This window comes from Biomphalaria glabrata, chromosome 1 (assembly GCF_947242115.1).
Source record: "Biomphalaria glabrata chromosome 1, xgBioGlab47.1, whole genome shotgun sequence".
NCBI classification, from domain to species: domain Eukaryota; kingdom Metazoa; phylum Mollusca; class Gastropoda; family Planorbidae; genus Biomphalaria; species Biomphalaria glabrata.
This window is the reverse complement of record NC_074711.1, coordinates 62,845,399-62,900,351: the sequence shown is the minus strand read 5'-3', so window position 1 is coordinate 62,900,351 and position 54,953 is coordinate 62,845,399. Positions and strand designations below refer to the sequence as shown.

General features: G+C 36.7%; 1 protein-coding gene across 2 annotated transcripts; it reads left to right on the top strand.

Moving 5' to 3' along the window:
* The first annotated feature begins 13,292 nt into the window (after nucleotides 1-13,292).
* LOC106060384 (ferric-chelate reductase 1-like) lies at nucleotides 13,293-52,417 on the top strand. 2 transcript variants are annotated; one of them, XM_056006734.1, is made up of 20 exons: nucleotides 13,294-13,565; nucleotides 28,781-29,019; nucleotides 30,802-30,926; nucleotides 32,736-32,833; nucleotides 33,211-33,292; nucleotides 33,642-33,824; nucleotides 34,033-34,128; nucleotides 34,244-34,394; nucleotides 35,273-35,505; nucleotides 36,607-36,798; nucleotides 39,265-39,366; nucleotides 42,713-42,866; nucleotides 43,447-43,560; nucleotides 43,677-43,792; nucleotides 43,955-44,041; nucleotides 44,314-44,385; nucleotides 44,885-44,984; nucleotides 49,976-50,146; nucleotides 50,458-50,537; nucleotides 52,102-52,417. In XM_056006734.1, exons 2-20 carry the CDS (start codon nucleotides 28,821-28,823, stop codon nucleotides 52,198-52,200), a joined length of 2,454 nt encoding a protein of 817 aa, XP_055862709.1. In that variant the 5' UTR covers nucleotides 13,294-13,565; nucleotides 28,781-28,820; the 3' UTR covers nucleotides 52,201-52,417. The 2 variants fall into 2 exon arrangements, with proteins under 2 accessions (XP_055862715.1, XP_055862709.1); XM_056006740.1 differs by lacking the exon at nucleotides 43,447-43,560 and having other exon boundaries at nucleotides 13,293-13,565.
* The last annotated feature ends 2,536 nt before the right edge of the window (nucleotides 52,418-54,953 follow it).

The following is a 54,953-nucleotide window of genomic DNA, read 5'->3' as shown; positions in this document are numbered from 1 at the left end:
CAAAATGCAATCATTAGCAGAAATTATAAAAAGGAGCGAGGATTAATCGATTTCATTTTACCGCCCTTCCCTTTCCAGACAGAGTTTGTGTAATTTCACATGAATTTATCATAACTATTTTAAGAAAGACTTTGCTTTGGAAAAGTTATAATTCAAACGAAATTTTTCAATATAACAGTCACGGTTGAGATGAGTTCAAAAGCCAAATAATCTTTTCCTAGTCGCCTTTTTCCAACCTTTACTCTATCTCAAATTTTTCTAGTTAAATAAATTTAGGACCATATCTCACAATTTATGCTTCAATTTTATTGAATATTATTTATCGAATATTTTTTTTTTCGGCGGCGATCCTCAAAGCCTTAATCTAAATATGTGGGGTATCTTATCTTTTCAAAGAACAAATCGGTTTTATTTGCAATGTATTAAGGGACTATAAATTCATATTAGAATATTTTTCCACATTTTTCAAAAGGTCCTTTATAATAGAATTCGTTACTGCAGGGAAGAATGCCAGAAAACGCTTTTAGCGTCGAGGCTTTGCCCCGAACCTCACTGATGAATAATAAGCTGTAGATGTCAGGAGAATGCGTTTCTGCAGTGAAGAATGCTAGAAAACGCTTTTGGAGTCGGGGCTTCGCCCAGAACCCCACTAATAAAAAATGAGCTGTAGATGTTAGGAGAATGCGTTTCAGCCGTGAAAAATGCAAGAAAACGCTTTTGGCGTCGGGGCTTCGCTCCGAACCCCACTGAGGAAACTTATAGCGCTCTCCCAGACCCCCAAGCTTGCAAGAGAAAGGCCTCAACATGAAAGTTTTTTTTTCTCCGAAGATTTGAGAAACAGTCTTATTTTATTCTCATATATCGAATATATATATATGCTGTACGCACGTTTATGCATAGGGTTAGGGTTTACTGGGCGTTAGGGTTAGGGTTTGGAAAAAAATCGCCCCCCCCCCACTCCAAGTTTTGGATCCGCCAGTGATCCTGTATGGCCGCGATTAGTCCTGTATTGCGATCAATTGGGTAAGAAAAAAAGTCTTAAAAACATTGGAGAAAATGATTTCTTCCTGGCAATGAGCGTGATTTTTCAATTGGATGTGAACTTTTAGAAACGCCTTGAACGCATTATGTACAGAAAAAAAAATGAAGAAGAAAAAAAATCGATACAGAATTTAAGATCAATGTAATAGCAATGTCTTCGATTGCTACGTAAAGGAAGATTGCAGTGCTTCACATGGCCACGCATAGCCAGTTACATATTTAGAAAGCTGATATCAACTTTTGTCTGTAAGGTAAAAACTTTGAAGACGTTATTTCTCCCACAACCATTCTCGGATCATGTGGAAACTTTGCACAATTATTCATTGGCGTAGACAATACACGAAACAATTGAAAATTAACCTTTTAGTTAATAATTATTTCTAATTTAATTATTTTGTTTAATACCAACAATAGAAATTAATCCTTCAGTATTCACAGATGCGGCTAAATATTGTTATAAACCTGGTGGTGGCACAGATCGGGGTAGTGGTGTGAGTGTAGTCAGCCGACGCAAATCGCCCCAGGCCAGCGCTAGACGAGCGGTCAACCGTGACGAGTTACGATGGTCAGCCGAGTCGAGTGTCAACAGGACGGTTCGGGAAGGATCGCCGTCGTGAACAGAGCTCAGGGGCGTCACGAGGGATGTAGTCATGTGACGAAGCTAGAAACGTCGAGCGGCGTTCTGTCCGGTTCGAGAAGGCCAGTAGGGACCCTATATAAGAGCGGAGGTGACGCAGTCAAGACGGTTCAGAAAGCGGGTTCACGACAGGAGTTCAGAACATGGTCGACTACAGCACAGTTCAACGGTGTGGTTCTGTACGGAGCATTACGACGGTTCAGTGCGGAGTACTGTCAAGTACAGTTGAGACGAACGGCGTCTTGATCTTGGTCTGTGATGAGTCCGACACAACGAGCCCAAGTGTGTGAAGTCAGTCCCGAACTGTTGAACCCAGTGCAAGCCCGGAACGAGACGGAGAGGCCAGTGCAAGACTTGATACGGCGGAACGGGATACATCGGAGAGATATTTGTTATCGCAGAGCTATTTGTACTGTTCTACGTGCTGCCAATTGTACAGTATTGGCTGTTATTTATGGACATTAAACCTTTACGTTATTTTGGAGCCCTGAGTTGTCAAGTTCTTTAAGTTGGTGGTGTATGGTGCAGTTTGCAGAGAGCCTGGATAGTGAGATTCGTAACAATATGTAGGGTATCTAGCCCAAAGATAATTGTACACGTTATTTCTCACACACTCATTCTCGGCTCCATTAGAAACTTAAAAAATTATTTATTGTAACTAACAAACATGAATCAATTAGAAGATTAACAAATTAGTCAATTAACTATTCTTAATTTATTCTTTTGTTTGATATTCAATAAGGGAAACATTTTTTACATTATAGAGAGATATAGTTGTAAGTGCGAAGCTCTTCCCCTTAGATAACCTTTAATTTAAAAATGATTTTGTTTGTGTTCCACGTCTGATTATAAGAGACTGGTTTACTGAAAGATAATATATTTCTATTACAATGATGTTTCCAGCAGTTGTTTCCACAGAAAGCATTTGTTCCTAGCACGAATAACGAAGACGAAACAAATCAAAATACGATTTTTTGTGTTCCACGTCGAGATATGGACAGGACGAGGTAGATAAGAATAGTCAGTCGTTACAGTTTGAAATAGGCTCTTACGTCATCACTCTTAAGTCACAATGTCAAGATAAGGTAGCCTGTGTGTACAGAGGAGGCGAATCTGTGTGTGTGTGTGTACAGGGGAGGCCAATCTGTGTGTGTGTGTGTACAGGGGAGGCCAATCTGTGTGTGTATACAGGGGAGGCCAATCTCTGTGTGTGTGTGTGTACAGGGGAGGCCAATCTCTGTGTGTGTGTGTATAGGGGAGGCCAATCTGTGTGTGTGTGTGTACAGGGGAGGCCAATCTCTGTGTGTGTGTGTAAAGGGGAGGCCAATCTGTGTGTGTGTGTATAAGGGAGACCAATCTGTGTGTGTGTGTGTGTACAGGGGAGGCCAATCTGTGTGTGTGTGTGTACAGGGGAGGCCAATTTCTGTGTGTGTGTGTGTACAGGGGAGGCCAATCTCTGTGTGTGTGTGTACAGGGGAGGCCAATCTGTGTGTGTGTGTACAGGGGAGGCCTATCTGTGTGTGTGTGTACAGAGGAGGCCAATCTGTGTGTGTGTGTATACAAGGGAGGCCAATCTGTGTGTGTGTCTACAGGGGAGGCCAATTTGTGTGTGTGTACAGGGGAGGCCAGTCTGTGTGTGTGTGTACAATGGGAGGCCAATCTGTGTGTGTGTACAGGGGAGGCCAATCTGTGTGTGTGTGTGTGTAAAGGGGAGGCCAATCTGTGTGTGTCTACACGTGAGGCCAATCTGTGTGTGTGTGTACAGGGGATGCCAATCTGTGTGTGTGTGTACAGGGGGAGGCCAATCTGTGTGTGTGTGTGTGTGTACAATGGGAGGCCAATCTGTGTGTGTACAGGGGAGGTCAATCTGTGTGTGTGTGTACAGGGGAGGCCAATCTGTGTGTGTGTGTACAGGGGAGGCCAATCTGTGTGTGTGTGTGTACAGGGGAGGCCAATCTGTGTGTGCGTGTGTGTGTGTGTTTTCAATAGTTTTTACATTATAGAGAGATATAGTTGTAAGTGCGAAGCTCTTCCCCTTATATAACCTTTAATTTAAAAATGATTTTGTTTGTGTTCCACGTCTGATTATAAGAGACTGGTTTACTGAAAGATAATATATTTCTATTACAATGATGTTTCCAGCAGTTGTTTCCACAGAAAGCATTTGTTCCTAGCACGAATAACGAAGACGAAACAAATCAAAATACGATTTTTTGTGTTCCACGTCGAGATATGGACAGGACGAGGTAGATAAGAATAGTCAGTCGTTACAGTTTGAAATAGGCTCTTACGTCATCACTCTAAAGTCACAATGTCAAGATAAGGTAGCCTGTGTGTACAGAGGAGGCGAATCTGTGTGTGTGTGTGTACAGGGGAGGCCAATCTGTGTGTGTGTGTGTACAGGGGAGGCCAATCTGTGTGTGTATACAGGGGAGGCCAATCTCTGTGTGTGTGTGTGTGTACAGGGGAGGCCAATCTCTGTGTGTGTGTGTATAGGGGAGGCCAATCTGTGTGTGTGTGTGTACAGGGGAGGCCAATCTCTGTGTGTGTGTGTAAAGGGGAGGCCAATCTGTGTGTGTGTGTATAAGGGAGACCAATCTGTGTGTGTGTGTGTGTACAGGGGAGGCCAATCTGTGTGTGTGTGTGTACAGGGGAGGCCAATTTCTGTGTGTGTGTGTGTACAGGGGAGGCCAATCTCTGTGTGTGTGTACAGGGGAGGCCAATCTGTGTGTGTGTGTGTACAGGGGAGGCCTATCTGTGTGTGTGTGTACAGAGGAGGCCAATCTGTGTGTGTGTGTATACAAGGGAGGCCAATCTGTGTGTGTGTCTACAGGGGAGGCCAATTTGTGTGTGTGTACAGGGGAGGCCAGTCTGTGTGTGTGTGTACAATGGGAGGCCAATCTGTGTGTGTACAGGGGAGGCCAATCTGTGTGTGTGTGTGTGTAAAGGGGAGGCCAATCTGTGTGTGTCTACACGTGAGGCCAATCTGTGTGTGTGTGTACAGGGGATGCCAATCTGTGTGTGTGTGTACAGGGGGAGGCCAATCTGTGTGTGTGTGTGTGTACAATGGGAGGCCAATCTGTGTGTGTACAGGGGAGGCCAATCTGTGTGTGTGTGTACAGGGGAGGCCAATCTGTGTGTGTGTGTACAGGGGAGGCCAATCTGTGTGTGTGTGTGTACAGGGGAGGCCAATCTGTGTGTGCGTGTGTGTGTGTGTTTTCAATAGTTTTCTAAATGGTTTTGTGATAATACAAAGCAAGCGATAGGGAACTCACCAAAGAGTCTCATCTGATACAAAATACAAGATTGCCGGAAGTGTGTTTTTTTTGTTTCTCTTCCAAACGTGACTTCCGCTGCTGTCATTGCATGTTTTGTTTTTTCTAACTTGAAGCAAATCAGGCTGACTTCTATTTATAAGTAAAACTGTTTCAAATCGATGTGTGTCTGATGTAACTGATTACGCAGTCAAGTCCCGCGGTAAAAATACATATTGACATTCAACTAAAGAGCCTTTGTGTATGTCATCTGTTTACCTGGTTAACCCTAGTGTCAGACATACTCCACCAGAGGTCTACATGACATTCAGCTACACGATTTAAATTAAGGAAATCTAAAAAACTATAGCTGTACCTCTGAACTGTGTACATAGACACAAGCTGTAACATTCTAGGCCTACGGATGCGGAAGTTTTAACTGTTGAATTCTCAGTATATTAGATTTTTTTTCTACCACATATTTATCTTATAGAGATAAGGGAGCTAATCGCTACCTGTCAATGACACTCTTACATAGTTTTTGCTTTTATCTCCCGCTGCTGGTCGTTGCTCTTTTTTTTTTAATAGAATTCCCCAGTCCACACACAGTCCACACACAGTCCACACCAGGGGCGTAACTAGGGATTTGGGGGCCCGGGGGGATTGACCTCTTTGGGGGCCCCTTGCATTTTGACATTCGACATATGACATGGAATAATGTACGCAAAAATATATAAGCCCCAAATCAAATTGGTTCAGTATATCAGTAAACTTAACAAAAAGTAATCAAGACTCTTTTAATGAATAAAAGCTTTGTTTATTAGTTAAATAATGCACAAGTGACAAATCTCAATTGATATCGCTTCACGTCGTGCATTCTGTGCAGCAAAGACATCTATAACATCAACTACACCGATACTTTCTAGTATTTGTGACTTCACTGACATTAAAGCCATGATAAGCCTTTCTTGTGTCATTGTGCTCCTGAGATAGCTTTTGATGAACTTGAGCTTTGAGAATGATCTCTCACATGACGTAATGGAAGTGGCCTGAGTTAGCAGTATTCGGAGGAGGTTGCAAAGTTTGAGCACACGTAATTACCATATGAAGCCTGTTTCCTCAATATGTCTATTGGTGATTGTATTACTGGTTTGTTGATGAAAAGTGCTCGTGCATCAATGACATCATACATACAGGAAAAGTAGCACAGTTTGTCATAAGCGGGTCTTCATCTAACAGGTGTCTTGGTTCAAGAAGAAACCCAAAGGTATCCATTTTCTTTCCAGCCTTTGAAATCTGCCCTTCATCTCCATATGAAATCTGTCCAGCACGTTTGAATTGCAGTTCTATTGACAGTCCTACATTAGAACTCAACTTCCCATCAAGTCTTTTCTTTCTTCTATAGCTTTTATATAGCGTTACTTTCATGCTTATAGCATGCTCAGAGCGCTTTGGTCCAATCTAGGAGTTGGTTTTCCGTTCTGCCTTTAGGCGCTCAGTAAACGCAACTCTGCCCGAGTCGGGTGTCGAACCTCGAGTCCCCTTCTAGGTAGCCAAGACAAGCAAAGTTCAAGGGCACTTAGCCTCTCGACCATGCTTCCCACAGGGATTACAGGGAATCCATAGTATTCACTACCTTCTTTTGCTATTTTGATGGATTGGGTTTTTGTCAGTTTCTCATCATTTTGCAGAAAGCATGAAAGGGTACTAATTTCTTTAGCAGCTTTCATAGGACACGCGCTAATTCTAAGTGTACATTATTAAATTAAACCATTATAACGTATATAAAATAACAGGGTTTTCGTGACCTCCTGATTTTCCAGGGCCTCCAGGAAATCTCATGAAAAGGCAAAATATACGATAAAGTCCTGAACTTTTTTTGAATTTATTCAAATCTCCTGAAGAATAGACGAAATTGACATTTTGGGGTGCCAATAAATAAAAAAGTGGCATTGCGAGCTTTCATTTGATAAAAATGAATTGCAAGGACGAAAGTAGGCCTATTTTCTAATTAAAAAAAAATAATATTGACATTATGCTCATCCCTACCCAGACTAGGCCCCGCGTGATCCGTTTTGCATAGGGTCCCCAAATGGTAGATATCACTCTTAAGAACTTTAAAAGGAAGGGTGTGATAATAACTTCAAAAGGAAGGATGTGCTAATATTATATGATATTACGTTATTGTTTGTTGTTTATGTTTTGTGCGAAAGCAAAAGGATTAGATGGAAATAAAAATAGAGTTTCCATTGGATTGAGGAAAGATGAATAGAGGGGTAATAACTCGAGTGTGAAGTTTAATTCTGAAATTGTAGACGCCAAACCCGAATAATGGACTATTCTTGCATTATTAAGAATAACTTTTGGATCTGTTATACTCGATTCTGTAAATTTTGCTTCAAGGTTAATTAGTGTAGCCATAAAATACTCGCCATTTAGATCTATTATTAGTAAAGGTAACAAGATACCTGGAATTCGCTGTATATCATGCAGTTTTATTCGTGGCAACAAAGTTTAAAATGTAAAACTAACTTTAAAAAAAACTTTGATCTCTGTGGGAAAAAATATTTTTAAAATGTCAACAAAGTCAACGTAGGCCTACTGATAGACCTAGATCTAGGTGTAGTCTTTGTGATAAATTTTTAATCCATAAATGTTGAAAAAAAAGACACCCGTTGACACTATTTGTCAATCAAATATATTAATTTATGTATTTACAAATAAATTTCGGACACCCATTTGGGGGCCCCCCCTAGGTGGGGGCCCGGGGGGATTTTAAATTTCTCCCCCCCCCTCCCCCCCCTTAGTTACGCCACTGGTCCACACACAGTTCACACACAGTCCACACCCAGTCCACACACATATTGTATGCATAGTTCCCTCATTGAATTAGCATACCCAACTATAGGCACTAGTGATTGGAAAAGCCTTTGAATTAAAGGAAATTAGAGCATTATATTTTGATATTACAATATAAGACTACATGGCCAGTAATTTCATTGAATAGACCGCTGTGTAAACAGATGTCTGTCTGTCTGTTTTCTGCTTAAAAGTTGAACAGTTTCAATTCAAAGTGTGTCTGATTGGTGTATTTGTTACACTTATTTGATGCTCAATTTCAAACTTCGTCCTTATCTGAATACGTTATAATATACTGTTGACACTAGGAACTAGGCTTGCTTCAATTAATATCTAAATACCAAATAAGCTTCTTCCGATAAATATTGCTGTCGTGTCTTTTAAAAATAAAGGTCTCACTTTTCTGTGTCATGATCTCTAACTGTAATCTCTAAACAATGTATACATAGGTCTGTGGAGAGGGGAAACAGTTGTGTGGGTGACATCGCCCCGATCATAGCTTATGCCCAGGCTATCATCTCATTTCTATGAGATAAACAAAAGTTTTATGACGCGGACCTGCGAGATCTAAGAGAATAAAACTAGAGAGCGATTCTTTTTTCTAAAAGTGGGAGATATAACAGCAAGTTAGTAATACTAAATTGTCACTTTAGTAATACAAACATTATCGTAATTAATGAAGTGAACAATATAATATTGTAAACAACAAGTTTGAATATTTGCTTTTTATTATTTAATTGTGAGCAATCAGAGGTAAAATCACCAATGAAGAACATAAAAAAAAAATATTTAAAAAAATGACACTCTTTAGAATAAATCATTAAATAGACATAAAAATCTAAAAATATAGTTTGAGGATATGTGAAAGGTCTGCCTTGCCTTGTTTAGGCATTTATCTATTAATATTAAAAATTTAATCTCATTATTCTTTAATAGATACTTAATGTACCTAAACAGTCATTAATGTTTTAAGAGTACACACTTTTCACATTATGGTCAGATATCTACTAATTGTACTTATGGAAACATTACGCAGTACGTTCAGAGAGGGACAGGACTTTATGATTCTCTCAAGATTCTTACACCATTTGGATCGTAAGTACATGTACGCGGCTAAAGCATTTGCAAACAATTTTTAGGGTTATTTTTTTTTTATTAAAACGTTCCACAACGTACATAGACGAAATGACTTAACAAAAACATGTTTCAATAGTTGGCTAAAGTACAGCAGTATCAATCAATTCCCTATCACTTTGTTCAGTAGTGCGAGTGACTTGGTTTATCAGAAGAGTGAGATCTGGATAACACTGCAATGAAAGATAACAACATATCATTAACAGGAGCCATTTATGATCACGTGAATAGAACACAAAGATTGGAACTTAGACTTGAACCAAACAAATACTAGGCAACAAACACTTTATCAAACAAGCACAATCAGTCAACGCTATAAACTAATACGTTCAACTTCAGTTTTAAACACTTTCAATAATTTTCTCTCCATAATATATTTAGATGCTAAAAGAAAATTAAATTATCATCATCATCATCAAACTTGAGCTTGCGAGGCTCAAATCCTCTCTTGCAAAAGCCTCTGGGAACGTCCCCAAACAAGTCAAGAACTCCCCATACCTGTCGAGAAAAATTCAGCACTATGAGACACGGTTTTCTCTTCCTCCCCGCATCGGGGGGCACCGTGAGTCGAAGTTTGGCCTGATAAATGCGAATATGAACCAACAGGAAAGGAGAGTGTTGTGCTACAATAGCTAGTGCAAGACTGGGCAGCCTACATCGCCGGGAGAACGCCAAAACACTCCCCTTTTTAAAAACTTACCAACAAAACAAATTCGATATTTTAAAAAAGCTTTTTATTAATAACACAATTCCTTTATATAGCTGATCAACTTTTGCAAGAGCGATTATTTTACTATTACTAACTAATGATTGGTAGATTTTAAAAAAGGAACATTTTTACCCCCCCCCCCACCCCACATATATGTATATGTATGTTTGTGTGTGTGTTTGTTTGTGTGCGTGTGTGTACATAATTAATCTTTATTACATTCTGACTCTTCATTTTTTCGGAAGACGTTTATTGTACCCTAGAATAGGTTCTTCCTGGAGTTAGTGCCAGCAAGGGGGTCTGGGCATCCATAGCGCGAAGGAGTTCAATTAGGGGCCCACACTAGCAACAATGACGCAAAGGGGTTCATTGCACTTGGGCCCATGACTCCTGACTAGTTGGGGCCAAACTCGGAAGTCTTCATCACATTATTTTTGTTGTCTTTGTATTGTGTAAAAAAATGTTAAGTTATCCTTAGAAAATAATAAAAAAAAAGAAGATGAAATCCAAAAAAGAAAATATATATAAAAAATAACATTAAATATTTAGCAATCAAACTAAACACCATTGTGTGCTTATGTTTCATATGTCTTGTTAAAGTTGAATATGTTTGTTCTGTTACAATGAATGGCGAAACCAAATTGGGGTGCAGCTTTATAACAAAGATCTAGAATATTCTAGAAGATAGAGAGATGTCCAAATTAATCAGGAATAGTGTCTTTCTCTGACCAATGCTTAGTATATGGTTCATAGTTCTTAAAGAAAGTTAACACCATTATATTTATACAAAAACCTAGACCAAGCTTTATTTGAAATTGTTATGAATATTGAAATTTGACAGGAAAACAAAACGCACAAATTCAAAACGAGATAATAAACCTGTTGGGCAATGCAGTTCTGGACAAAATACCGAGGTCCAATCAACACCATTGTTCTCTTTCATTTTCACTATGCTAACCACGGCTTAAACTTGGTCCTAAATGATTTCGTCAGCTGTGTTAAAGAAGTTACAGATTTCTATGACTTGTTATGTGTTTTTTGCTCAAAGCATCTCAAGATGGGCACGTTTTAAATCCAATAGGTAGGGAATAGTTTACATTACACTCAAATACTTTTGCCTACAAGGTGGTCATCAAGGAATGCCCTAAGAAAATAAGATTCATATATTTTGATTTTCTAAAGTTGATTACTCAAATTACTTTGTGTTCTTCAAAAGAAAAACAGCGCCTGGAAGCTGCAGCACTTTGAGGAAAATTAGAAACATTCGATAAAATTGTTCTGCTTATTATTGTCGTCCATAAAATTGTAATCGCAGTCAGCGTTACGTTACATACAGCAGAAAGTATTGGAATGTCTTTTGGTGAATGTACCCATACATTCAGATTACTAAGTTGTTCTGTCACACACTACATTCGTTTTATTTGGAGGAGGGGGCCCAACAAGATATTCTTAAACCCGGGCCAACGGATACCCTGCTACGCCACTGGGTCTGGGGGAGCGCTGTGAGATGACCCAGCGGGGTTCCAGGCGGAGTTCAGTGGCCAAGCACTATTTAGGTATTGAAAGCAAACAAAATGCATATTCTGAGGTATCTAAAGTGCATTATCCTGCTAATAAAAAGGTGTATTTCAAAAACCTAATCTGCTATTTTTACTTACTTAGATCCTCCTTCGCCGTTCGGCGCATTGGGCGGCAAGCTGCTTCCGCAAAAATCTGTCACTGGCAATGTCTGAATCCTCTTCCCACTTGCTCTGAGGACCTCCATGAAAGTGTGGCGCCAAGTTGTAAACTCAAAACCATCTGGAGAGGTTTTAAACTTTAAAAAAATCCCTCTGGAGGAGAGGGGTATAAACTCAAAGCCCCCTTTGGCTTGGCTACGCTCATAGAAATTTTAGTGTTTAATTTGCTTTTTTTTTTTATTGAAGACGTTTTTTGGCTTCAAAAAGAACTGAAAAAAAAGGGGGGGGGGTAAATTCATAGCGCCCTTTGGCTAGGCTCATAGAAATTTAAGTGTTTAAGTTTCTTTTTTTACAAGAGGTGGTTTTTAGCTGCAAACTCCGCTGTAGGGGGGTTTAAACACAAAACCTCTCTTGGCTACGCACATAGACTCTGGTGACTGATGAATGGATAGTCTTATATTGAAGATGGAGTTTATCGTTAATCGTTAATCGTTTATCGGAGGGGGATTAAAAATCAAAATCTTTCTTAGCTATGCTAAACTATTTGTCTTTTGCATTTTTTTTTTAGAAGAGGGGGATTTATCTGCAACCCCTCCCCCCCCCTGTAGGAAGTTTAAAACTCAAAACCCGCTTGGCTGCGCTAGGGCAAGTGATGGTTTAGTATTAAGATCCCACCTATAATAAACAAAATCAAAGGAAAAGATCAGTCACTAATTTCCACCACCCCCTGAATCCCACCCCCCCTGGCTACGCCCATGATGTATATATTCTACATATAATCGTTAATAATATCCAATGTACTTTAGAATAGATAATCAATAGTTAATAAATTTACAAAAAGTAAATGTAAGTAACAGTATGAATATACAAGATCTGTGACCAGAGGTTATTACTTGATGTGATGTTGGTTATTACTTGATGTGATGTTGACCTATATTCTAAGCTCTACATAGGTGAACTCGGTACACAAAAGCTAAAAACTGTTATCTGTGCTTTCGACAAAGACTAAAAAAAATTAAATCATAAATAAAATGTAAAAAAAAAAAAATTAGACATTAGATAAAAACTTGAATAAAATAATGTTTTTAAGCACAAATAACAAAACTCGTAAATAATCATATTCAAAAAAAGTTTGAGGACGTGTTGAATCCAACGTAGTTCTTACCCCCCCCCCCCCCACTAACATAGTGTTAGAGAAAGTTCAAAGAGAAAAAGAAGAAACAGGCCCAAACTAAAGTTAAGCTATTTGTGCAGTGGCAACTAGTGCTGACTGACTAAAGGACGCACCTTTTCTCAAATCTGGAGTTTTCACCACGAAAGAGACGCGATAGACTCTAGTCGAGTGATAACCTCTAACCTCTAACCTCCGCAAAAAAAAAAAGGCACTTCCCTGTTTGTGGACATTGAAATAAACAAAACGAATTGTGTGTCCAACATTGAGGGATCTGCTAAGTCATGTGTAGGAATACAGACATCAAAAGCTACAGAGAGCTGTTCACCTGTTCTAAGATCAACAAAGAACTTGAGAGCGTTATAGGACCCTTTAGTGCATAGCTCATGGGCACATTCATTGCAAAGCTCAGATCAGCATTTAATGTCCTAATGGGAGTTAAAAACTCAAGTCAAATAAATCCTACACGAAAAAGATAGTGGAGAGGAAAGAGTACCTAAAAAATTATATTAAATTATATATTTCATACTATTATATTATATTATATTAAATTATATTATATTATATATCCGCCATTTTATTGTAAAACATTTTTATTTCTGTATTTCTAAAGTCAAAAACAGAAATTAACAGATAAAAAAAAAACAAAAAAAAACTGTGAAATCTGTCTTTATCCTAGGATTTCATGCAGGTATCTTTCACATATGTAAATAAAAAAAATGCACCGACCTTAGCAACAGAGCCAAAAAAAAGCAACAAAAAAACTGGTTAAAGTGACGTTGATCTCGAACCAGGCTCTACTTTCTCCCGCCGTCTGCTCCTTCATTAAGTTGGATCAAACTCTTAGGAATCTGACATTGTTTAAATTTCGTTGAATAAATACAATGCAGGAGTTTGAAGAAAGTGTTATTTTATGTGAGAAATGAATTTCTTTGGATGAAAACAATTGATTCTATTGATTTAATTGCGGGATAGTGAGGTCAAAGGTTCGTCACTTGCTCAGGTTGATAGAGGTTTCGACTGAGAGATAATCTCTGTTGGAGAATTTATCTGTGCCGAGCCTGTCCTACACCTGAACAAGGTACTTATGTTTTAAATGTGTTCAATCTGGAACTTATAATACGAGTTAGGAATATGCATATACGTTTTAAAATTTCCAATGCTATCATATTCTTTGGTTTTAAAATTAATTTCCTTTTTCTAGTCTGTTATAGAGTTGTTATATATTTAAACTTCCTTATTATTATTATAACTACATATTTTGCACACAACACACAAAACCGCAACAACCACCAAATAGCCATTAACTATTCTGTAGTCTTGGCAATCAAAAGTTGGGATTTGAAAATCATGGTGAGCAAATGTTCGATTCCGTTAGAAAAAAAACTTTGGACATGTTTTTGAGGGGTGTTAAGACGAACGAATTACATAAGTTATTTTTATAACTAATGAAATAAAACTACAACTTGATGCTAATTTAAGTCCAATGTCATCATGTTATTTCACTTTTCAAGTAGAATAGAAAAACATGTTTTGCCATAATGCTTTTTTTTGTACTAATAGAATAGACTAGTCGAGCCACGTCGCTATTTTGCAGGGTCGGCCTTAAGCCACTGCAACCTATGCGACTGCAGTGGGCCCCGCACTTTCATAGGACCCGAGCTTATTCTACGTGTAAATTATTAAATTAAACCATTTTATAACTTTTAACAGATTTCCATCGGCCTCCTAATTTACCAGGAGCTCCTAGAATCTCCTGAAATTGCAAAATATAAAAAAAAGTCCTGGAAATCTCCGGAAATTATTGAAATCTTTTGAAAACTCATAAAATGTCCTTAAATATATAGACAATTTAATAGGTCATTTTGGGATGTCATTCAATATGGAAAACGCCAATCATACGCGCGATAAAAAAGGCATTATTTCATTATGCAATACCTGTAATTGTGGAATCTGGTGAAAGAAGCTTCACGCGCCTCAAACTAATGAAAAATTACTTATGGTCAACTATTCTCAAAGATAGATTGAAACATTTGGTAATTCTTGCTAATTGTGAATTTTTATGATATACTGTATGACTTCGTTACACGCAAGGCTCGTAAAGTAATTCTGTACGTAGTAAAGAATGAATAAAATGCAAAGACGAATATATTTTCTAATACAAACTCTTAATTTTCACTTATTATCCGTATCCCTACCCAAACTGGACCCCGCGAAGTCCGTTTTGCATAGGGCCCCATAATGGTTAAGTCCGGCCATGCTATTTAGTGACGGGTTGATTCTACTTGTTCTCCCTCTTTTTTTTCGCCGCTTAAGCTACGTGGGGTAACTCTAGTCCGACTTGCAGAAATAAAAGAGTGATTTTTCCATGACTTTTTGGTGGTGTCGGGAACGGTTGAGTCATGAAGAGAATTATATATATAGATTAAACCAGGAATTGAACAGACAGATATTTTTTTGTCTTTAGTATTTAACAAAACTCGACAGACAGCTTTACTATTGAAAAAAAAACATATAGCGACAAATACACACACATACACACATGGGCGTAGCCAGGGGGGGGGGGTTCCTTGGGGTTCAACCCCCCCCCCCCCACCGAAATGAAATCCCCCCCCCCATGCGGGGGGGGGGGGCAACGGAATTAAGTGACTGATTTTTGCTTTCATTTTGTTTATTTTAGGTGAGATTTTAATACTAAATCATCACTTACCACAGCACAGCCGAGGGGGTTTTGAGTTTAAAACCCCCTACCAGGGGGTTTTGAAATTTAAAAAAAAAAACCCTATCAGGGGGTTTTGAGATACAAATCCCTCTACCAGGGGGTTTTGAGTTTAAAACCCCCTACCAGGGGCTTTGAGTTTAAAACCCCCTACAGCGGGTTTTGAGTTTTAAACCCCCTACCAGAGGTTTTTGCAGTTAAATCCCCCTCTTCTATAAAACAAAACAAAAAAATGCAAATAACAATCCCCAAATTCCAACAGCACAGGTAAGGAAGATTTTGATTTTAAAACCCCCTCCTAAATTTACGATATATCCCCTCTTCAATATAAAAAAAGCAAATTACACATTCAAAATTCTATCAGCGTAGCCAAAGGTTTTTTTTCTAGTTTAACCCCCCCCCCCCCTCCAGTTGAGGTTTGAAGCTAAAAAGTACCTCTTCAATATAAAAAAAAAGCAAATCACACACTATAAAATCTATGAGCGTAGCCAAAGGGGTTTTGAGTTGGCATTTTCTTTAAAGTTTAAAACCCCTCCAGATGGTTTTGAGTTTAAAATTCCCCACAGAGCGTTTAGAGTTGAAAACCTCTCTCTTCAATATTATTTTAAAGCAAACTACAGTCACCAAATTTTATGATCGTAGCTAAATGGGGTTTTGAATAAAAAAAACAACAAAAAAAAACTCCAGAGATTTTTTAGTTTAAAACCCCTCAACAGATGATTTGACGAAAAAACTTTCCTTTTCGATATAAAATCTAAAGCGAAATACAGGCATGTAATTCCAAGAGCGTAGTCAAGAAAGGTTACAAATTTCTACCAGTGGCTTGGGCTCCATTAATAGGCCGAAAGTGTGAATAGTCTTCTGCCGAAATTGAAAAACATTAAATGTGGCTCAACAAAGATGGCTAAGACAGATTTTAGGAGTCAGTTATACAGATCGGGTCTAAATCAAAGTCGAATCCTTAGTAAGGTTGTGACAGAGCGTCAAATGAGGTTTGGCGGGACATGTTCTCCGACAAAATGAATTACGCAAAATAAGAGTTGCGGAAACAGCTTGCCGGAAAATGCGCCGAACGGCGCGAGAGGGTCTAAGTCAGTAAGAATAGCACATTAGGTTTTTGAAATAAAACTTTTTAATAGCAAGATAATGCACTGTAGATACCTCAGAATATGCATTTTGTTGGCTTTCAATACCAAAAATAGTGCTTCGCCCCGCGCTGGGGGAGCGCTGCTAGCTCCCCCAGACCCCTTCACTGGCAAGGGCGGGGAGTCTACAATAAACAATAAACGTCTTCCGAAAGGGTCAGAATGTAATAAAGATTAATTATGTACACACACACACATATATTTTTTTCCCGCCGGGGGGGGGCGTTGGGGGGATTCCCCCCGCTCCCCCCCCCCCCCCCGAAAACAAATCCTGGCTACGCCCATTCATACACACATAGAAAAAGAGAGGGAGAGGGGGGTTAGTACGTATTTAAAGTTTTAAAAAAGTTTGACATTAAAAAAAAAGATTTGAAATTTTTACCGCTTGGCAAGGGTTTCGTCACTTTAGTCGTTCAACATTGGGCGTACATTCAACATTGGGTGTACATTCAACATTGGGCGTACATTCAACATTGGGTGTATATCTTATTTCATTCAAACCTTTCTGTGAACTCCAAGCTATCATACCCTGTTTCCACATTAATTCATTTAGACCAGTGGTGGCCAACCTAAGGCGCATGCGCCACCTTTGGCGCATATCACCCTGAGAAAAAAAAGGATAATAACCGATTTCTAAAAAAAAAAAAAAAAAGGATCCACGGGAATTTAATTTACTAACTATTACCATGGCCTAATTGACCGCAATATTATTATAAGTAATCAGACCATGGAACATAGGGCCTCAGTAAAAACATGTCACTTTCCAAGGTCTCTTGCTAGTTGTTTAATGGCTTCCCAGCTCTTTCCTGTCCTCTCAGCTTCAACTAGTACACTGCGTTGCCACGTTCTTTTTGGTCTTCCTCTATGTCTTGTGCACTGGGGTTTCCACTCTAGGGTCGTATAGCTCTGTTGTTGGTATCTTTTCTATGGGTAATTGTTAGCATTGCAATTTCATTGTGAATATGTATGCTCTTTCTTAGTTAGCTTTGGACGTTTTTTATGTTACCTATCTAAGCTTTTTGTTATTAGAAAAAAAAGATAATTTCAACATTTTTGAAGAACTTATTGGCCTTAAGTAACTTTAGGAAAATGCCAGATGGTCAGACATATTTGAGGACGTAAAGTCATGTCTAGGAAATTGTCAATCAAATAAATTAAACTAAAGTAAACTAAATTGCAAGTGACTGGTAGAGTTACTGGAACTATAATCTTGCTTAAAAGAATATGAGATTCCCTAGCGAGATTTTGTGTTTTATACACTAAGAGGTAGTGTTTTGAATAAAATTAGGAAAAAAGTGTTCATCAATTATAATTAGTCTATAGGTCATACAAAAATAATAAATGAAAATTATAAATGCAAACTAAAATGTTTTAACTATGACAGACTTAATAAGTAAAGATAATTTCATTTTTCTTAAATGCTCTCCACTACTATTTACAAATGTGTATAACAAACCAAATATGTATATATTATCATACTTTAAAAAACTGAAACTTTAAAAAAAATTGAAGTGGCCCATTTGAATAAAAAAAACCAAATAAATTGGCGCACGGAAGCAAAAAGTTGACCACCCCTGATTTAAACCTTTCGGTTTTTCTGTTCATCAACGTGTGGACTAAGACTAAGACTAAGACTGCTTTATTGATCCTTACGGAACTTTGTTGTGATTACAAGGACTCGTTTCTCATATAAAGACAACACAACAGAAAAATACACATAAATACAACAGACAACATAAAGAGTTCATTCAGCGACTACACACAGGCATCTTGGTGCATTTCATGTTCCCTGATCAATGAGTGGCGGTGATAGAGTCTGACAGAGTGAGGTACGAACGAGTTTTTGTACCGCTCCGTTCTTGTTTTGATTGACAGCAGTCGCCCACTTCGCGACGACCTGGCGTAGTTCTGATGGAGCGGGTGGCCGTTGTATTCCAAGATTTTTTCGATTTTTCTTAGGCACGTTTGTTCAAAACTTGTTGACTCCAAGCTGTCCTGCCTTGTTTCCACAATGTTTTATTTAGACCGTGGTCTGCTTTTGAGTTTTTGTCATTTTTTTTCCCCGAAGTACATCGATCGATTGTCTAGTTCAGTGATTCCCAAAGTGGTCTATATAGACCCCCAGGGGTCTACGAAGACTTCCAAGGGGTCTACGAAAGTGAAAAAACAAATTGGGGGTCTATGAGATGTCCACGGGGGTCTACGATAATAGATTTCATTTAAGTATTTTAACCACGTTGTGACTTTAATATTTACATATTAATTTAATTCTTCACACTAACATATAATGTGTGCATAAGTTAATCCTTTAAATATTTATCCTGCTATTCAAACGAAAAATTGTTGTGTATTTAATTTCAATAATTATTTAAATAACTTAATTTTGTCTACATGTAAGTAATGTTTAGCAAAAAGAAATGTAAACTGTATAGCGTTGATTATTTAAAATTGTTCATTCCTTCCTTATCAAACATGCCATTGCCTTTTTATGACGATATGAAACTAATTACGCTTGAGAATCAACTGAGACAATGTCACCCTGATAAAAAAAAATTAGAAAAACTTTCGAACATTCAAATTCAAAGATAAAGTTCAGAATAGACCCACAAAATCTCTTCGACATCATATAGAGAAGATGATGGTTTGTGGGTGTCTTACACTATCTGTTTACTTATAGCAAAATAGGCGCTTGACTACCGAACCTGGGCTCCTGGATTCGAATCTCTGTGAATTTTTAATTTCATGATTTTTAAGGCTCCCCTGGGTCCACCCAACTCTAATGGGTACCTGACTTATGTTAGGAAAAGTAAAGGCGGTTGGTCGTTGTGCTGCCCACATGACACCATGCTCGTTAACCGTTGGCCACAGAAACATATAATCTTAACACCATCACAAGGTCTGAAAGGGAAACTTCACTTTGTTATGACAAAACACGTAAAACATTAAAGGTAAAACATTGATTTTACCAGCCGTTGTAGTAGTAAACACTGTTTTACACAAACCTACATCTGATATTATTAAAAGAATTGCTTTAAGCAACACTACAGTTCAAGGACACGTCGGTGGCATGAGTTATAAAATATTAAAAGCTTATTATTATTTGCAAACGACATATATACAGTTTGGGATCTGCGGTGTCATAGGCCATGACAGGGTGTAGTGATGTGTGTTGCAAACTGCATTAGGGTCGCCGTCTCCTTATTTTTATTCAGGATTGACCCACAAAACCTTTCCCATGTTTGAATATAGTTGCAAGGCAGGAGAGTTTTGAATTCAGTTTTACTTCGGCTAGGTGGGTAGCCAGCCAAGGCTAATGCGCCCTTCATGCTTGACGCTTACTGGCTTTGCCCCTTCTCCTGTTAGTGATAACATGTTTGCGGACTCAATATATATCTTGAAAGATCAAGAAATACGCCAGAAACTGCTCTTTGCGAAAACTTTATTAATTAATTAATTTAATGTTTGAAGCACTACTTCATAGAACAACAAATTCCTATTTGAAACATAACATCTGTAGCAACGGATGATAAGCCTGCAAAAAGACATTTCCAGTTTGTTTGGTGATTCCAGCAGTACATATTAATTTTTATTTTAATTGGTTTCAATTTGAATTTTATCAATACAAAAAAAAGATAGATCTCTATAATTGAATATGTAGCTTTAAATTACTTTTTCACTTTTCAACTTACTACAGATAGAAATTAGTTGTAAAACAATGTTGATGAATTTGAAAAAAAATTTGCAAGTTAAACAGGGGGTCTACCGAAAACCAGAAAACAAGGCAAGGGGTCTACGAGAGAAAAAAGTTTGGGAACCACTGGTCTAGTTCGTTGAACTTGCATTGAAAGTTTTTATCAAATCACTCTGTCTGACTGTCTGTTTGCCTGTCTGGTACAATTATTTTTCACGTTATTTCTTTCACACCCATTCTCGGATAAACTTGAAACTTTATTCAATTATTTGTTGTACCTAAAAAAAAAATTAATCAATGACAAAATTAACTACTTACGTAATTAATTATTGGTAATTAATTATATTTCTTATGTATCGAAATAGGGAAATAAATGCTACTTAATGAGAAATGTAACTGCAAATAGGGAGTTATTCCCCTTTTAACATTTTATACCCATTTTTCTCTCACTTTCCATTCTCGGATCAAGTTGAAATAGTGCATAATTACTTATAGACGATGACAATAAAAGATTCAATAAAAAAAAACCCAGTTAGTTAATCATTTAATAGGAATACATTTTGTTTAATAAGGAGCTTATTCCTGTAGTATTGAGATATATGGCAGTGATTTCTGCGGTTTTTTCCCTTAGATAAGATTTGTTTTAGAAATAAAAGATTAATAAAATATTTTGCTTGTTTTTAACTTTAGCTTTACTTCTTGTTCTCTGGTATTGTGTATCTTTCTTTTGTTTTCTCTGTTCTTTTGTTTTCTCTGTTCTTTTGTTTTCTCTGTTCTTTTGTTTTCTCTGTTCTTTTGTTTTCTTTGTTCTTTTGTTTTCTCTGTTCTTTTGTTTTCTCTGTTCTTTTGTTTTCTTTGTTCTTTTGTTTTCTCTGTTCTTTTGTTTTCTCTGTTCTTTTGTTTTCTCTGTTCTTTTGTTTTCTCTGTTCTTTTGTTTTCTCTGTTCTTTTGTTTTCTCTGTTCTTTTGTTTTCTTTGTTCTTTTGTTTTCTCTGTTCTTTTGTTTTCTCTGTTCTTTTGTTTTCTCTGTTCTTTTGTTTTCTCTGTTCTTTTGTTTTCTTTGTTCTTTTGTTTTCTCTGTTCTTTTGTTTTCTCTGTTCTTTTGTTTTCTCTGTTCTTTTGTTTTCTTTGTTCTTTTGTTTTCTCTGTTCTTTTGTTTTCTTTGTTCTTTTGTTTTCTCTGTTCTTTTGTTTTCTTTGTTCTTTTGTTTTCTCTGTTCTTTTGTTTTCTCTGTTCTTTTGTTTTCTCTGTTCTTTTGTTTTCTCTGTTCTTTTGTTTTCTCTGTTTTTTTTTCTCTGTTCTTTTGTTTTCTTTGTTCTTTTGTTTTCTCTGTTCTTTTGTTTTCTCTGTTCTTTTGTTTTCTCTGTTCTTTTGTTTTCTTTGTTCTTTTGTTTTCTCTGTTCTTTTGTTTTCTCTGTTCTTTTGTTTTCTCTGTTCTTTTGTTTTCTTTGTTCTTTTGTTTTCTCTGTTCTTTTGTTTTCTCTGTTCTTTTGTTTTCTCTGTTCTTTTGTTTTCTCTGTTCTTTTGTTTTCTTTGTTCTTTTGTTTTCTCTGTTCTTTTGTTTTCTCTGTTCTTTTGTTTTCTTTGTTCTTTTGTTTTCTTTGTTCTTTTGTTTTCTCTGTTTTTTTTTCTCTGTTCTTTTGTTTTCTTTGTTCTTTTGTTTTCTCTGTTCTTTTGTTTTCTCTGTTCTTTTGTTTTCTCTGTTCTTTTGTTTTCTTTGTTCTTTTGTTTTCTCTGTTCTTTTGTTTTCTCTGTTCTTTTGTTTTCTCTGTTCTTTAGTTTTCTCTGTTCTTTTGTTTTCTCTGTTCTTTTGTTTTCTCTGTTCTTTTGTTTTCTCTGTTCTTTTGTTTTCTCTGTTCTTTTGTTTTCTCTGTTCTTTTGTTTTCTCTGTTCTTTTGTTTTCTTTGTTCTTTTGTTTTCTCTGTTCTTTTGTTTTCTTTTCTTTTGTTTTCTTTGTTCTTTTGTTTTCTCTGTTCTTTTGTTTTCTCTGTTCTTTTGTTTTCTCTGTTCTTTTGTTTTCTTTGTTCTTTTGTTTTCTCTCTTCTTTTGTTTTCTCTGTTCTTTTGTTTTCTCTGTTCTTTTGTTTTCTCTGTTCTTTTGTTTTCTCTGTTCTTTTGTTTTCTCTGTTCTTTTGTTTTCTCTGTTCTTTTGTTTTCTCTGTTCTTTTGTTTTCTCTGTTCTTTTGTTTTCTCTGTTCTTTTGTTTTCTCTGTTCTTTTGTTTTCTCTGTTCTTTTGTTTTCTCTGTTCTTTTGTTTTCTCTGTTCTTTTGTTTTCTCTGTTCTTTTAGTTTTCTCTGTTCTTTTGTTTTTTTAAAGTTAAATGTAATATTTGCCTACAAGACATCTCACACTATCACTTCTCTCCCGCTCTCCCAACTCTCAGCCTTAATAAATAATCTTATTGACACTATTCTTATACTTTTCAGTTCTTTTTCGAAGTATTTGTTAAGTTCTATATTTTTGGTACTAGGCCCTTTTTTTATCTTGCAAATCGTAATGCTTGCATAATATTTTGACCCTACCCTATTTTATTTCGTTATTTCTTTATTTTTTTATTTTGCACTTTTAATAAAATTGAACTCATTTAAATAATCCTCCTTTTGGACAGTGTAATTTTTTCTACTATATGTTAGTCCTACATTTCATAAAAACGGCCCGCTTTAAAACGCCCTCCAAAAATCTCTCACTTCTGCCCTGTGAATCTATATCCCTTTTCTATACCCCCCACCCTTTAGAAACGTGCATTTGTAGCATCTGTTACAGTTAACTTGTACGACCCGCTTTATAACGTTACTTCTGCCATTTACTTCTTGCCTGTGAGCTCGATTACTAGCTAACTCACCCTCCCCCACTTTATGCCTTAGAAAATAGTCTGACACACAATGTCTGGGTTTTCTTTAGGGTTTGTTTTTTTTAGCTCTCTACCAAAATATTTCAATAGCTCTCTAATGCGTGCCTACTTCTTATTAGAAACAAGAAAAACATTTTTCTAAAATACATTTTAAAAAAAAGACAATATACCTCTATTATACATCTTAAATTTAATAAAAGGTTTAAAAAATAATAATATTTTAAAAAATATTAGCTGAAAACGGGTATCGAACTCGTGACTTTGACACCGACAGCTTCTTAAACGAACGGTTCTATCAATTAGACTAGAGGGCATTGCATCAGAAAGTAATTATGAAGTTCTGACTTGAATAGAGGTATTATAAAAAAGGTTTATTTTATTTGATGTCTGCTACACCTTTCCCGCCAAGGAGATATTTAGCATGGAAGGAAGTTTAATCTTGTACTTTTTGATACGTTAGCTGAAAAAAATCATATTGGATCGAAATCGCGAATAACAAGATTAAGGTGTGTAGCCTTGTGTGTTGCCACACAAACTCAGAGGCGGCCTCCGTGGGAGACGTATCCCTGGTCGACTGAGGATGGCATCGAGCAGGGTATGAAACCGAGACAGTAGAGATAATCAGTCCTGCGTGCTAACCGCACGACTAGGCATTGCTCTTAATCTAATGACAAACTGGTTACAAACTAATAGCCTACTATTGATAATATACCTACACATTACGGAATGACAACTACCGGATACGTACAATATGTCAGAAGAGCGATTTTAGATAATCTTTTGGTATTGAGCATTTTCATTTAGGCCTAAATGGAACTAGAATGAGGATGTAAGTCTATCTAAATTAAACTACTAATTTAGCACTCTCAATATCTATATCTACTAGATATAGATCTAAAATATATATTTGGGATAATGTAAATGTAATTTAGATAAGATTTATATAAAAAACACTAGATAATCAATTAATAGACTAATTGCAATATGAAATATTAAAATAGTAGATTAGTTTTAGTATTTTATAACATTGCAATATTGACATATTGACAATCTAGACTTTAGAAATAAAAATCTACACTTTAAGCCTAGAAATTAAAATTATAGATCTTGATCTAGTCTAAATCATGGCTGTCTGGTAGTGCGGTTTGCGCGCTGGACTGTCGTTTGGATTCATCTATGGTCCCAGGTTCAAACCCTGCCCGCTCCCATCCCCCGTCGTTCTACGGGAGGTTTGGACTACAACTCTGAAGGAACATCCGAAACATGTAAAACAACAAACATTCCAAACTAGACCAAGAAATTTTAAATCTAGATTCTATAATGATTTTAATTAGAACTTAAAATCTAAATCTAGTTTTAAAAATCTAGCTCTAGTATAAGAAAAAAAATCTAGATCTAGTGTAAAAAATCTAGCTCTAATATAAAACAAAATCTAGATCTAGTGTAAAAAATCTAGATTAGATCTAAATCTAGCTATTATGTCTTTTTAAAATGCGAGTAACATTACGAGGTTTAATAAACATTACTATACCGAGTTGTTTTAGCATTTAAAGAATTTATTCCATATGACGTCAAAGGAAAAAAATCCACTACGTCACACGTCCTAGTTAAACTAAAAAATGTCATCTATACGAGCAGCTTGTCGAGTGTTCATAGACATTGGTGTGCCGAGTGAGATCTTTTAGCATCTCATTTGAAGAATTAACTCCATATGACGTCAAAGGTAAAAAATTCCATTACGTCACACGTCCTAGTTAGACTAAAAAAATTTCATCTTTACGAGCAGCTTCTCGAGGGATCATAGACATTGGTGCACCGAGTTTGTTCTTTTAGCATTTCATTTGATGGGCTAGTTAGACTTTATATATATATATATATATATATATATATATATATATATATATATATATATATATATATATATATCATGGGCGTAGCCAGGGGGGGGTTCTTGGGGTTCAAACCCCCCCCGAAATGAAATCCCCCCCCCCCCGCAGAGGGGGGACGGAATTAAGTGACTGATTTTTGCTTTCATTTTGTTTATTTTAGGTGATATTTTAATACTAAATCATCACTTACCACAGCACAGCCGAGGCAGTTTTGAGTTAAAAACCCTCTACCAGGGGGTTTTGAGTTTAAATCCCCCTACCAGGGGGTTTTGAGATTTTAAAAACCCCTATCAGGGGGTTTTGAGATACAAATCCCTCTACCAGGGGGCTTTGAGTTTAAAACCCCCTACAGGGGATTTTGAATTTTAAACCCCCTACCAGAGGTTTTTGCAGTTAAATCCCTTCTTCTATAAAACAAAACAAAAAAAATGCAAACAACAATCCCCAAATTCCAACAGCACAGTTGAGGATGATTTTTATTTTAAAACCCCATCCAAAATTTACAATAACCCCATCTTCAATATAAAAAAAGCAAATTACACACTCAAAATTCTATGAGCGTAGCCAAAGGGGTTTTGAGTTTAACCCATCTCCCCCTTCCAGTTGGGGTTTGAAGCTAAAAAGTACCTCTTCAATGTAAAAATAAAAAAAAAGCAAATTACACACTATAAAATCTATGAGCGTAGCCAAAGGGGTTTTGAGTTTAAATCCCCCTCCTCCATATTGCTTTTTCTTTAAAGTTTTAAACCCCTCCAGATGGTTTTGAGTTTAAAATTCCCCTACAGAGCGTTTAGAGTTGAAAACCTCTCTCTTCAATATTATTTTAAAGCAAACTACAGTCACCAAATTCTATGATCGTAGCTAAATGGGGTTTTGAATTAAAAACAAAACAAAACAAATACTCAGAGATTTTTTAGTTTAAAACCCCTCAACAGATGATTTGACGAAAAAACTTTCCTTTTCGATATAAAATCTAAAGCGAAATACATGCATGTAATTCCAAGAGCGTAGTCAAGAAAGGTTACAAATTTCAACCAGTGGCTTGGGCTCCATTAATTAAGTGTGAATAGTCTTCTGCCGAAATTGAAAATCATTAAATGTGTCTCAAAAAAGATGGCTAAGACAGATTTTAGGAGTCAGTCATAGAGATCGGGTCTAAATCAAAGAAATCATATGCCGAACTGGGAGTCGAATCCTTAGTAAGGTTGTGACAGAGCGTCGCATGAGGTTTTGCGGGACATGTTTTCCGACAAAATGAATTACGCAAAATAAGAGTTGCGGAAACAGCTTGCCGGAAAATGCGCCGAACGGCGCGAGAGGGTTTAAGTCAGTAAGAATAGCACATTAGGTTTTTGAAATAAAACTTTTTAATAGCAAGATAATGCACTGTAGATACCTCAGAATATGCATTTTGTTGGCTTTCAATACCAGAAATAGTGCTCGGCGGCGGGGCTTCGCCCCGCGCTGGGGGAGCGCTGCGAACTCCCCCTGACCCCTCTTGCTAGCAAGGGCGGGGAGTCTACAATAAACAATAAACGTCTTCCGAAATGGTCAGAATGTAATAAAGATTAATTATGTACACACACACACACACACATATATATTTATATACCCCCCCCCCAAAACCCTCCCCGAAAAAAAATCCTGGCTACGCCCATGATATATATATATATATATATATATATATATATATATATATATATATATATATATATATATATATATATATATATATATATATATATATATATATATATATATATATATATATATATTTAAAAGGATTAAAGACGCTTTTTTTTTGGGTTTGTCTGTCAGTCTTCTGTCTGTCCGTTATGTTAATAGCGAGAAAAAAAAAGACTAAAAGCTATTGGAGATCTGATTAAAATTTAATTTCCCTTCCGAAACATCGCATTAGTTTTAAGTTTCTATAATAGATTGTTCCGGATGTTTATATATTTATAGTGAGAGAAAATAAGAATTCCAAATTAATCAAATGCCGTTAATTAAATTTGTGGGATTGTCTGTTATGAAAATTAGATGTACCATAGCCTTATGGAGATTTTTTTCAAACCATACTTTGGTGTTAGGAAGTTGTTTTCCTTAAAAATCGGAGCATAATATTAACAATAATTAGATTTTCTAACGTTTTTGCAAGAAAGTTAAATGTAGCGTATGAGAGAAGTGCAATTTTACATAAATAGAGTTAAACTATTTTTCATAAAAAATCCGGAACAACCAATTTTCGTAAATGAGAAAATTTTTTGTTTTATTTATTAGAAGAGGGATTTCAAACATTTATTAGCGTTATTAGATTTTTCATAAAAATTCGGATCACTTTTGGCGACGATTTGTAAGACAGTTAAGGTAATGTAGGTCGATTCTTTTTCAAAACAAAATCCGGACATTATTTACCGATTAAACAGCTTTTATTATGTTTCGGCAAGAAAGGTACTGTAAAATAAGTCTAAAAATTGATTTTCAATAATCGTTTCTAGTAAATTACTTTCTTATTTTAAAATCCTGAATGACCTATTGTCGATATTTTTGAAAAAAATATAATTATTTGACATAAAATTGTTTTAAATTAAAAATTCGGAACAATTGATATTGATAAATAAACTATAGTGACGTAGTGTCAAAGAATATAAGTGTAATATTAGTCAATTATGCGATTTCAAACAATCATTTGACAATTTATTTTTTATAAAACAATATCCGGAACTACTTTATAGTTAATGAAATATAAATCAGTATAGATATTTTTATTTAGCATTTATATACTATTTACATTAAAAAACCGGAACAATATATTAAAGATCATGTGTTTCTTGCAACGTTTAAGCATGGAAATAAAATCTAATATAAGTTAGAAGAGCAAACAAATATTCCTTGGCATTGATTTGTTTTTCACAAAACATCCGGAACAATCTATTATAGATACTTAAAACTATTGCAATATTTCTGAATGAAAAATTAAAGGTTAAATCAGATTTACAATAGCCTCTAGTGTTGTTTGTTAATCTAATCGTGACGGACAGACCGGCCAACAGACAAAACGCACAAAAATAATCTTCTTTTATTCGGATGGGGGCACTAAACAAAAAATAAATAAAATCTGATTTTTTAAAAAAGTTTAAGAAATTGGTTTAGCAACTGCACATGTTGCGACGTTACGCTACTGCACGAAAGTCGCTGCATAATAATACCATTTTAAAAAATGTGCGTGATATTTACATACAAAATGCATTATTAGCCTTTATAAACAAACAAAAATGTTTTCTTTTAATTTTAGCAGCTAGTTGACCAGAAAAAATACCTTTAACTATTATTTATATTTGTTGTGAACATTTCTTGTACATTTTATAAATACATTTGTCTCAGTGATACTGAAAATACACAAAAAAAAAATAGTCCATCTTTGTTAGCATATTGTAACATTGCCTCCCTTACATTTACCTAATTGTTTTAGAATTGGTGTATTTTTATGAAAAAATCGCTTGCATAATTAATTTTATAAATTAAACGGTTTGCTTTTAGAAAACCAAAAGTAGCCGTTGCACCTAAACTTTTCAAGCTGCATTTAATGATGAAATAATATTTTTCATATCTCTTTTAGTTTTCGAGATCTGAGTGTGACAGACGAACAGACGGACAGACGGACATTTTGCACAAACCTAATAGCGGCTTTTTCCCCTTACGGGGGCCGCTAAAAATCATTTTGGTAAATTTAACCGACGCGATTTGGATCCTGAAAATGGCCTAGTTGTTCTAAACCTAAGGCAAGTAATAAGATGTTAAATTTTCGATCTTTTCGTTCACGGCAAGTGGGAGATTAAGTGATAGGTGAGTCAGTGAAGGCGGCCCCCACCCCCCTGCTTATATATATAAGATTTGATATTGAGATAAATATTAACACATTGTTATCATTGATGTGGGTTAACCTTCTTCTTTATCTTATCATTTTTAAAGCATGATTTTTTGTGTGTGTATTTTTTGTAGGAGTCCTTCAAGTGTACATAAGCTTATCAGACTGGGAAACATGTTGAGAATCTATGTGTCAGTCTTTGTGTTCAGCGTCATTATACAGTCTGTGTGTAGCTATCCTACTGGAGCACCTAATTCAGCCTGCACACATGTTACTCCTGAAGCTAGACATTATAAATCTACTGCAGGGAATGTTAATCCTTTTTTTCTGAAATTCAGCAAACATTATTATTCACATGGAGACAAAATACAGGGTAAGAGAATCGTCTCTAAAATGAACAGGAAATGATCTATTGCAAATAAATGAATACGTGAACCTTGTGTTATTTGTTTTAAATAAGTATAAATGCAAAATATCATTTTCTCTGTTTTGAAATGCTTAAATCATCTCCTCCAATATACTATCAAGTCAAGAATTAAGTGACATAGACAACCGTCTGACTAAAACCAGCAGTACTTTTGGTCAAGTGACATAGACTACCGTCTGACTAAACCCAGCAGTACTTTTGGTCAAGTGACATAGACTACCGTCTGTCTAAAACCAGCAGTACTTTTGGTCAAGTGACATAGACAACCGTATTTTCTATTTAAACTGTCGATTTCCTTTTTCTTGCTTGGCTCGTTGGGGGTTACTTAAATAAGAACAATTAATACTCAATATACTTCAACTCTAGCTCCAGCTATCAATGAATAACCGAAACACTTTAATACCAAATAAAGCATACAATTATATCACTCTCAAGAAATAATACAAACAACAGTCCAGGAAGCGACCGACCAACCTTCCTGGACCGGGAACAAGACCTCACTACTAACACACTCTCTCGCACATTCAAAGAAGACTAAACCATTCAGTTCATAACACGTGCTAGACTATTTACATTCATAACCTGGGCCAGGGAGTACCTAAACAAAGGGATATATTCACTCTCGCCATACCTCCCCCTGACATAAACCAGCATTGCTTTTAGTCGCTTCCAATTAGAAATATAGTGAAATAAATCTGCCAATCAAAAATGTATTTCTGTAAAGCAGTTATTCTCACAACCTATTTGTAGGGTGTTCAAACCTAGGCACTCTAAAGGAAACTGTTACGTTCCTCGGACGCTTCCACTTAAGGGGTTCTCGTTCCATAAAGAGCGAACGCTGACAAGACCTCACTAAAAACAAGCAAATTATAAAAAAATATATAAAAAAGGGTCTTCTCAAAGGGGAAGAACCGCAAAAATCACTGCCATATACTGCAGGTATAACTCCTTAATCTATGTAAAACTAATTTAACCTGGATGTGGCAAAATATGTAGGTCATAGCTGGGGCTGCGCAGCTACGGGAAATACTTCATTCCTCACTAATCTTCGTTCTCGAAGACAAGCCTTGTTATTATTATTAACTCCCTTTTTCTATGTAAAACTAATTTAACCAAGTAGTTGGTTATTTTTTTTAAATTGATTTTACCAGACAGACACACAGTCAGACAGTAAGTTAATACAATCTTGAAACCTTAAAATGATACATTTTTTGGCTGGACACTCAAGAAGCACTACTTATTGTTAGGCAGCGTTGGATGACCAGGGGGATGACCGAGCTAAAAGGAAGAGGTCCAAACCCTGCCCCCTCCCAAACGCTCTATAGATCGACTCAAACGTCATTAAAAACTCCTGACAGGAATATATATTTATATTTTCTTTTCAAAGACGACTTAAACGATTTTCTTGAAAATTTCAATACCTATGAAATTCAATAAGGAATTTTTATTTTCATTTAAATTATGTTTGAAGAAATGTTTAATGAATTTGTAGTACTGACTTTGTAGTCCCACTGACTCTGCAGTCACGCACACACAAAAATCAATATTTGGTAATTTTTGTTAAAGTCTGTTTTACGATTAATCTGTTTCTTCACAATAAAATTACATGAACATATTATATATAAATATATTGAACACATTACAAATATATATACATATTGAACATATTACATATATATACATATATAAAAATATCATATATGTATGTATATTTTGAACATATTACAGTGACTCTATCTGGTGGTCAATTTAATGGGTTCCTGATTGTAGCCAGAAAGACAACAGATGATGCTAAAAATGTTGGTACGTTTACAGATCTACCATCAGAGGCAAAGTTGACATGTGACCCAACAGTATGTTCTATTTTGTATATTCTTTATTTTGCTGACATTGTAAACTACAGATTTGAGTTAATCTAGAGTCTAGACCATCTATGGTGCTCAAATAGGAAAACTTTGACATAGCATGACGAAACTTAAACCAGGTTACAAAGAGAGTCTGTGTGCAAACACATCGGCTAGTTAAGTGATTCACTTAGGCTGTTAAAAGGCAGATTTCACATTTTAAGCATTTTTTAAGAGAATATTATAAAATCTTCAACAATTTAATACGTGCCTTAGTTGGGCACACAATGGACATAAGCCCGAATGCCCATATAGCCAGTCCGTCCATGCATATAACATTATCACACAGATAGCTGTAAGACCTAATTATCTTCGCATTAACGTCTGTAATTTGTAGTATTATCCTCGGAAATCATGTTCTATTGCAATGTAGAAACAATACTGTAAATCATTTTTTGGTTTAGTTACTCAACAAATAAGACTACATTTGGCTATTTCAAAATGAATACTTTACATTTTTTTCAGTGTAATAGAAGTTTCTCAAAATATTGTCATGATAATAATGTATATTAGACTATTATTGCCATTATGTGTACAAGTTTTTATACATTTAAAATTCTAACAAACTTTTTTAAAACATAGATTATCGGCTCTTCTGCATCAATAGCAAAAGTCAATAGCAAAAATATATATTTTGAAAGCATTATACAAATTAACTGTATGTCGCGTTGTAGTTGTCTAGTGATTTGACAATCAGGGCACGAAAGTTTATCTACAATGAAAACACATTCCACAATATGAACGTATTAAAATAAAACTATAAATTTTTCTTTTTTTTTTTTTGTTTATTTTTGCTATTTACATTTTTTTTAAAATGCCCTTAGTTTTTCATTTCCTAAGCACTTAGGCACTTCTGTTTGGTGTTTATTTTCTGCCTGCTTTTGGACTTGTTCTTTTATATATAGATGTCATATAGAAATAGTCAAGTGTTGTTTATATTTTAATCACAGAAAGTGTATTATGATAATCGAAATTGAAAAACTAACAAGTCAAATAACATTTTCTTATGCTCTTTGTTAGATTCTTCAAGTAGGAGATTAAAAAACTAAGCAAATCTGTAAAAGGTTTTGTTTTAATATAATATATATATATATTAGCCGGATATGACCCGCTGCCTGCGAGCCTTATTTTTGGTATTTTTTTATTTCCTGGTTTGAATTTAGATCTATGTTAAACATGGAGAGTGTTCCTTTACATTTTTTTTATTTTGCCACGGAATCAAAAGAAGAGTGTGAAAATGGTTTTACCATTTTGTTAAAAAGTATAGTTTTTTTAATAGACTTACTATTAGATACATTTTGTCTATTATTAGGGCACTCTGGCAATGGTAGAGGCATTAAACGTACACTACGGTCTCTGCCATAATCTAAGGAACATTTATGCCAAGCTTTATCAAGATTGGTTTAACGGCTTTGATTTCTATGCGGGACATACATACATACACCTTACATTTTACAGATCTGCTTATATATATATATATATATATATATATGTGTGTGTGTGTGTATGTATGTATGTGTGTGTGTGTGTGTGTGCAATATAGTCCAAATCTCCCGTAGGACGAAGGGGGATCGCAGCGAGCAGGATATGAACCCGGGACCATCGAGACAATCGAACGACAGTTCATACCCCACTACCAGGCAGCCATCCCAGACATGTTATGTCATGTTACTCTTTACACTTGAATTTGCTTGTTGGGTGAGATGCTTAATAAAATAACATTCAAACTGTCTTTTTTTTTCAATAACATATTTGAAGACAGGTCGCGGCGTAACACAGACCAACGCCAATCCAAAAAATTCTGTTACAGTGAACTGGGTGGCTCCGACAGACACAACTGACGACATTGTTTTTAAGTAAGTCAAATTACGTTTTCTTTAAGTTGGTCTTCTTTTAAATTTAAGCACTTTACACTCGCATCTTTCGTGCTTATAGCATGCTCAGTTCAGTATGATCCAACCTCTTCTGGGGAACAATGGGGGAGAGGGATATCTGAGAGAAGGTTTCCGTGCTGCCTTTAGGCGCTCAGCAAACACAACTCTGCTCGAGTCGAGTGTCGAACTCTGGCTCAGCGTTAGGTGGCATATATTTATTTCTTTATCTATTGCACTCTCCTACCAAAATCTAACTTTGTGTTTATTGAATGTTTAATTTAGCTGGTAAAGCTAGACACCTGGAACACTTTTACTATGATTTTTAAACATAAACATAATTTGTATAATCAATTTAATAGGTACAGTGTGGTACTCGACATAGCGAGTAACTACTTTGCAAATTTAAACTCTACAATTCTAAGATATGCCTCTCCACTCCAGGTAAATATAAGATCTATTTGTTTTGTTTTTGTCAGTGTTTTTATTGCACCTCAAGATCTGGATTAATTTTTTAAATAGAATTTAAAACTAATTAGAGCACTTGGAAATATTGGGGATTAAAGTAACATTTATTTACACATCTTGATCCAATAAACCAGCACACCACTACCTGCTTCTGGCCGTCTGACTTCCTTTCGATAATTCTATTATTTTACGGTATAAAATTTTGATAACAAAATAGTAATTATAGGATCTAAGAATTCTTTTTTTTTAGAACGCACACAATGTTCCTTATTAAAGTTATAAAAGAGATGTCGATATAAAATCTTATCTATTTTACTTTTACAAGGGAAAGTTTTACAAAGATTCGGAGTGCGGAAGAAGCAGAGGGTGCTATAGCAACTGCCTCCACGATATATGTGACTTGGAAACGTCCTGGCAAGACAAGGGAGATAACATAGAAATCTCACTAACAGCTGTATTGAACAACGATGGTTATGTCTCTTTGGGCTTCAGCAACGCATCTTTAATGGTAAGGTAGAAACAAGGTGCTGAATAGAGTTGCACGAGATATTACTTTTGAGATCAAGTTGCTGTATAGAAAAATATAAAACATATTATTGAACATAAACATAAAGGCAAAAAATTATATTAGCAATTATTCTAACTAATTATTGTCATTTATTGCATACAACTTATTCATATAAAAGTTGGGATAACAAGGCATTACTTCCCCACAGGGCCCAGCCACTGTTTATTACTGTACTCTAAACAATGGATCTGTCAGCGTCATCCCAGGATTGACATTTGGTCACAGACACACTGAAAGTAATTTGGTAAGATAAATAAAATGACTGCATAATTTTGTTAACTAGAGTGACAGGAAGTTGGCTTGTTACAGAAAAAAAAGTGTAACTATTTATATCCTGTTGTTGTTGATTTACATTTCAGTCCACGTCTGGCATCAGTAACGAAGTAAGCAACTACACTGATGGTATTCTGAAATGCAGATTTACAGTACAAAAAGAAAGCAGTGATCCTGCCTTGTTTAATCTCACTGACCCCTGGTACCTGAACGCAGCTAAAGGACCAATCCAAGGAGGTTATTTTTTAAATGATATTTATTTTTTTTTGTGCAATAAAGATTTATGCCAATAGAGTCGACAGTTCTTTGTAGAAAATACTCTTTAAAAGAATGATTTTCTTTCTTTTTTTGGCATTACTGACCCAAATAGTTAGGATAAATAGACCAAAACTAGACTAATAGAGTGATGGTCAAACTTTAGTTAGAAAATGGGTTGATAACAAAAAGTTCAAAGTTTGATGGGTTATTTTGTTCACTTAAAACTAAAGTAAGACATTTTAATAATACCTAAAAGAAAGTGGGCCTAATTCAATGTATGAAGCTGTGAGTGTTTTGATATTCTATGAAGTGGACTAGAGGTAATTCTGACACAGATTTTCTCTGTTTCATTGTTCAAAAAGCTGCTTAAATCTGTATGAAGACACAAACAATACACGCATGGTCTGAACATGGGATTTAGGATTTACAAATGTGGAAACTGGATTTATTCAAGCACTTGTAGAGCTCTAATTTTGGAACATTGAAAAAAAAAAGTTTGAAATTAATATGAAATCGAAAGTCCAAGTCTAAGTTCAAGCTGCTGGTCTAGTTGTTGTTTGATACAATTTAAGTGAGCCTTCAATATCGTCCATAAATTGACTTGCTCCATGTATCTGAACATTTGATTAGTTCATGTGAACGTCACGAACCCGAACCGAAGATAACCCATCATTGGGCTATAAAATATGTACCCATTAGGGCTGAGTGGCCTCAGATGCGCCCTAAAGATCCCGAAATTAAAAATATCTGTCTTCAACAGGATTCGAACCCTGGACTCCAGGTTCGGAAACCACTCAGCCACCGCGCCTCCTCTAGTTCTAAATGAATGTACAAAAATGTGTTCGTTGTTTTCTCAGATAGCTTGAGATTTCATGGCAGAATAGACAGAAACGTCACCAGTTATAGGGTGAACTTAAGCGACGTGTTAACAGACGAATACTTTCAACCAGCTGTAACCTCAACAGCAGCAACCTCCCAGACTACTTCCTCGGCAACCCGAGCAACCATGACGACCCTAACTAATGCCGCAACCTTAACAGATACAGCCTTGACAGCGACAGCTTTAACAGCTTCAACCAAGAGCTCAGTGGTTAGTAGAAAACATTCATTTAGTGTACGGACCTGATAATAAATACTAAAGAAATCATTTTGTGAGACTAAAAAAACAATTGTATTGAATCTGCTTGTATTCTTGTGTGTTACTATTGAACGGAAATGTTTACCTTTTAGTTCGAAATAATTGACTTTTACTTACTCAGAAGTTTGGTGTTGAACTTTCAGCTAAATATAGAATCGGACGAAACACAGGATTCGTCGAGAAGTGCTGAGATTTTATATAAGGCTTTAGCTTGTATTATTCTCTTAGGATTGGAAAGTATATTCTTTTAGGTTTGGACATTATATTGTCTTAGGCTTGGAACGTATATTTATAGATCTACCTATTAGGCTTGCAGAATATATTTGGTCGCATTTAAAGATTATATTCGAATGTTTTAAATTAAAACAAGCAAAATTTTAAAAATAATTAACATTAAAAAGGACAATTCTCCCAATTTCAGCTGACTTTTGCAAGAGCGATATTTTACTCTTAATAACTAATGAATGTAGATTTAAAAAATAGTAAAACATTAATTACCCCATTCCTATTCCCCTCCCCCCAGTTCTAAAAAAAATCCTGCTTAAGCGAGTATACTCCAGAGTATAAAATTTGTTTATGATAATCCTAGAGATCCAGACTTGATGCGCAAACTAGAGTTTTCCCAGTGTGTCCAATTAGCTAGTAATTCTTTTCCAAAAGATATACATAAACTGTCCAATTTGTAGGAAAATCGTTAGAGCCGTTCTCGATATCCTTGTCCACCCACACATGAAGAAGTTGCAAGCTGAATAGAGGAATTGTGACAAAGAATTTTCAAAAATTTTATATTTTTTATTTTCCATAAATAGTTTCATGTTAGAGCCATTTTAGTTTTACAAACACAAAGAATTATCCTTCTTTACTCTCTCATTATCCGCAAGGTCTAAATGTAAACAAAAACCAAAAAACACAGTATGATGATGAAGTGCAGTAGAAGTTTGTTTCGTTGGGTTCAGATAGTGTTTGAATAGCTTTTTACAGGAAAACAAGAAACAAGGCACTGCATGGTAAAAGTCCACGAACTTTAAAGTCTTGTATCTTTTTACCTCTCAGGTGACTCCTTCAGGTGCTGACGCTGAATGTGGCTCAACTAAAGGTTGTTTTGATAATTGCAACAACGGCAAGTGTGACCTCTTTGTTTCCTGGATCTCGAAAGGGGAACAAATTGAATTTTCTTTGAATACAACAACTGGACACAATGGGGACTACTACCTGGCCGTTGGGTTCTCAGAAACAGGTAAAATGGTAAGGGATTCATTTCTTTTGTGTTCTATAATTGTGGCCCAATTCTTAGCTAGCTTCAACATATAACATCTACCAATCAATGTGTGTTCTAGACTAGGTGTGTTTTAAATGGTTAAGTTTTTAATAACAAAAAGACTTTGAGTTTTATTTGTAGCTTTGTAAACAAGCTATAGACCTAATAGACGTGAAAAGAGTAACTTGGCTTTGTATTTTCTATTACGAATTGCAATGTAAACAAGAAAAAGATTTTTAAAAAACTTTAAAAATCAACAATAACTTGTACCAATTAGTTTGAATCAATCAGGCAATTAAATTTGCAATAGATCTAGAATCAAGATCAAACAACAATACATCTGTGGGATGAATCATATTTTTACCAATTGTTTTTGTTTAGCGCTATTTCCCCGAAAGGGAAAAGACGCTATTAGTTTTGTGTGAATTGTCTGTCCATCTTTCCATCCGTCCCGTTTAGATCTCGTAAACTAGAAAAGACATCACAATATTTTAGACCATTCAAAGTTCTGATGCAACGGCTACTTTTCTGAAAGCGAAAAATCTCATTTTTAAAATCACTTATGCAAGTAGTTTTGTAAAGGGAAAAAGCTATTTAGTATGCACTATAAATTAGTCCTAATTTTAAACGAATAATAAACTTGTAAACTGCATTTTCTTTTTATTTGGCGGACAATTCCACAGTGTGGTCACAGCGCCCGGGAGTCCCGGGTTCGAATCCTGGTGAAGACTGGGATTTTCAACTTCGGAATCCTTGGTCGCCTCTGAGTTCACCCAGCTCTAACCTGATATTAGTTGGGGAAAAGTAAAGGCGGTTGGTCGTTTTGCTGGCTACATGACACCCTCGTTAACCGTAGGCCACAAAAAAAGATTAACTTTACCACAAGGTCTATAAGGGGAACTAGTTAGGCCAGGTTCACATCTAATTTTACATCCACTTTCACCTATCCTTTGATCTGCTGGACCGTTGGGGCACTACACAAGATCTCCATTCTTATCTCTCATTTGTCTTTGATATAATTTCTTTCGGATGTTTTTTCTGAAAATATTGAAGCCTGCCTGGGTGGACCACTTCGGTTTCCACACAAACTGTCTTTGTAACCTTGTTAAATTGTAAATTATGTCACGTGAATATTATAAACACGCAATAGAAAAATAAATAAGTCATAAAATAGGCTTTTTAAAAAATGTAAGCACTAATTTAATTTACACTAAATAAATATGATATATAGCTCCTCCTTCGTGGTCGAAGGTGAACACATTTCTCATAGCCTATGAACTCGAAGATAACTGTCAAGTCCAAATGTTTCTTTGTTTTTTGTTTTTGTACCATTTCAGATCTTGCGATATATAGGGCATCCGTTTCTTGTAGCTTTCTCACTACGCTATGATCTTATTACTTAATTGGACCAGTTGGGACAATAAGGGGGAGGGGGAGAGAAAGAAAAGGATATTTACCGTAATTTGTTTCTAAAAGCATTGACTAAATAAAATAAAAGGGGGACCGACCTTAATTCGAGCTCATGGCTCACGCCTCTTCAGGCCGACGTGCTAACCACTCTGCTAGTGAGGTACTTATAACCAGAGACGTCTGTATATTTATATATTGTTCGTTTCAATTTGGAGCGGCGAATGGGACTAATTTAGCTAATACCACAACTTCAGTCAAGTACAATTTCTTTTCCTTGTTTGGGATACCAAACAAAATAATTAATTACCAATAGTTAATAAACTAATTGGTTAATTCTTTTTTTCTATTGATTCTCGTGTTGTCAGGTCAAACGAGCAACCGCCTTTACTTTTCCCCACCTAATGTCATTAGAGCTGCCTGGACTCAGAGGTGTCCTAAAATCCTGACATTCAAAAACCCAGTTTTCACAAGGATACGAACCCGGAACCTTCGGTTCGGAAGCCGAGCACTTTACCACTCAGCCACCGCGCCTCCTTTTAAGTTCCCCTTTCAGACCTTTTTATGCTTTTTTTTTTGTTTTTGTACCCTTTTAGACCTTGTCATCTATAGGGCAGATGATGTTAAGGTCATCATTTTCTTTGACCAATGGTTAACGAGCAGGGTGTAAAGTGGCCTGCACATACCAACCGCCTTTACTTTCCCCAACTTAAGTCAGGCACCCATTAGAGTTGGGTGGACTCAGTGGCGCCCTAAAAATCCCGAAATTCAAAATCCCCAGTCTTCACCGAGATTCGAACCAAGGGCCCCACGATCGGAAGCCAATCGCTTAACCACTCAACCACTGCGCCCCCTGTGGGTCTCGTAGTGCATGCATATTGTTTTCATGGGTGAACGTGTAGATACAGACAGTGAAGATTGATCCAAAGTTTTCTTACTATGAGTCTTTTTAACACCTAGACTATAGAATGTCTGTTAAACGTTTCAACATATAGATTTTGTGTTTAATGCAATGACTGCCTTTTTATATTTGTTTGCTACTGTAGGGCAAGGCTAGTGTGGTGGCGTGTACAGTGAACCAAGACTCCATTATAGACGTTTATGTTTCATACAATGATGACGCTTACAACAACAAACAAATGAAAGACGTGAGTTCTGTCCGTTTTATCTGCTTTAATTTGTTTTGTCCAGGGGCGGACTGGGTATCAAAACCGGCCCGAGCATTACCATATAAACCGGCCCACAAATGTCATGTCATATATTTTCGGTGTGTGTGTGGGGGGGATTTTAAACCTCTCCGCAATTTATATATATATTAGTGTGTGTCTATATGTAATTAATCTTCATTACATTCTTATCTTTCATTCTTTCAAACGTTTTTTCTACCCTAGAATACTCCCTATAATTAGTGAAAGGCAGTATACACCGCCAAGGGACAGTTAGGGAGTCTGGGGGAGCGCTGTAAGCTCCCCCAGTGGGGTTTACGTTATTTTAAGTTTTAAAAAATGCATATTTTGAGGTATCTACAGTGCAATTAGCCTGCTATTCTTCCGCTAAAAAAATCAAAAACTAAATCTTCTATTCAGTAGAGTCCAGCAACTGGTAGAAAAAGGTAAAATGCTTTAGTTTTTGTATTGGAGGGGGGGAACCACAAAACCCCTTTTGGCTAGCTCATGAAATTTGGTGACTGTAGTTTGCTTAAGTTGACTGCAATGGGGAAGTAAGTAAAGTTTCCCTTTCAGACAATGAGATCTGAGGCCGGTAATGGTTTGAACTCAACCCCTCTCGGCTACGCCCATGTGTATTAACATAGGTGTAGGCCTAATTCTATTCAAAATATATAAAGTTTGATAAAGCATTGAAAACTGGATGTATGCTTTCGTAGGCTTACATAATGTATTCTATTTATACATGTATGTAGTCTGAAAACTATAAACACTACAATACCAGCCTTAATGAGTTTCAAACTTTTTGATATTACTTATAGATTACAGACGTTTCTTCAAAAATATAAACAAAAGGAAGTCCCACGCATTTCACGTGTCAATCTAGTCATGCACGTTGATCTGTGACTTAAAATATGCTAAGTCATTGGTTTTCCTGGCTGACTCAGGCAACCAATTCCTTTAAAGTGGTATCACCACAAATACAAAACTAGGGGTCTATCGAGCCGTCGTCCTCCCTACATTGCTCTATGACTCAGAAACATGGATAGTGTACAGTTAACATGCAAAGAAACTGAATCACTACCACGACATGTATGTGAAAAATACTGAATGTCAAATGGCAAGACAAAATACCAGATAATGAAGTCCTTCAAAGAGCGGGTCTGCAAAGCATCCACACAATCCTGATGCAGTCCCAGCTGCGATGGGCAGGTCACGTCTACAGAATGGAAGACCACCGCATCCCTAAACGACTCTTGTATGGCCAACTAAGCGAAGGAAAGCGCTCGGAAGGTTGTCAAAGAAAGCGCTTCAGGGACACCCTCAAAGCTTCTCTGAAGGGGTTCAGCATAGACCCAGCCACCTGGGAGACAGAGGCACATGACAGAGCATCATGACGTCGCGCTGTGAAAACCGGCACACGGGTTGCTGAGGAAAAGAGAACAACGCTGGCAGAAGAAAAACGCCAGAGAAGAAAAGCAAGGCCATTGACACTAGCTCCAGCTGGAATAACCTGCCTAGTGTGCGGCCGAACATTCCGGGCTCACATAGGTCTCACCAGCCACACGAGGAGACATAAAACCCCAGTGTAAAGCCCTCAGCCCCCTGGATGACAAAGTGGTCATAATCGAACTACGATGGACGAACTATATATATTCCTTTACAAGATAAGAGAAAGCAGAACGGTTAGAGAGGTACTTCTGAATGTGAAAAGCTCTTGCTTCGTCCTAGTACATTCTCAAAAACGCGATTTGTATATGAATATATTATTTAAAATATAAATGATTCTAAATCTTTCATTAAATATCGGATGTGACAGCGCAATATAAATTATTGTAATAATTTTCATCATCAATTACTTCATACTAAGCATAAATTTGCCATTATTCATATAATCATAGCGGTATGAATATCAGTTTCGATCTAGATTTATGTTTTAATTAAATAATATTTTTTTTTGTAAGCCTTAAGTGTAGTATTTTTAGATCTATGTTATTACAAATAAACAACAAGAAACTTACTTTTTTCTTTTCAAATCGTAGAAAGTAGAACGTTATACGGTTATACCCATATTGAGCTATGAATAAGTTGGGTGGTTTACTATTTTGCGGCTGTGTGTATGTGTTTAAGTTAACTTATATTAAGTTTTGTTAACGAGCTAATTGTCTCCCCTATTGACGCATTATATCAATGTTTTCTAACTTAACCTCTCCCATCCCTCTTTTTCGTTAACTTTCAATGGAACCATAAAAAAAACGGGTGAGGGAAGGAGTAAAACAAAAATAGGAGTGCCATCAAAGGCCCATGCCGACCAGCAAAATGATCAGGCCAAACAGTCTTGAAGACATCAAAGTAGTGTTGAAGGCCATGCCGCTAGTGCATAGCAGAAAGTACGGTTTAACGTTTTACAAATGATAACACGTACAGTGTATAGTGTAATTCTTTAATTTTGTTCTTGTTGAATTTCAAACAAAATTAATTGTAATAATAATTAAAAAAAAAACAAAAACAAGAAGAAAACTTGTTCGGGCCTTTGTGTCTTGCTGCTGTCACTTTTTTTAAAGTTGTCTGCATTTAATTTTTTTTTCTTTGGTCGCGACCAGACCGGCCCATTTGGTACCGGCCCACCGGGCATTTGCCCGTTTGCCCATATAGCCAGTCCGCCCCTGGTTTTGTCTGATTTTTTTTTTTTGTCTGTGTTTCGTCTGTTTTTGTATGTGTTTTGTCTCTTTTGTCTGTGTTTTTGTCAGTGATGATGATCTTTGTTTTAATCTGGTTTTGTCAGGTATTGTGAGACTAAAAAAACAATTTTGTTTGAATAATTCCTTTATTTTAAAGCTCGAATACAAAATGCTTTAAAAATTAAAAAGACAAAGTCAAAACTGAAACAGATTTATACTAGGTGTGAATCATTTTCTGTAAGGAAGTAAAACAATTAGGACATTCTTTTCAAATAATAAAAGAGACAATCTACAAGAATAAACCGAATAGCTCTGACAATGATACTATAATTTTTTCACTTAAAAATAAGTGCTTTTCCCTGTTAACTAGGTTTCATTAATTTCAAAACAATTAGTATAACCCTGATCCAAATGTAGGATGATGCTATGTTCTACACTCATTTTTTTTAACACAATGATCTGTAAAAATACCACTACTAGTTCTGCTACTAATCTTTATTTCTGTTAAGAAATGTGTTTTATAATTGTGCATTATACAAAACACTATTATGCACTTACCTACATCTCTAATAGATAGCGTAAAATAAAAAAAAAATCACTTATAATAATTTTTGTATATTTACTTCAAATATATATATTACGAACAGCTGAAGACTGCTGTTAAATTGATATCTGGATCCTACAAAGACGGTGTACTCCAGTGTACATTTACAAGAGTAGCTTCCATTGCAAATAACAGTTATTTCTTTGACCTGAATGAGCCTTGGTATTTCATCACAGCCAGAGGTCCTGCTACGTTAGGCAAGTCCAATAGTTTCATTGCTTACGTACATTAGCCAGTGATAAGTCATAGAACTAGTTTGAAGAAACAAATCCTGCCGAGTGTTTCGAAAGAACAAGAAATTGTTCAGTCAATGTTGTCTTTTTTTGCACCATGCGAGTCCCAGCTGACCAGCTATTACATTTTTTAATATACTGGGATAAAAGCTTATGTTACTTTAAGTTTACAAAATTAGCATAATATTAAACATTATGTACCCATTTTTTTGAAACTGTTTTGTTTTAGCCTAATCTCAAATCGAAAGCAGATACAGAGGGCAGATGTGTAAAGATTTTGATATTAAAAAATCACAACTTAATTTTTTTTTTTATTTTCAAAGTGATAAAACGACCCGTGATGTCTTATGTCAGACATTTAATAAAATCCTAACCATTCACATCATTCCAGATTCCAACTTAAAAAGAAGGCCTCATTATTTTTAGAAGCTCGAATCATTGCAGTTGCATTAGTAATTTTTTTTTTGGTAAAACTAAATATATATAATTGTCTAAGTGTTCATATTCAAATTGTGTTTTTACCATTCCAAATCTGTGTCCAAAGGTGGAGAGATTCAGTTACATGATTCTAAATACATGTCACAATCACAGATTGAGTTTCGAGTGGCAAGATCCTACTCTCTTGAAGTCACTAAGTACCCTTTGATCAAAGCTCATGGTGAGTTAGACTTCTGTTTGGCCTATCAACGCCAGAAATTTTTTGACCTAAGAGTAGTGGCACATAAGGAAAGCTACCATAGACACAGTTAAATCTCACTGAATTATTTTTTTTAGGTTGTTTGATGGTGATTGCCTGGATGCTTTTAGCAAGCATAGGTTTAGGATTCGCAAGATTTTTAAAACCTTTATGGCCTTCAAGCATGCCTTGTGGCGTTAAAGTCTGGTTTGCTGTAAGTTTAAATTAGCCTTATATTGTATCAATCTATAAAGGTGCATTTATAATTCAAATTAAACTGATATAGTTTTATCTTCCCATGAAGCTTAACTGGCATACATTTAATAAAATATGAACTCTTTTATTATTATTGTTTTAAAATTATTTTTTTAATTAGATGCACAGAGCATTTATGGTTTTAGCATTCCTCTGTGGATGCGCAGGATTTATTATTATCTTTATTCAAGTCAAAGAGTACAGCACTGTAAGTACATTTTTTTTTGCTAAGATGAATTGTAATGGCATTTAAAATTATGTTTCCATTTGGAAAGTTCTCATTAGTTGTAAACTATATCAAATGGATCTCGTTTGATTTTTAAGAATGTAAATGTTTTGCCTCATGAGGCCACGTCTATGACTTGGAATTGAGACAAATAGAAGCTTCATTTTGTATAGAACTCTATGGACTTATATCTTAATAAATACATAGTTGCTCTGGACACTACATCTTAATGCTGGCATTACTGACTATTACAGATTGTTGGAGCGTTTTACACCAAAGCACATCCAATTTTAGGCATAATTACCACAGCGTTACTCGTCATCAATGTGAGTTATTCTTGAAACTAGAACAATATTAATTAAATATAGGAGATTTTAAAATAACAATAAATAATATTATAAAATTCTTAAATGTATAACTGAATGTCATGTTATCAATGTAACGAGTTTATTGTATTATAACAATCTACAATGTCATCATCTGATCTACATACATTATTCTATAAAGTTTAACGATATTTAAATAGTAAAACAAAAACTATGTATCAGAAATAACGAACATTGACTAATGTCTTTTAGGGTTCAGCGTTGTTTTTTTTATTAAAAGTATATTAAAAAGCAACAAAGTTTGACTATAAATTTAATTACATGTACTATTTTGAAAACATTTCATGCTAGAAATAAATAGATATCTTTAACTTTCTGCCTGGTTTTCGCAAGCTTGAACATAGAAACATCATACAATTATTCATATTTATGTAAACCTGTCAGATGACAACACAAAATTGTACAGACTTAATAGATTCCAATTCGTACTTCTTATCAGCCTTTCATGTCACTCTTGAGATGTGCTCCAGACAATCCCAGGCGACCGTACTTCAACTGGGCACACAGAGCCGCTGGTACCATTTCTCACATTTTGGCCAGTAAGTGGACATTTCTGAAATTTTCTTCATTTGATTTTAAAGCCAATGCTACACACACACACAAAGAGTTTATGAACAATACCAACAATAAAACGTAAGTTCGTGGAAAGTGGCAGTATACTCTGCCAACAAATGTATTCTCTCCAAAGTAGGGCTCCACAGCCATATGAAAAAGTGTTCTTGATGAGCCATAGTCGGTTCACGACTGAAGGAGGCCAATGAGAGTAGCAACAAACATTTCGTCTTCTAGTTTTATATAATGTTGGATTGGACGCTAAAGAAAGGTTACTTATTTTTGTATAAACAGCATTGTATGCAGCTTATCTTCAACAGACATTTGTATGGGAGTACAAAGGAAAGTCGACAAGCTGCTCTTAAAATTCAACACATCCGTTTATTGTTAGTCAAAGCAAAAGTTAAACGTTCGTTAAATCTCTTGCGAGTTGACATCTACACCAATGTTAAACACTTTATGTCACAAATCGTCTCTATATAGTGGTTGCCTTGAAAGCTTGTCAAGGTCGTTGTCATCAAACGATTTCAAACGAGTATATCCAAGCCCCAGTTCAGTATTTTGATGACAGGAACACATGAACACAGGAACATTTATTAGTGGAACATTAGCAAACTCTCCTCAACTCCTTAAACTCTCTTAAAGCTTTCTCTGCAACTCTGACTCTCTCACAGGCTTCTCTGACTCTCAGAGCCTTCTCTCTCTGACTAACTCTCTCAGAGCCTTCTCTCTTTAACTAACTCTCTCAGAACCCTATCTCTCTGACTAACACTCTCAGAACCCTATCTCTCTGACTAACTCTCTCAGAGCCTTCTCTCTCTAACTCTCTCTGACTAACTCTCTCAGAGGCCTCTCTGACTAACTCTCTCAGAGCCTTCTCTCTGACTAACTCTCTCAGAGGCCTCTCTGACTAACTCTCTCAGAGCCTTCTCTCTCTGACTCTCTCAGAAACCTATCTCTCCGACTAACTCTCTCAGAACCCTATCTCTCCGACTAACTCTCTCAGAACCCTATCTCTCCGACTAACTCTCTCAGAACCGTATCTCTCCGACTAACTCTCTCAGAACCCTATCTCTCCGACTAACTCTCTCAGAACCCTATCTCTCCGACTAACTCTCTCAGAACCCTATCTCTCTGACTAACTCTCTCAGAACCCTATCTCTCCGACTAACTCTCTCAGAACCCTATCTCTCTGACTAACTCTCTCAGAGGCCTCTCTGACTAACTCTCTCAGAGGCCTCTCTGACTATCTCAGAGCCTTCTCTCTCTGACTCTCTCAGAACCCTATCTCTCCGACTAACTCTCTCAGAACCCTATCTCTCCGACTAACTCTCTCAGAACACTATCTCTCTGACTAACTCTCTCAGAGCCTTCTCTCTCTGACTCTCTCAGAACCCTATCTCTCCGACTAACTCTCTCAGAACCCTATCTCTCCGACTAACTCTCTCAGAACCCTATCTCTCCGACTAACTCTATTAGAACCCTATCTCTCCGACTAACTTTCTCAGAACCCTATCTCTCTGACTAACTCTCTCAGAGCCTTCTCTCTCTGACTCTCTCAGAACCCTATGTCTCCGACTAACGCTCTCAGAACCCTATCTCTCTGACTAACTCTCTCAGAACCCTATCTCTCTGTCTAACTCTCTCAGAACCCTATCTCTCCGACTAACTCTCTCAGAACCCCATCTCTCCGACTAACTCTCTCAGAACCCTATCTCTCCGACTAACTCTCTCAGAACCCTATCTCTCCGACTAACTCTCTCAGAACCCTATCTCTCTGACTAACTCTCTCAGAGCCTTCTCTCTCTGACTCTCTCAGAACCCTATCTCTCCGACTAACTCTCTCAGAACCCTATCTCTCCGACTAACTCTATTAGAACCCTATCTCTCCGACTAACTCTCTCAGAACCCTATCTCTCTGACTAACTCTCTCAGAGCCTTCTCTCTCTGACTCTCTCAGAACCCTATGTCTCCGACTAACGCTCTCAGAACCCTATCTCTCTGACTAACTCTCTCAGAACCCTATCTCTCTGTCTAACTCTCTCAGAACCCTATCTCTCCGACTAACTCTCTCAGAACCCTATCTCTCTGACTAACTCTCTCAGAACCCTATCTCTCTGACTAACTCTCTCAGAGGCCTCTCTGACTAATCTATCAGAACCCTATCTCTCCGACTAACTCTCTCAGAGCCTTCTCTCTCTGACTCTCTCAGAACCCTATCTCTCCGACTAACTCTCTCAGAACCCTATCTCTCTGACTAACTCTGTCAGAACCCTATCTCTCCGACTAACTCTCTCAGAACCCTATCTCTCCGACTAACTCTCTCAGAGCCTTCTCTCTCTGACTCTCTCAGAACCCTATCTCTCCGACTAACTCTCTCAGAGCCTTCTCTCTCTGACTCTCTCAGAACCCTATTTCTCCGACTAACTCTCTCAGAACCCTATCTCTCTGCCTAACTCTCTCAGAACCCTATCTGTCCGACTAACTCTCTCAGAACCCTATCTCTCTGACTAACTCTTTCAGAGCCTTCTCTCTCTGACTCTCTGAGAACCCTATCTCTCCGACTAACTCTCTCAGAACCCTATCTCTCCGACTAACTATCTCAGAACCCTATCTCTCTGACTAACTCTCTCAGAGCCTTCTCTCTCTGACTCTCTCAGAACCCTATCTCTCCGACTAACTCTCTCAGAACCCTATCTCTCCGACTAACTCTCTCAGAACCCTATCTCTCCGACTAACTCTATTAGAACCCTATCTCTCCGACTAACTCTCTCAGAACCCTATCTCTCTGACTAACTCTCTCAGAGCCTTCTCTCTCTGACTCTCTCAGAACCCTATGTCTCCGACTAACGCTCTCAGAACCCTATCTCTCTGACTAACTCTCTCAGAACCCTATCTCTCTGTCTAACTCTCTCAGAACCCTATCTCTCCGACTAACTCTCTCAGAACCCTATCTCTCCGACTAACTCTCTCAGAACCCTATCTCTCTGACTAACTCTCTCAGAACCCTATCTCTCCGACTAACTCTCTCAGAACCCTATCTCTCCGACTAACTCTCTCAGAACCCTATCTCTCCGACTAACTCTCTCAGAACCCTATCTCTCTGACTAACTCTCTCAGAACCCTATCTCTCTGACTAACTCTCTCAGAGGCCTCTCCGACTAACTCTATCAGAACCCTATCTCTCCGACTAACTCTCTCAGAGCCTTCTCTCTCTGACTCTCTCAGAACACTATCTCTCCGACTAACTCTCTTAGAACCCTATCTCTCTGACTAACTCTGTCAGAACCCTATCTCTCCGACTAACTCTCTCAGAACCCTATCTCTCCGACTAAATCTCTCAGAGCCTTCTCTCTCTGACTCTCTCAGAACCCTATCTCTCCGACTAACTCTCTCAGAACCCTATCTCTCTGACTCTCTCAGAACCCTATTTCTCCGACTAACTCTCTCAGAACCGTATCTCTTTGCATAACTCTCTCAGAACCCTATCTGTCCGACTAACTCTCTCAGAACCCTATCTCTCTGACTAACTCTTTCAGAGCCTTCTCTCTCTGACTCTCTCAGAACCCTATCTCTCTGACTAACTCTCTCAGAGCCTTCTCTCTCTGACTCTCTCAGAACCCTATCTCTCCGACTAATTCTCTCAGAGCCTTCTCTCACTGACTCTCTCAGAACCCTATCTCTTCGACTAACTCTCTCAGAGCCTTCTCTCTCTGACTCTCTCAGAACCCTTTTTCTCCGACTAAGTCTCTCAGAACCCTATCTCTCTGACTAACTCTCTCAGAACCCTATCTCTCTGACTAACTCTCTCAGAGGCCTCTCTGACTAACTCTCTCAGAGCCTTCTCTCACTGACTCTCTCAGAACCCTATCTCTCTGACTAACTCTCTCAGAGCCTTCTCTCACTGACTCTCTCAGAACCCTATCTCTCTGACTAACTCTCTCAGAGCCTTCTCTCACTGACTCTCTCAGAACCCTATCTCTCTGACTAACTCACTCAGAGGCCTCTCTGACTAACTCTCTCAGAGCCTTCTCTCACTGACCCTCTCAGAACCCTATCTCTCCGACTAACTCTCTCAGAGCCTTCTCTCTCTGACTCTCTCAGAACCCTATCTCTCCGACTAATTCTCTCAGAACCTTCTCTCTCTGACTCTCTCAGAACCTTATCTCTCCGACTAACTCTCTCAGAGCCTTCTCTCACTGACTCTCTCAGAAACCTATCTCTCCGACTAACTCTCTCAGAGCCTTCTCTCTCTGACTCTCTCAGAACCCTATCTCTCCGACTAACTCTCTCAGAACCCTATCTCTCCGACTAACTCTCTCAGAACCCTATCTCTCTGACTAAGTCTCTCAGAACCCTATCTCTCTGACTAAGTCTCTCAGAACCCTATCTCTCTGACTAACTCTCTCAGAACCCTATCTCTCTGACTAACTCTCTCAGAACCCTATCTCTCTGACTAACTCTCTTAGAACCCTATCTCTCTGACTAACTCTCTCAGAACCCTATCTCTCCGACTAACTCTCTCAGAACCCTATCTCTCTGACTAACTCTCTCAGAACCCTATCTCTCTGACTAACTCTCTCAGAACCCTATCTCTCTGACTAACTCTCTCAGAACCCTATCTCTCTGACTAACTCTCTCAGAGTCCTATCTATCGTCACCAAGTAATTTAAAGTTCACCTACACCCATTCAAGTGCTGCTCGTGTTGACCAGGATCTCACCTCGTAATGGCCCTGGTCAATATTTTGGTAACTGAGGTCAAGTGAACCACCAAAATTTAGCCCTTATGCAAATAAAAACAAACATGGTTTGTAACTTTATGCTAGAAAAATGTAACGCTAGAAAAATGTCATCCTAGAGCAATGTAACGCTAAATAATTGTAATTCTAGAGAAATGTAACGCTAGATAAATGTAACGCTAGAGAAATGTAACGCTCTAGAAAAAAAAAACATATTAATATTTCTTCACCTTTGTAGCCATTGCAATAACAGTAGGACTGTATCTACCCAAGTCACAAGTTGACAATGACGCAGGTCTGGCCATTATGATTGTCTACTCTGCCTGGCATCTGTGTTTCTTCTTGATAATGTCCCTGCTGAATGACTTAAAAGTCAACATTATAAAGAGAGATACTTCATCCAAGAAAGGTGAACTGTCCAATTTTTAAACATTTTTTTTTTGCTTTCCATATATATAAATATATGTTGATGCTGTAACTTATTCTTGAATTGTGTATCTTCCTATCCATGTCTAATCTTACAATCAGCATGTGATGCAGTGATACACCAGATAAGCGAATCTAGAAATTATTAATACATAGAAAATAGAGTAGGCATTGGAATTTCTATTCAACATTTCGACAATTCACCGTTGACCTAGTGTGTATTCAATTATTTATTTTTTATTTACATCTTGCAAGATTTTGACTATTCCATGACCTTGTATGTAATTCTGGCAGGCAATACTTACTCTTTGAATCATTTGGACCAGGCCGATGGAGCAGAACCAGGAGGAATAAAACAGGCCCCAGTAGTTCCGGTAAGAGATGCAAACATTATGTCATTGGGTATATCTTTTAGACTTTGTGCTCAATATTTATTAATGACTAGCTCAATATGTTTTCTTTCTTTCCATTCATCCATATTCACTTTTTTGTCTATCTATCTATCTATCTATCTATCTATCTATCTATCTATCTATCTATCTATCTATCTGTCAGTTCATCTGTCCACCCATTCATCTATCCATCCAGCCAACTATCCATCCATCCATCCATCAACTCATCTATCCATAGGTCCGTCTGTTGGCCTGTCCGTCACTATCATACTATCTATAGATACATAAGTATAAATGTATACATATAAAACACACATATACATATATATATATATATTATATATATATATATATATATGTATATATATATTGTTGTAACTCTGAAGTAGGCACTTAACGAAAGGCAGGAGGTAACACTAAACGAGGTATTTATTTACAGTACAAATAGGCATGGACTTCAGCTATTAAGTCCCAGAGTGTCCTATGTCAAATGACACCAGTCCTTTTCTATCTACATACCACTACAGACCACCGACACACTTCCCAGTGCCGCCCCAGGTCCTCAACACAGTTCATAGATAGCACACAGGACGTTCTCTCGAGTCAAGACAGCCCAGACTCCACTAACTGACAAATCACTTTAGCCAGATCCACACCAGTCCTTCTTCCTGTCTAAACATGTCTTCTACTGCTTGCGTTGAATGGCGCTCTGATGCGTACCATCAGTCTGGCTTGGGAGCAGAGTTGCAAGCTCTTTGCTTAGTTCTTTGAGTAATCTAGCTGGAATACCATCAGGTCCAGATGCTTTATTCGGTTTGATGTTGGCTAATAGTTTTTGGATTCCCTTTTCTTGTACTTCTATATCTCCTATGTTGTCTACTTAGTTCAAATTAAGTAATATGTCTTTGTCTCCTGGCGTTGAGAATGCAAAGTATTTGTTTAGGATGTTAGCTTTGATTTCATTATCATTATATGTTAAGTTGTCTTCTCCTTTTAATGGCGCTATGCCTGTTGTTTCCATTTTCTTAGACTTGATGTATGTGCATAGGTTTTTGTTGTTATCGTTAGATATTACATTGTTTATGTATTCACTCTGCAGCTGTCTGCTTACTTTTTGGGTTAGGTGTTTAATTTTTATGTGCTTTTTATAAACTATTTCTGTCTTAGTTTCTTTGAATTTTCTATATAGGTTTGTTTTCTCTCTGTTTACAAAGCTTCTTTAATCTATTATAAAACCAGTATTTATTTATTTTGTTTCATGTGTATTTAGTTGGTATATGATTTTTTATAATGTTTTTAAGATAGTCTTTTATGAAATTCCAGAGGTTATTGACTGGTTGGTTAATGTCTTTTTCTGCTAAGAATGTTTGTTGAAAGTTTAATGCAGCTTCGTGTAGTTATATATATATATATAAATCCTATATATGGCTTATATATATAAATCTTATATATGGCTTATATATGTCCTAGATCTAACACGATTGCTTTTAATTGTATTCATATAGAGTGTACACTAGACAAATGATATGAATTCCTTGTATTTCAGAATGCTGGTCTCAGGCAATGTCTGATGTTTCTTCACGTCTGTGTTCTCGCTGCTCTAACTGGTGCACTGCTATACTACGTCATCCAAGGCAATGTCTAAACACCAGAGTCTCCAAGACTAAGCTCTTAAGTGTACTCATGTGTACAGTGTACATTCATGTATATCAATGTAAATCTTTATGTATATGTATGACTTGAAATATACAGCTCCAGTATCGAACTCACATTTTGTGTCTGCAATAAATATAAGCTTAAGAAGTTTGTGGTTTTTTTAACCTCTGTATTGTTCATGAATAATAAACAATTTCAACATCTTTTATTGTGAGTTGCTTGATTTAATGTGTACTAAGAGTAGTTTAAAAATAGGATACAAATAATCCAGGACTCCTGAATCTTCCTTCTCTGACTTATGTACATTTAAAGAGTTCAATGTGTGTACATCTTAATTGTCACTATATAAAGTGAGACGCTCGCCTAATGCTTAAAATAGATTTCTTCGTAGATTTGCGGAGAGTCTTAACTTTACCAACTGTTAACTTTTAATACCAATTACATTCTTCGGGTTTTCCTTCAAAATTGAAGATTATTATATTCTTGCATAGGTTACCGCAGCGCGGCGGCGGAGTATGGAGGTAGGCAAGGTTCGAACCCGGGACAATCGAGACGACAGTCCATAGCGCAAAGATACACATCCAGTCCATATAATATAAAAACGTATACTATAATTTTCTTAAGATCGGTGCATTGCGGCTCAACTAATAGAAATCAATTGGTTAGAAACGTTTAGTAGCCAAATGTAAAAGGTAAAGAGTGGATCGACGAATAGATTTGGTCACGCGCTAATCAAAAGGAAAAAGAAATTCAATGTCTGTTTGTTTTACATGTTTCGGATGTCCCTTCAGAGTTGAAGATAATCTACTTCCTAGTCCAAACCACCCGCAGGAGAACAGGGAATGGCAGCGGGCAGGGTGTGAACCAGGAACCATTGAGACGTCGGAATGACAGTCAAACACGCATACAGCATGACCAGGCCGCTATCCAATGGTGAGAGCACAATGTTGTATCCGAGTCACAAGTCTTGCTTTAAGGCTCTGCATCCTTTAGTAGCTCTTAATAAAGGTTCTAGTCCATCACCAGGTTACATGTAGACTACCTCACCTGTTCTACTATCATCATAATTATATGGAATCTATATGTTAATACTAATGTGTAACATTGTTTCATCTTGCACAAAATCAAAACTTTTGACCTTCGACCCAAGTTTTTTGTATTACCATCATACACCTCGTACCACCATGTTGAATCCATATAAAAAGCCAACTTAACTTTATCCTAATCTACAGAAACTAAACTACCAGTACTAGACCGGCCTTCTGGTCTAAATGTATGCATTCTAAACAATGTTCTGGTGTGTTCTCTCGGTGACAGCTGGCACTGTGTGTTCGAACAAACTTTGCTAATAGGAATTTCAAATGTCGATTTCTCCCCCCCCCACCTGCTTCTCTTTTCGGAGGCCCGTATCTACTGACCCAGGTCTTGTATCAATTAGCACAAATATCATAGTTCAACATACTGTATATTTAGTGTATCAATTTCACCCGAGACAGAATAGTATACCGGTAACGTTTAGAAAGTTGAATAACAAACAAACAAACAAAAAACAACAAAAAAACAATAACTCCATTATAATGGTGTTGACTACAAATTGGTTTGTACGAAGTATTTATTACTTATAAGCCTGGTATAACATAGACATTGAAGTTTATAATCATCTTTGAGTAAAATAATATTTTTATAAAGTTGAAGAAAGTTAAAAGTGATAAAAATTCGGGCGGCCTACTTACATCGGCTAATATATTATTCGTTAAACTGAATCCGATGAAGAATCAAATGTACTATAACACACGCACTGCCTTTTAAATCTCAATTTTAAAAATTTGTTGACATGCTCATAATTTTTTTTTTAGTTCGCCATTACGAAAATTGGTTATTAACTATTGCACCAACGAAGACATTTTTTCACTTTAAAAAACACAATTCTTTGAGAGAAGACAAAACCATATTATTTCTGTTTTCATACAGAAATGATGATTACATCCTAGTCCAAACGTCCTCCATGATGATTACACCCTAATCCAAACGTCCTCCATGATGATTACACCCTAGTCCAAACGTCCTCCATGATGATTACACCCTAGTCCAAACGTCCTCCATGATGATTACACCCTAATCCAAACGTCCTCCATGATGATTACACCCTAGTCCAAACGTCCTCCATGATGATTACACCCTAATCCAAACGTCCTCCATGATGATTACACCCTAGTCCAAACGTCCTTCATGATGATTACACCCTAGTCCAAACGTACTTCATGATGATTACACCCTAGTCCAAACGTACTTCATGATGATCGAGGATGGAAGGGTTTGAACTTGGGACCATCCTAACGACAGTCCGAACACAGTGACAAAAAAGCCTGCGAACATGTTGCACAGATTTTTTTTTCACGTTGTCAAAAACAAAAAAAAAAAAAAAAAAACCTGAACGTCTGTTGATTGTGAAGATGCTATTCATACGTACTTGAGAGGAAGGGTCTCAAAGAACCATATATCTGTGTTTGTGTAACAAAAAAAAAAGGTGGAGAAAATCTTGTAAGTTATGCCGATACTTCTGCGTCTGAATCTTTTTTAGTGGAAGAACATCACATTTCATTCCATAATTCATCCCCTTGGTCGTTTGTTAAAATATCTTAAAGACGAAGTTCTGCTCCAGAATTTGAAGGTCTCAAAGTTACTGACCATCCTTTACAAATTAGTCAACGAATACAACGCAGCAATACATTGTCATCCAGG

What these genes read in the sequence shown, in the direction of transcription:
- LOC106060384 (XM_056006734.1), top strand. Translation starts at nt 28,821, where the DNA reads ATGTTGAGAATCTATGTGTCAGTCTTTGTGTTCAGCGTCATTATACAG. An exon ending in GACACACTGAAAGTAATTTG is followed by an intron (nt 34,129 to 34,243) that starts GTAAGATAAATA and finishes TTTACATTTCAG; the next exon opens with TCCACGTCTGGCATCAGTAA. An exon ending in CATTTCTCACATTTTGGCCA is followed by an intron (nt 44,985 to 49,975) that starts GTAAGTGGACAT and finishes TCACCTTTGTAG; the next exon opens with CCATTGCAATAACAGTAGGA.